This window comes from Ursus americanus, chromosome 17 (genome assembly GCF_024610735.1).
Source record: "Ursus americanus isolate L20-20 chromosome 17, mUrsAme1.1.p, whole genome shotgun sequence".
Taxonomy (NCBI): Eukaryota; Metazoa; Chordata; class Mammalia; order Carnivora; family Ursidae; genus Ursus; species Ursus americanus.
In genome coordinates this window covers 26851822-26923910 of record NC_142143.1, presented here as the reverse complement: position 1 = coordinate 26923910, position 72089 = coordinate 26851822, and the positions used below count along the sequence as shown (strand labels likewise).

The 72089-nt window shown below is 41.7% G+C and overlaps 1 long non-coding RNA gene across 1 annotated transcript; it reads right to left on the bottom strand.

Annotated features, from left to right (window-relative positions):
• Window positions 1-12551: 12551 nt before the first annotated feature.
• LOC123780667 (uncharacterized) lies at window positions 12552-69311 on the bottom strand. The gene is made up of 3 exons (XR_006776476.2): window positions 68975-69311; window positions 15134-15622; window positions 12552-14332 (listed from the first exon to the last, which is right to left on the bottom strand). It is a non-coding gene; the product is annotated as an uncharacterized LOC123780667 (long non-coding RNA).
• Between the last annotated feature and the right edge of the window lie 2778 nt (window positions 69312-72089).

Genomic DNA, 72089 nt, shown 5'->3' with positions numbered 1-72089 from the left:
CAATAGATTTATTCATACCCTGCCTTCTTCCAGAAAGGATTTAGGGCAGCTTAGCTCTTGTGAAGGTCTGAAGGTGTAGGTATTCATGAATGCCTCAGATTCATATCTAGAGCATATAACGTGTCCAGATAGTTTTCAATTATCAATGTGTTAATCTGAGCTTGGAGAGAGCTTTTAAACTGCAGTGAAACATCAGCTAGCTTCGAACCTGCATTTTTAGTAAGCTGTTTTGTCATTTGGAAGCCTGTACAATGAACCTATTATTCCTTTTTTAAAAAGAAAGAAAGAAAGAAAAGCAACCTTCTGGCATTGCCTTTGTCCATCTTATCTTATCATAAGGCAGCCTATTTAGGATCGTGTGTGGGAAACTAGGTGTGTAAGATTGAGCCCTGCACTCACTGCAGGAACGTCTTGGAAAAACATCCTTCTTAAATGGGCAGCTACGTAAAAAAACAAAAGAGAAATTCTACTTCTATGATGAAGTTGGCTTTTTAGTCACTATGTTTCAAATCTCATGTTTAAAATTAAGAAAATTCAAAGCAGACCGTCTATGTGGAAGTTTTCGTACCCCTTTTTTATGACAAACGCCTGCTTAACTTAGATTATTAGCAAATTCTTACAGTAAGAGGGATAGAGTACCAACTTTAAAATGATCTGTTATGCCTCAATATCCCTTTGTTTTTGTGATGAGTTTAAAGGGTACAAAGACATCAATTTTCTACTAATGTATGCCAATATTACATGAACATTATGGGGATAGGAATATTTGCAGAGTTCCCTGAATATATAAATATGCATGATTTGAGGGCTCAAGACAGAAATGAAAACAAATCTTTATTGAATTCTAATCTCAAGACTGAAACAGACTCATTCTGAAATCCTGTTAACTGGAGTAACCCCGGTTTATAGCCAGATTCCACCTAGGAGATACAGTGGGGCCAAAGGTCTCACAACTGCAGAATATTCATTACATAGTATTTCTGTTGACAGAAGTGAATATAAGAGCATTTACAGATGTGACAAACAATTGGTCAAATGCCATTGGCCATTTAGAAGCCTCACTGGACTTTTTGCTCAATTTGGTGACCGCTGATTAGCTAAGAGCCCATTCTACCACAACCATTCATTTTCCCTTGAACAATTTCACAGCCATCACTTCAATGAAAAAAAAAAAAAAAGTAATGTTCTCAATAGTATGTGGATAACTATTGCAAACACAGTAATTTCTGTAGGGTTTATTCCTACCCTATACCATACAGCTTGGCCATGGCCCAGGGTTCTTTTACTAAGGAGTAAGGTGGGCAGTGGGGCGCATGAGGGATGGCTGTTGGAAAGCCCACAGTGAACTCCATCCTGTAAGCTACTCAAACACATTAATGTGCTCATCTCCACGCATGGGAACAGCTGCATCCATTTACTCAAAGCCTAGAATCTGTGTGCTTTCTTCTCTATCAGGGTCAGATGTGGCTGCTGTAAGACTAAAAGACAAGTTATTACTCCCATTACACCAGATATAAAACGGTAATGAGGGGAGTAGGGTAACTGCAATAATAATAATAATTATTACTATTATTATTAAAAAAACTGTTTTGGGAGGAAGGAAAATGAAATGCATAGCAGTCACAGTTCCCCAGCAACGATCAAATTCCGCAGGGCAGAAACAGCACAGCCATGACAAGACCATGGCAATCTCGAGGTTCATTGCTGACCCAGCTGACAGTCCAAGGTTCTGATCCCTGGGAGTGTTTTCCTTGTCTCTGGTCCCCTGTGGCCCTGACACTGGTCATTCCAGGAAGATCTTCTTTGTGTATCGTCTTTCGCAGTCACAGCTGAGGTAGACATTGCAGAGTATTTCTTTCATTGGTGTCTTAGCTTGGGGTTCAATAACAAAATACCATGGACTGGGTGGTTTGAACAACACACATTTACTTCCCACATTTCTGGAGGCTGGTGTGTCCAAGATGGAAGTGCCAAAATGGTCAGTTTCTGGTGAGAACCCTTTCTAGCCTACAGATGGCCACATTTTAGCTGTGTTCTCATGTGGTAGGGGTGGGAAATAGAGAGGGGTAAGGGGATGGGGAGAGAGAGGGGGCTGTGGTCTTTTCCTCTTATAAGGACATGGATCCATCATGGGGGCTCTGCCCTCATGACCTCAACTAAATCTAATCCCCTCCCAAAGGCCCCACCATCTATCACATTGGATGTTAGGGCTTCACACATGAATTTTGAGGGGACACAAATATTCAGTTCCTAACACTTGGGGTTACCTAGCTTCAGTGGCCCACATCTGGGTCGTACAGGTTTAGGAACTCGGAAACTTATTTGGGGATTTTTACAGCACCAGCTATTTTTCAGATAGGCTTGGGGTTTCTTTGGCTGTACATTTCTCTTAAAAACTTAGTAGATTTTCCATCTATTTGCTGTCAGTAAGTTTCTGTGCAGGTAACCACAGTCAAATACTTTATCTAAAAATAGTTTTTAAGTTGGAAGACTTCCTTACACCTACTAGATTCTGCGTCCTGTCATTTTCAAGTCCTCCTCAAATCCATTTGAAACAAAGGTCTCAGGTGGGAAGATAACAACCTGCATGGCGCCATGGGCGGAGGCCACCAGCTGTGCAGTGTGCCTTCTCCCGCGAAGGAGGCTACTATCTACACTGCCTTAGACTGGTGGGGGGCGGGGGGGATGGGGGGGAGGAGAAATAGTTGACTTCCAACTCAACAAAACAGCAAAGTACTGGACTTCAGAAGACTTAAATCGCAGACTTCAGGCAGGGAACACCGACCCGAGCGATGCAGCATTTCTTTTTCACTCTCCTGCGGATTGGTTAAGTCCAGCCTGAGGTCGTCTCTCGCTCATAGAGCAGGCAACACACGCTGCTACATCTAATTTGACCAGTTATCAGTCCTCAGGTGGCATGTTTCCTTTCAGCGAAGGTAGGAAATCAAATGTGTCACTTGCAATTCCGTCCAATGATCTTCCCTTTCCCGTTGTCCTTCAGCGCGACCCCTGCGGCGACAGCAGTCCACTCCCAGCTGCCAGCAGCCCAGAGTGTGCACAGTCATCTGGAAACCAGACTCAGGACTCTCTTCTTCTCCAGCAGCCGGCTTGTCATGGGGAGTATCTGATGAATCCTGGGGAGTGGGTTGAGATACAGCTGGTGGAAAAGGAAGAGTAGGAAACCTGGGAGTGTGAGTCACCTGTTCATTCACTTACCCAAGGGGGGAAGGCTTTGAGCTCTCCTTAAACCAATTACCAAATCAATTCACTGATAGAATACTAAATGGCCTGCTCTGCATTATGGCCCAGACCTGTGCTCTCCAATATGGCAGTCACTAGCCACTTGTGGCTACTGGGAATCTGAATGTGGTTTGTCTGAATTGAACTGTGATAGAAGTATGAAATGCACAACATACTTTGAAAACTTACTACAAAAAATGTAAAATGTTGCAATAATTTTTTATTGATTATTTTTACTTGAGAAATTTGATGAAGCTCTGAATTCAACCTACACCGTAATTCAGCAACCCCCTAAATCAGTCTCTGCCCCCGATATTTGGCTGCTAGCGATAAGAAATTGTTTGAAGTCGATCATCGAAGTGCTATGGTTTATTAACCATGACTTGAATAGAGAATTTAAAGCTTTGCACCTGACATTTTTTAAAAACAATTTAGTACAATTACAAGATGTCAGCATACCAGCTGTCTATTCTTGGTTATAAAATAGCCATAAATAGAATAAGTGCTAGTATTTTCACTTAGAGGCTCTGCTGGCAACATTACCTTTATGAAAACAGAAAAACCTTGAAATGGTAGTGAAAAGCAAATACTTCATCCAGATCCTTGATCAGCTCTAAAGCAACATTCCTAGGAATGATGCCATTCCCATCAAGTGCCAAGATTTTAGCAGCTTTCAGTTGTCTGGGGTGATACCCTTTTCCTTCTTTTTTTTTTCCCTCCCTACATAAATATCTATGCATAGTCAAATGTAATTTTGAACATTTAAGTCATTACAAGGAACTAGGATTATAACGGTATCTTTCTTCTTTATTCAGAAAGGATGGCATTGTTTTTGGCTTTGGTTTTACATATACATATAAGCATATACATACATATATATGTGTGTGTGTATATATATACACATACATATGTATACATATACTATAGCTGATATTATAGTTGATATATGTATATATCTCACTACATCTCAATCTGGTTGCATCTTCTGCCTTGCAAAGGTTATCAAGTCAACTTGTGCATTTCCTGGAGCCATAGGTGTGTGTTTATGGGAGGAAATGGGAGAAAAAACAAACTTATTCCTCCTATTTATCTCTCACTCAAAACAACTGGTACTGGAATAAATTTGTTTGAAGACCATACCTATATTCTTATCAAGCTGAGTAAGCCAAATGAAGTGTAAATCACACACACTCAATGCACACATTTTTCCCCTTCATTCCTCATATAGGAAGACAGTCATAATTAAAAATAGGATATCAATTGGACTACTACCACTGAAGTCTTAGAGAAAATATCACCAGAAGTGTAGAGTCAAGAAAAGATTAATTTTCCATTTTATTCATCATCAGAAAAGTCACTATTGTGGGACAGAAAAGTCAGTTGTTCTAAAACTTTACCTGACATCCTGTCACCTGGGGTGTGTGTGGGGAGCAGGGGCAAGATTTCATTTTTGATGGCTATGTAATATTCCATTATACACACACCACACACACACACACACACACACACACACACACACACATATACATCTTCTTTACCCATTCATCTGTTGATGGACGTCTCGGCTCTTTCCACAGTTTGGCTATTGTGAACATTGCTGCTATAAACATTGGGGTGCAGGTGCCCCTTTGGATCACGACATTTGTATCTTTGTAGTGCAATTGCTGGGTCATAGGGTAGCTCTATTTTCAACTTTTTGAGGAACCTCCATACTGTTTTCCAGAGTGGCTGCACCAGCTTGCATTCCCACCAACAGTGCAGGAGGTGAGAACCACATTCTTAAGATATCATTGCAAAGGAGAATGCGAATGCTTTATCTAATCAGTTCAACACCTGCAGCTGAAAGGGAAGTGGGGAAGGGTGGATCAATTTGCAATCAATTTGAGATCCGGACCCTTAACCCACCTACCTCCTAGATTACCTCCTTTGAGGGGGTTGGCAATATTGAGATATAGTAGATACTATTTCAAACAATTACAAATAAGTGCAGCTTATCCATCACTCTTTTAAAGGAAGTAGGCTTGAAATAAGATTATCTTCAGCAATCTTCATTGATAAAGAGCCAGTAAACACTACATGATTTTATTTTAATTCCCATATTAACAAGAATCTTAGTTTCTCTCCCCAATAGTGGAATCTAAGAATAACCAGCAGAAACCCCTCAAAGAGGGATTCTGATGATGGCACAGATTAGACTGAGCCATGGTGCTAAGGTGAAGTCAAGCTGGGCAGTTTCATGCCCAGAGAAAAGGAACCTCTGAGTCACAGCAGTATGACAGTGATTCAGTTGTAGTTTGAGTGCCCACGATGTTCCTCACAAATAATAGTACTCCGACACATCTCAGGGCCTTGCATGTATCAGGGCCCGAATAAACACTGAATGAATGAATGAATGAATGAATGGAATTAATGTCACAGTGTTTGCTATATGGTGTCCCGCAAGCCCAATGATGTTGGTGAGTTAAAGTCCATGCTTCAGCAGTATTTACCCCGACTTCTGTGCTTTACATCAGCATCAGAACTCATGAAAAAAGCACAAATTGTGGCATCTGCCCAACTTACAGAAATTCTTCCAGTGGCCATCTCTGATTCTGTGTGTCAGTCTTCTTGGTCACAGAGTGGGCAAGGCCAATCAGTACATTCCATTTTTCTGGCCATGCTGATAGATCCAAGTAGGAGGTCAGGTGACCCTATCAGGGCCGGTAAGAATCTTCTCTGGGGTATTTGAGACTGAAATCCCAAAAGAGAAATTGCTTGTCCTTTCTGGTCACACTGCTTATGGGATGTTATCTGGGCAGATGACAACTAGGTGAGTAGATAAGTAAGTCAGGAGTTGAAAGGAGAGAGAAAGCTGAGGCAAGAGGTAGAAGGTAAAAATTTATGAGTGTGATTAGAGAGTCAGTCCCAAATTTATCTGTTTTTCTTGGTGGGGTCATATCCGGACTAAAACTGCCAACCACCTTTACAATTTAATTTAATCCTACGACTGAAATCTAACCAGTGCATATGATTGAACATGATGGATGCCATGGCAGGCCTAACCCTACAAATCTCTTGTGCCTGATCATTCGCACTCTTTCACCTTTTCCTGGCTTGTTACAAACAGATATGACAACCTTGGAAGCTATACTTTGAAGACAGCAGGACCACAAAAGGGAAGGAGCCTAAATTTACAGTTTGTAGAGTGTTGTCAACTGATCAAGAAATCCAGTTTGAGGGGCTCCTGGGTGGCTGAGTCAGTTAAGCATCCACCCACCTTCGGCTCAGGTCATGATCCTAAGGTCCTGGGATTGAGCCCTGCAACAGGCTCCCTGTGCAGTGGGGAGCCTGCTTCTCCCTCTCCCTCTGCTGCTCCCACTGCTTGTGCTCTCTCATTCTGTCTCTCTCAAATAAATAAAATCTAAAAGAAAAAAAAGAAAAGAAAGAATTCCAGTTTGGACTTTCTGTCAGTTATAAGTAAGTGTCCATCGTGCTTAATCAGAGCATATTTCTGAATGTATTACAGTGGCCATTTAATAAAGGAATTATTTAATATATAAATGCCATTTAAAACACAAGGTTATAAGACATTTCCTAGGGAGTGGGTTTAGATAGAGAATAGAAGTAATTTGGGGGGCACCTAAGTGGCACAGTTGGTTGAGCATCTGACTCTTGGTTTCAGCTCAGGTCCTGATCATGGGTTGTGGGATCAATACACTTGGTAAGTACAGAGATAATCCTTCCTATTAAATAGGCCTAAGTAATAAACAGTGTTAGAATACTCTTATTATTTTACGCCTCACTTAAAAATTATTTTACAGATTAAAATATCCAAGCCTTCTAAAAGTAAGGTAATGTGTCCAAATACTTGGGGCTAGCAAGGAACAAACTGAAATCAAACCAACTTCATCTCTAAGTGCAAGATGTGTTTGTGGAATTTTATGAGTGGTTAAGTGTTCTTATATAGAAGTAATAGGAGAAATATCTGAAAAGGTAGGTTAGAATCAGATTGAGGAAGGTCACTTTGAATATTAGCCTGAGGGGCTTTTATTAAATCTTAGATAATAGGGATAAAGATTTTCTTAGTAAAGGGATGATATGATGAAGCGTTGTTTTGGAAGATGTGTTTCAAGTCTGTTTAAATGTGAAGACACTGAAAGAAGGGGGACCTGTTAAGAAGAGCTGGTTTAGGCACATGGAAAGAAGGAAAGGGATGAGGACAATCCCCCCCACCCCCAAGAAGAATCAACAGGACTTAGAGACCAATTTAACATAGCCTGGGGAGGGGAGGTAATAAGAAGCCTAAATGATAAAGAGAATGGTCTTACCTAAACAGAAATAGGGAAATTTGCATAGAGGCAATCAAAACCTTGAGAGTCCATGAGTTCCCAAGCAGAGATGAAGACTAGCAGTGTAGTAGACCACTCTCAGTGGGTTTTCAACTTCTGTTCCCCACCTTGACTTTCTTAGCCAAATTTTCATTTAGTTCAGTTATCACCCTACCTCCCCTCAGCCATGAGCATCACTCGAAGCTGTTCTCAGATCCAGAAGGTGGATCCTGATGAGTCTAAGCCAATGGTGGTCATCCCCATCTCCATCAGGCATGTCCATGGGACACAAATCTAAGCCATGAGATTTAAGAAGTTCTCCGGGAAGCTCCTAAGGAGGCCTGAGAGAAGATAGCCTCCTGTTTTCCTCTGAAAGTTGTTCCATCGCGGTCTTGACATGAAACCTGGGACAGCTCTGCCATCTTGGGTCCCTGGAGTGTCAGGCTTCACAGGACACAAGCATCCTGTGACACAGCCAGAAACCAAACCTTGGGAAATTCTCCAGATGTGGAGAACTGGAGGAGGAAACAAACCCAGTGTGACACAGAGAAGAATTAATCAGATGCTAGGAAGACAAAGAAAATCAAGTCAGGCTCTGAAGCCAAGGTCTCAGGGAGTTGAAAAGAAGCCAGGGATTTTGACAGGGTTTATGCTGGGCTGAGGTAAAACTTTCCAGTGGAGAGAGAGAGAGAGTGAGATAGAGCTGAGAGGGAACGCGGGGAGATAAGCATCCTCCCAGACCAGCATATTCAAAGAGCTGTACTTGACAGGATTCCTGAGGTGATTCTGAGATCCGCAAAAGGTTGTTCCTGAGCTATGAAACACATTGGCTTTTGAAAAAGTAACATTCATAGCGGCTGGGCGAGTCACTCAAAAACCAGCCTCGATGCCGTGATTATTCAGATGCACCCTGTCAGGGTGACAAGATGGGTTGAGATGGACTTCGCTGCTTGAAATTAAGTGTGATCACACTCGGCAGCCTCCGGGACGCACGGCCATTCAGACCTCAATTAGGACAGGCTGGCAGCCTCGGGGAGCTGGGAGTAGCGCTCAGAAAAAGAGAAGGGGTTCTTTCTCTGGGATTTTCCCTGATGGCAGCCGGAATCCCACGTGAACGGTCTTCCTCTTCCATGGTTCCCATTTCCTGCTCTCAGCAGATCCTTCTCGCTTCTCCCTCAGAGGGAGAATCTGGACCCAGGGGCGAGTGGCATGTGACTTCATGAGCCCTTGGCGTTGAGGAAAGCGTTCTCCTTTCCAGTCTGTGTCCCCCCAGCCGCCCCCCAGCAGCTGGGAATTCCCAGCGTGGGACGAGGCCGAGGGAGACCAGCTGGCCGAGTTCCTGACCCCTGCTCAGCCCCGGCCCCCAGAAATCAGCGGACCCCGACACCAAGGCGGTCCGGGAAAGCGAGGTGGCTCTTCCAAATACAACTCGTTCTCTAAACTGCCTTGGAGATCTGACACTTCCGTTTCCCAGAAAGTCTGGACTGGGTTTACTTTGAGAAAAGGTGAAGCCCACAGGGGGCAGAGTTCAGAAAATGGTGATCAAATGCAAACCTTGCTAGCTATTAGGCAACATTCCAGACCAGAAAATGCAACTAAAAATACGGAGGCTTGCTTCGGCAGCAGCGGCTCATCCGAAGGGAAACTAGTATTTGCTTGTCAAGTGGAGGCACGGTCCATTCTTTTCTGATTTCACAGATTTGTGGGTGCTCCCCTCTCTTGGGCAGCTTGCACTCCTGGGGCAGGGGCGCTGGCGGAGGAGGGGAGGGGTACAGAGAGTTGAGAGCCAGTGCTAAAGCATTTACTGGCTAAAGATGCCTATAGGGTGCCAAACCTGTGTTTATTTGTTAAAAATATACTTCGCTGTGTTTAGTTTAGCAAAACTAAATCCCTCCTCAGCCCCCACGGAGACAGGGTGATTGGGTTTCAGGGTGAGGTGCCGCGAGTGCTTTGGGGGGCATTCATGTGCCAGCTGCCCCCACAGCATTCATTTCATTTCCAGTCCCTCGGCTGGTTTTACACTCTGTTTTTGTGTAAGGGAATCAGGATTAGCGGGTCTTTTGTTAGGAAGGGGGAGAGGGAGAGAAGCAATTCCTTTGAGCTCCACACACTTGGGCAGCCTCGCAGGCAAAGCTCAAAGCTTTGATTTACTTCTCAATCGCTGACTTTTTCAAGAAAAAAAAAGGATCCACTGCATCAGGCTCCTCTGTCGGAAGCTTGTATGGCAATGACTGCGGTGACTGGCGTCTCCAGAATCCAGTTTGCAGCCACAAAGCCAGGGTTTCATTTGAGTGCCATAAAGATAAAGTGTTCCCAACCTGGTAAGAAGAGTTGGGAACATTCTTCTATGTTGAAAGACATGTCTCATTATCACACGACCAAAGGCATTATTGGGTGCTTCTTGCCTGAGAGCTGAACAGAATGTACGGATGCCTACTTGATTCTTTGGAAGAATTCACATTATTTTTACCTACTCGGAAATGCTGACCTGCTGGCAGGGTCCAAGTCCCCCTTGTTGGCCAGCTTGTCCAGGTGGAGTGACCTGCCGGAATGACCCCAGTGAGTCTCCTCCACTGAGCAAATCATTCAGCCTCTTCGAATGGAATTGCTAAACACACACACACACCACATAACTTTTTTTTTTTTGGTTGTTTTTAAGACCGGGAACAAAATTACTAAGCAAAATTTCCCAACGAACACTTCTTTCTTTTATTTTTAAGGACAGAGAAAGACAAAATGAAAAAGGAGCCTCCCCTTCTCCTCCTTCCCTTCCCTCTCACAACCCAGAATCAAAACACTATTCTGAGGATGGAGCAGAGGTGGAAAAGGTCAAGAAGATTGGGCCTTGTCTATGTAGTGGCTCCTTAGGAACTATGGTTGCTCACCAGCCGTTCTGAAGCTGGGCCTGAGCGCAGACTCGGGGACAGAGTGTGGCTCGGGCACGCGGCGGGGAGCGGGGTGGGGGGCGCTAATATTTTTTGCACCTCAGGAAGGATGGGCTTTGTTTCTCAAAAAGAGCAGAGATCCTGTTTCTGGGTAGCTGTTATCAAAAAACTAGTTTTAACCAAACACAGTTGGACTCTGTGTGTGTGTGTGTGTGTGTGTGTGTGTGTGTGTCAGTGGAAGGGGAGGAAGAGAAGAGAAAGAGAGAATAAAGTCAAATCCATTATGCAACCTTTCATTCTGTATTTTTTTTAATGTAGAAAAAACTGAAAATTTTCAGCCAAATGAAAAGCAGTAAAGTGGTTGAGAAAGACTTTATGACTAAGAGAGGATTGCAATGGAAAATATGTAAAAAGAGAAGTCAAACCAGCTGGCTTATTTAATTTTGGCTTTCCCCCCTTTTTACTTTTTTTTTTTCCTTCAGCTTAAACTGGGGAAAAATGTACTGTGTAAATACTCAGTGTTTTTCCTAGTATATAGTCCTAACAAAATTCTTCACAGGACTTAGTTTAGTGGATCTCTGGGGATTGGGCGTGAACATGACATTTCACCCGTAGGTCAGAGGCTACTTCCTGCTCCAACTTACAAGTAAAAGTTCTCTCTGTCCCATGGGTCTCCTGTGCTCAGGAGTGGGGGTGGGAGTGGGGGATGGGAGTGGGGGATGGGAGGGAAGCTCAATGACAAGCATTTCTGACATTATTTTTTTCCAGAACTATTTATTTATTTATTTATATTATGTTATGTTCGTCACCATACAGTACTTACTCGTTTTTGATATAGTGTTCCATGATTCATTATCTGCGTCCAACACTCAGTGCTCATTGCAATACTTGCCCTCCTTAATACCCATCACCAGGCTAGCCCATCCTCCACCCCCCCTCCCCTCTGAAACCCTCAGTTTGTTTCCTGGAGTCCAGAGTCTCTCATGATTCGTCTCTCTGACATTATTTTATTGTAAGAACACTTCTCTTCCTATTCTGATATTCTATCTAGGAACTAAATTTCAAAACTTTACCAAAGTACATATTAATTAATATATTTCCAGTTTATTAATTTATTCATGCCTTCAGTAAACATCCTTTAAACACTGTCTATGTATGGAGCATTGTGCTCAGTGCTGGGGAATTAAAGATAATGAAAATATGTTCCCTGCTTTGTATGTCCTCAAATAAATAAGAGAGACAGGTATCCAGACCCACAATCACAGCAATTACAGAGAGTTCTATGATACAGCACAACAGGAAAAAATAATGCTGCCTAGGAAGGGCATGGAAGACATTTAGGAAGTGGTGATATTGGAACTGAGTTTTGTGAGCTAAGTAGGAGCATACCAGGAGACCGAGAAGAGGAAGAGCATTATAGGCGAAGGGAAAAGCCATGGAAAAAAACCTTGTTTTCCCCTTGGGTAACTGGACAAGTCTGTGATGTCTTATTCTGATTGGGGTTCTAAGAACCCAGCATGAAAAACTGAATGGGATGGGATAGAACCGGCTCATGGGGTTCAGAGTTTGAAACCAAGGACCTCCCCACCCCCACCCCTGCTCAAAGGCAGCACTCAGGGATAGAGGTAGAATTAAACCTAGTGGAAAATCATACCCACACAGCATCCTAAAGGGACGGAGCAGAAAAGCTAAACCCCACGGTAGGGAAGCAGGAGCTGGAGGCAACACAGGGTTGAGGCCGTGAGTAGGAGGGAGAGGCTGGAAAGAAGCCTTTGCACAAGGCTGTAGGGGATTTTTAGAGGCCGCCTAATGGCCTGCCTGCGGTGGGGGAGGGCAGTGTTAAAGGCATAGACCCGGCCAGGCAGTCCTAGAAACAAAAAGTACAACCCTTTCAGGAAATTAAGGTCAGTCCTCCTGACCGATGCCCAGACAAGTGAAAAGTATGGTAGAAAAGGCAGAGTCAGGGGCTCTACGACGAGGAGCCTTACAAAGTGTGCTCAGTGGACCAAACCATGTTCCCAGCTGAGATTCCCCCCGCTGGCAATGGCCAGCTGACCATTACCAGTGTGTTGTTATATGGTTCACAAACAGTGTTTTTAAAGATTTTTAGTAGCTATATGTTTATTGTGTACCACACAGAAATAATACGTCATGAGCACTTTAAATCCAAAACTATACAGATTAAAAAAAAAGGAGGCTTACATAGATAGTAGCATGGTGAGTTGATCTGTAGAAAAAAATTAAGAAAATACAAAAAAAAGGCGTTATACAAATATAGCAAAAGTTGAGAAGGTGGTCTATACATGACTGAAGTTTGAAAATGTTGGCAATAAGCAATGGGGAACCCCTGGTAAGTTTTACGCATGGGACTATATTCTAGAACAATATTCTTGGGGTGGGCGCAGAGAGGGTGGGGGTCTCGGGTGGGAACTTAAGGTATTTAAGAGGGAATTGCATTTACCTTCCAGAACTAATGTAAACTCTGTATACTTTCCAGGTTCATGTTTCAATATAGTCTAATTTAAACCCTGAAGTACTTAGACAATTCTTCAAGGACCTCCTTTTAGTTTTTTGAAATACCCATGACTTTATTCTAATCTTGAACAACTCGATGTATATATTTAAGTGAATAATTTTGGTAAAAATATTCAGTGGTCAAAATGACTTCCGTGGTGGAAGGAGACACTAATTATGTCTGTTAAAGGTTAGTAAGTCTGTGTCTTTTTAATTATTTAGTTAATTTTACTTACATAGACCCTGGTGCCTTATGTTTTAAAATATATCTGGTACCTTATGTATTAATCATTTTTTTATTTCCTATATTTTGTGATGCTTTGACATCCAGGGACCTTGTGGACCAACTGAGGAGGAACCACTTCTCCCAGGATTCACTAATTCCTAAAGATACTAAACAATTTGCCTGGAAACACGGCTCTCCTATGCCAACCAACCCACCCGGAGTCCATACTCTCATCCACTTCCTTTTATCAGGCACTGCGGTCAGGGACTCCATCCTGTGCCTTTAGTCACCCCAAAGCCAATCATTAGACAACTAGAGACCAGCCCTATAGCCTGTCAAAATTATTCAAACTATTTAATCCTAAACCTGCTTAGGTGCTTACCGTGCTTTGCCCATTTCTTCTGGAGAAAACCAAAATAAACGCTGTTGCTCATGCTTTCCCCTCACTCCCACCTCCTGACCAACCCTGGTGCTTCTCCGGGTGGCTCTGCATGGCTTGACGTGTCTCATCTTCTTGTGAATTTTAAAAAACAGCTTTTTCCAAAAAACAGTTATCTCTGTGTCTTTTATCTTACCAGACCCGATCAAAGCAAATCTCAGGTACATTTTAAAATACATTAAAGAAATTCAATAAACAAATATTTGTTAAATGAATGAATGAATGAATGGATATCTCTACCCCCTAAACACATATTTCTCTTTTACTTTATTAAAATTGTTCTCGTGTGGCTAAAAGCCATTTACATTAGCTACCTATGGCAATCGTGCTCTCATGCAACCAAGACCTGGGGTACGAGAAATTGGAATTCAGAGTAATTTACACATTGCAAAATGACACGAAGAAACTATGGCCGGTAAGACAGTGTTGTTTCTTTATTCCAGGAAGAAATCCAAAGAGGACTTTTTCCAGCAAACACACCCATATTACTGTACCTTCCTGTACGAGATGTTATTTTTCCTATGCCAGGGTGGATTAACTGCTGTAACAAATAACCCTAAATTTCAATTGCATAAGATAATAAAAATTTATTTCTTAATCACGAAAATCTGATGCAGGTGTTCATTGTTGGACAGCTCTCCTGGTTGACTCCATGACTCAGCAATCAAGGATTCTTCCTGCTTGTGACGCTGTCAGTTTCAAAACATGACCTCCAAGGTCACTAGAGAAGGTGGAAAAATTATGGGAAAGACATATCAGATACATAACCAACTTCACACACAAGTGTCAAGTAAAATGTCTACATACATCCTATTGGTCAGAAGTAGTCATACCCCATCTCCTACTGACAGATGCAAGGGAATGGGGATATATAGTGTCTGGCTGGGCAGCCACTTCCCAGCACCCCTCTGCACTGGGGAAACCTTCGGTGGTCAGCTAACCTTTCCCACCAGTTCAAGATACATTTCCCAGGAGTGCATTGTGGTGATAGAGTAACTGTGAGTTGGTCAAGTGGTAAGGTAAATCAGTATTTCTTCATCATTTGGGGGACATGAATTTGATAACATTGATAGACCCTCTCTCTAGAAAAACATACAAGAATAAGCACACATAATTTTCATGTCATTTCAGAAGCTCCATGGATTCCCTGAAGGCCATCCACTGAAATCCTAGAGGGTCATAGGCCTACACTTGCGGTATAGAGGAAATTATTTAGCTCAGACGTGTATTTTGAATAGTGTTGTAAGTCATGAACCGTGAGCTAACAAGAATCCAGAATATCAATAGTGTGCCATCCAACTTTTAGGAGCTGCTTTTGCACTGAGTAGAAATTTCTATTTCTGTTACTGCAAAAGATTTTATGTTGGTATCTTGCATCTGACACTCTCCAATTCACTTCACATGCCAACTAGAGTAACACCTAAAAACTCAAATTTTGGCATGTCGCTTCTAAAAACCTTTCAGTGAATAAAGACCTAAACCTTTAAAATGGCATAAAAGTCCCTAAGTAAACTGGCCCCACCTGCTTCTCCCATTGTGCGCTGCTTTGCTTTTTGTACTCTCTCACAACTGGCTTTTCTTCCCTTCCTCCCCACCTCAGGGCCTTTGCACATGTCTTTGCAGCTTCTTTGAATGGTTTTGTCTTCTTTTTTTATGTAGTTAACTGCTACTTTTCCTCCAGATGTCAGCTCAACTGTCATTTCCTCAGAGAAGACTTCACAAAGACACCAACGAAGTCAGTCCTTTATATGCTCTTACACTGTGCTTTAAGTTTCTCTCCTCATGTTTATCACAGTTTATAACTATGTTCTTGTGGTTATTTGATTTGTCTGGCTCACTCCCACTAGCAGGTAAAATTCACAAGGGCAGAAACTGTGAGCATCCTGTACCACAACTCAGCACCCGACTTCGTGTGAGGACTCTAATGGGCATTCAGTATTTGTCGGTTGGATGGATGGGTGGACGGATGGATGGATGGATGGATGAATAGTGCCTCCGTTTTGCTTTATATCTTGAAAAAGAAAAAATTAAGTGATAAAGGAGTTTGAAACCAAATTATGTTCTCATTCTGAGAAATGAACAGAATAAGCAAGTTAGGATTTGCTATGATTTTGAGGAACTTTACAGTGAAGCAATGACTTTTACTGTGCTGTGTAGCAACCTCGGCTCTTAGATAACTTCTAATCCAATAGGAGAAACAGGTAGAAAAACATGTTTTCATCATTATTTTATATTGCCACAAAGAGAACGGCTCACCGATGGAGTAAGGACAGTGGAAGGGGACTCTCCTTAAAAACAACTGATGAGTAGGAGACTTCTGGGCTAATTTAGGAAAGCTTCCTGGGGCACCTAGTCCTTTGGTAATAGTCGAAAGGTCTCTAATGACTCTTCTGTTTTGAAATCTGTTTGGTGCCCTGAGTGCCAACAAAAGATTTTCCCCACAAGTCTTGCTCCTCAGCTTTTCTGTTTTGTTATCATAAGGATAAAGCTATAAATTATGAGAAAGGCTGGGAAGGCAAGGATCAGGCTGGCAATGTAGTCCTCCAGCAGAGAACAAGCCTCTAAACAGCTTTGTCTCACACTCTTTCTGATAGATTTTATTCTTCTTCAAAATATTCACTGTGTCTGCATACGGAATGATTTTACATTCCTATCAAATTTGGCCGTGTGGTTTCCTCTGGCAGGTGACATGGCAGTGGAAGTGACAGGTGCAGACGCTTTGAGAGCCATCGTGAGGTTCCACCACCTTTTCCCTCTGACACAAGGCTCATCATGTTCTCAGATGGGAATCTTCTATCAACATGGATCTGAAAGTGAAGAGGATGAGGGACAGAGCCAGAGTTGACCTCAACTGACATGGAACATGAGCGAAATATTAGTTTTTAATCTTATAAGGAACTGAAATTTGAGGGTCATTTATTATTGCAGCATAACCGAGGAAAAGAGAACTGATACGCTTTCCGTCACAAAAATTATGTATCATTTGACTCAAATTTAGAGCTACACGCCTCATGAGAAAATGGTCAGTCCCATTTGAGTGAATCATCCATCAGTGTTACCCAGGTGCACAGCTTTGGGAAGGTACAAAGGCCATCATGAGGAAGTGGAATTCTCAACCGGTGAAGCCAGTGGATTACCTTCTGTATTCACGGACTTCAAAGATATGGAAGCCAGCTTGCCTCGTAGCTCTGCTGGAAGTGCCAAGAGGATCCCATTTGAGATACGGAGGAAAATTTACAAGAGATGGTTATCAACTAGACAGGGATTTCCTTTCCTGGTTAGGAAAACCAATGGGGGGAAAGAGATTTATACTGAAACAAGAATGGTAAGAGGTCGTCGTGATATCATTTTTAATAGTAACATTGCATAGAGAAGTATAAAAGAAACTCGCTCGAGACAAAAAGAGTTTGTACAAATTGGCCAAGTTCTTGCTTAATGTTCCTTCCTCCTCCTCTTCCTCTCAATCCTGTTCCATTTCCCTTCCCTGTGTTTCTTCCTTGTCTTTACCCCAAATCTACTCATGGCCATCTTTGGAAGATGAGAGGATAATAAATATAATAGATATATAGAGATGTTCCCTATTGGAAGCAAAAGATAAATTAAATATACTCTTATTTCTAGGAGGTTAGTCCATAACTCTAAAATATTAAAAGAACTTGCTTAATCTTAAACCTCTAAAGTTTGAAAAACGTCCCCAAAACTACTTGATATTCGAGAGGTTTTGACGCTTTCTTTTCCGTATGACAAAGTATATTCCCACTTCCCCCGGTTTGCCCAGCCACGAACAGCTTCAGTTCAGGCTTTCTTTGAGCACCTGCTAGGATCATAAATCTGTCTTCAGGTAGAACTTGTACTTTTAAAGTGTGGATTATCTTACCGAAGATTATCTTTTTGCCATGAGCTTTCTATCCCAAGGTTAGTTCCCCTAAACACACACACACACACACACACACACACACACACACACACACCAATATCCCTGAATTTCAACTGTGGTGCACATTGCCAATTATGACTCCCTATTGTCAAGCAATATGCCCTTCCTCTAAATGTGCTGAGTTTTTAAAATATTCAATGGAAGGTGTGCAAAACTAAACCTACCATTAAATCACTCAAGTCACCTTCTGGAAGGTGACTTCTTGGAAGCCAAGCATTGATGCACAATTGAGACAACTCAGTGTTCGGTCCGCATTTTAATCCAGGATTAGGAGCAGTTCAATTTATGTGCCATGGTGTCTGAATTCGCAAAGGTTTTCTAGTAATCTGAGGAGTTATACTGAGTTACTCTCAGCAAATATTTTGCTTTATTTTTGTAGCTTTGTGATAGAGTGAAAAGAGCTCTGGATGCCAAGTTAGGAACTGAGGGATTTCTAAAAGGGTTTTATATACAATATTTTTGTAACCTAACAAAAAATGTAAATGGTTTACAATTTCATGACCATGGATATGATGAACTGCTCTTTGTTCTGAATTGCTCTAGTTCAATGTAGAATAGTTATAATCAGATTGATCTGCATGAGAATTCAATGCTAATTATGTATACATATGGAAGGGAGTTGATTTTCCATAATGACTCTATGGTTTAAAACCATCAAAAGAAAGGGAGTATTGCAAAATTCACCACTCCAAAAATACTACCGTCCATCAATTAAGCAATACATGAGGCATGTAATGACGATAATTTCTGGGTATGTCAACCAAGAAACAAGCAAGCTAGTTGTTATGTTGCTTCACCATAAGAATGATGATTGTGTTAGTGCTTGGGTAGGTCATTCCCTACCCCAGCTCAAACTTTGAGGGAAGACAAAATGGATTTGCTGAGCTGGCTCTTTTCTTTAATGCCAGATGCCAAGTAAGTCAGTGTCTTAGAATATCTCTGCTATCAAAACTACAAAATACCCAATTTGTGACTTAAAAGAAACCAAGTCACTGAAGGTGAGAACCTAAAATGGCACTTGCAGACAACTTGTTCATTCTATTCACTTTAACAATGTGATTACAAAGACTGAGAGAGACAGGCTATCTTGTCCAGCACAATCACAATTCTAGTAATAACGAACATAGAAAAGGACTTTGCCCAAATCTGTAAACTCCTAGCCCAGGGCTGTCTTCTCTGCCATGTCACTGGAGAACCAACATTGGTTCCCAAAACTGAACCTAAGAGGACCAAGCGTGAAATGTGAAGCTTTCAATTAGGATTCAGAACTATAGAATATTCCCGTGAAATGTTTAAGTCTAGTAGCAATAATAAAAATGAAGTCCTACTCAAGAAGTTTCAAGTATGTTCGTTTCCCCCCTGTGCTATTAAAAATTAAAAGACCTGCTAGTCATATAGCAAGCTACCAAGAGAAGTCCATAAATTTTCTGCTCAGAGTAACCTTGCATTACTCTTACCCATTCTGCATATTCCTTAAAGGTGCAGAATTCTATATGAGGTACAAAAGAGAAAGACATGGCTTTACAGTAAAATTATCTCTAAACCAGGAATGCTGACTTAATTTCACTTTTCTTCTTGTCATTAACATTAGTGTCTAAGACATTAATTTTTCTACTATTACATCTATATTATACTGGATTCATTACTCACATACATACATATATAAATCATGTGACCATAAAATAGGAAACTGAGTCTTGTAAACAGCCTCCAGTGAATTCAGACATACACAAGGCTGCTGTCAGATCAAGTAGACACCTGTTACTTAGATCAAGACAAATTCGATGCGGCCACACATCTGCGCAATTTTTGTTGTTGTAGTATTTGTTTTTGGAAATTGCCCGCACAGCAATGAGGTTACACAATCTTACTATTACAGCTACACCCTGTGTTTCACCAAAGCCTTATCACTTTTTTTTTATCCCACACATTTTCTTCAGACTCAGCTCCTGGTTATTTCCACCTATTCAAAAATAAATAAAATTTGTTTTCCAAGGGCAATGGTCTGCTACCAATTGATATCACTTGGAAAGAATATTAATCAGGTTCTTTAAAATATTCAAAGAAAATTGGACTAGCCATGGCAAAAACATTGGAATAAGCTCATGACCTTCCAATCTCTACTACAGGAAGAGACTGATTTCATCAATATGAACGCATTCTGGTACCCTTCTTGAACATTGGCCTTTTTGACTTGAATAACCAACACATAGAGTTTACACTTCCATGGGTATCTCTCTAAAATTTTTCTATAAGGTGATTTGAAGCCAAAGCTGAAAGTGTTCCTGCTACACATCTTAGACTATTACATCTCTTCTTCCTTGGGCAAGAAGGGCCGAAACATTTGAGCTATAATGATTTTCAGCGGCTCAATGAAGCCACAATGCCAACAAATCTAGATTTTTTAATGCTTGAAATATAAAATTTCAAACATGTCCCATGTATGTGTGTGCGCATGCGGGCGTGGGCGTGTGTGTGTGTGTGTGTATCTGGAGATAGTGGAGTGGAGGACGTTAGTTGTGTCTAACTGGTCACAGTAAAGAAATTTTTTCAACCTGCCGCAAGACAACTATTGCAGCTAATCTGTGCTGGAGCCCTTTGGGGCATTTGGAAGAGAGCAGAAGACCCTTTATTTCCAATTTCTCATTAGCCAATTTCCCAAGAGCCTCCTTACCTCTTGCAAATACCCTCAGTCTGGGCTGCAGAGGTTAGAACCTGCTCAGTGAGCACGTTGCCTTTCCCACCTGGAGCTAGGGCTGCTCCTGGGAGAGAAGAGCTGTGCGCATCACATAAGAAGGGATGACTCCCTCGTTCTCTTAGAGCTACGCCCTGCAAAAATCAGGGAAAAGAAAAGAAGCACAGGAAAGCGAACTCATATGCCAAGTTGGTGGGCAATACAAGAAAGGTTATCAAGTGAAGATCTGGAGTCAGGCTAGCTGGGATTGAATTCTGGCTCTAAGCTTACTTTATGGACCTAGACAACATCCATAAATTCCCTATGCCTCAGTTTCCTCATCTATAAAATGGGAGTCGTACTCCTTACATTCTAGAGTTACTGGAACATTGCTAGGGACATGAGGAGCATTCAGTGAATATTAACTAAAATTATTACTACTGACCATCACCTATTGAGAGGGCGCTGTGTTTCTAAGAGCCCAGTAATGTAGCACAAACATCCCCTAGAATGCCTCCCATGAATTTCTACTTTCCAAAGTGAAATAAAATCTCAGTGAGCTATTTAATGGTGATGTTTCCTTTCTTCTGCTAGCATAACCACTAGTTTTCAGTACACATACATGTGTCATTCTAATCTTTTGTAATGGTAAATTTGACATTCTCCTATGTACATGCAAATTCCTTGAATATGTAAAAGGAAAGTTTGGCTAACATGAAAACAAAGTCATAGCCTTCACTCACCCCTACTACATCTGCATTCTAGTCATTCTTCAGTGTCAACCAAGATAACTCACAGCCTACCAGAAAAGACAGAACAGAAGCCAGTCACGACAACCCCTTCTACCTTACTTCTAAGCATAGTTACTGAGGCAAATATACCCATGCTCTATGGCCGTAAGAAGGCTTGTATATTCTGCCAAGGGAGCCACAGTCATGACAGCAAGGCTGAAATGCTGGCGACCTTCCTGGAGACCCTGAGGGAGAGCAGTGCTGGGTACTTCCGGAGCTGTCAGGGATAAAATGGAGGGCCTATTTACGGAACTGCGGCTTCAGAGGAGATGCCTCATCTTTTTGTAAATGAAAGGGCAGTGTTTTCTTGCAACCTCCTTGGTGGCTTTCTTCAAGCTATCTCAGCTCAAGATCCTGAATTTAATTCCAGATATTTTTCATTTGTGCCATAAACCACTATAGGGATGACAGGAATTCAGGCCTAGGAACGAATGCTAAATTGCAGCACCTCCAAATTTTCTACCGCCCTGGAAATCCCACTTCTTTGAAACCAGATTTTTAAAGGAAGTGCGATTTTGGAAGGGATCCACAATCCTTTTTTTTTTTTTCCCCTTCACCAGGAAACAGCTTCTCCGTAATCCTCACTTTAAAAAAAAGTCCCATGGGTTCATCTCCCTTAGGCAGGTACCATTACTGGTATTTCAACTCCATAAGCAATTCAACCGCAATGAATAAACTCAAGTGATGATGATAATAATATTATAATGACCACACACCACTGCATTATCAATGCCTTTCTTTCATGCAGTACTTTATAAAGTGCTTGCTTATACGAAGATCTCTGCCTTCCCACTCCTCCCACTATCTCCCACCAGCCCTGATAAGGAAGCATTCTCTGTAACTCCGAGAAATGTCCAGTGGGATTATTTGGAAAGACATAATTGCAGCTACTGAGAAAGAGACTCAATGTAATTAAGATTAATTTAGGATAAAATTGTTTTCAGAGATTGATAATTGTACCTGGGCTTTAAAATAACCAAACCTAATGCCTGTAACCTCACCCAGACCAAGGACAGGTTCATTCCTATACATCTGTCACTGTGTGTTCGTGTATCTTGGAGTGTGGCCAATCATAGTTCTGTGAAGGTTCTTCCTGCATCGGCACACAATTATATTTATCTAAGATAGTGTATGTATTTGTAAATGATACTACTTACAAGCACTGCAAGCTTCTATTGAGAAAATTAACTTGTATGCCATCGCTGAAAATGCTGTTTCCTCCCTCTGGGAAGTGTCATCATGATTGCTTTCTCATCTAAACTGCTCTATCCCCTCATTGCCTTGTTTAAATGCCACCCAAACTAGACTGTTAGCACTCAACAATAGCCATAATCCCCTCTTCTTTCGAGGCACAGAGCTAAAGTACATTTTTCATCCTCCATTTGTTACCCCAGGGCAGTGCCTGTGACTGAGGTCTTGACAACAGAACACAGACAAAAGGGATGGGTGTCATTTCCAGTCCTGGGATATTAGAACCTTCCACCTGTGGTCCTGGCTTTCTCTCCCGGTTGAATGGAGAAGACTCTGAGGATGGTGAAGACATTACATAGAAGGACTGGGGTCCCTGAATGACCCACATCAAACTGTGATGTAAGCAGGAAATAAATGTTGTTGTGTCAAGACACGGGTTTGGGGGTGGGGGTGAGGGGAGGGTGTGTTACAGAGGCTAGCATTAATTATCAAATTCTCTTTTTTCACTTGCTTCTCTTTCCATTTCCAGTCATCCCATACTTTCTTCCATTCTTTCATTTAGTCTGCAAATAATTATTGTGTGCCCAACATATGTGCTAGGAAAAGAGTATATTGCACAGTAACCGTGTTCAAAGTAACCCAAATGAACAATTAACCACCTTAAAATTTGATAAGCACAAGTCTTTAGGTCTGCTAATTATAGGAAACATGTCAGAAAACTACAATCTGCTTTGGTAAATTAAATTTGTGGGAACACAGCCATGCTCATTCCTTTGCATCCTATTCCTACAGCCACCTTAGAACCTACAAGAAAGCAAGAATGACCAAGAAGGCCTTGCAGCCCGCAGCTTTCATGCTACACTGGCTGAGCTGCATATTAATGACAGAGACTAGCCCACAAAACTTAAATTCTTTTCCAGTTCTTTACAGAAAAGTTTTACTGACTCCTGCTCTGAAGGATTTTGTAAAGGATTCTCAAAGAGGATGACACACAGCCAGATGTTATTCAACAATGAAGCCCAGCAAGGAGGACTAGAATCTGATCCAGCCCTAGATAAAAAATAAATCACTCAGCCTGATGGTGCTCTCCTTGTCCCAACTTCAAATTATAGTGAGAAGGAGACAGTGGAGGAGAGGCTGAATAAAAGAACATAATGACATAGTCTCTCACATTCTCATGATGCTCAAATTCCAGAGATCCTTCAGACTTTGATTCAAAGGTAAAACTACAGCCTAACCTCATCCAGCTCAAATAGTGACAGGGTCAAAGAGTCTGTGAAGGAAGTTGGGAATGTGGTTAATCACAGTTGAATGCAGTCTAGCAAAAACAGCAATCTAGCACCAGCTCAACACCCCTTTAGGTGAGAGCTGAATTATTAGTTCCCCATCCTAATCAAAAAGACAGAAGAAGGAACTCACACTCTCTGAATAATGAACAAAACAAAAAATAATGTACTCCAGTCTCCACTGTTCTTTTATACACAATATCCAGAAAACAATTTTAAAAATCATGAGACTTGTGAAGAAACAGGAAAATGTGGTCATATTGAACAGAAAATATAGTCCATAGAATCAGACCAGCAGATGACTGAACTGTTAGAATTAGCAGAAAAAGATTTGAAAATAACTATTACAAATATATAAAAGAATTTACAGAAAAAGATACATGTAATGGATGAAGAGATGGGATTTCCTAGGATAGAAATAGAAACACTAAAAAAGAACCAAATAAAAAAAAATTATAGAACTAAAAACATAATACCTAAAATTCTTTAAGAAATAGACTTAATAGCAATTAATTAATCATGAATGTGTACTGTTCATATTTCATGCTATGGGGAGCAAAACTGACTAATAGCCTGGCTACTGTTTCTCTGGCTGTATCATGGCATTCACACCAAAACCATGCTTCCTATAGGCTGCTCCCAGCCAATGGCATGACAGGGGTATCAATGTAGGCCCACTGATAAAAGTTGTTGGACTCCTCCAAAGGGCGACTTTAGATTGAGTAACTCCCAGCAGCCTGGGAAAACTTGTTTATTTCTGTTCAAAAGTCTAAATTTCCTGTCTACTCCTTCTTCTTTTCCCTTCCTTCCTTCACAGACATCAAACTTCAATTGTGGTCTGAAGGTTCTCTCTACCTGCTCCCACTCCCTCATGTTTTATCATCACAGATGCTTCCCCAATATATGTTTGGAAATCTAATCCCATCTTTGCATCTGCTTCTTACTGGATTCAAACTAACACAAGAGGATTGTACACTTCAGAAGAAAGCATTAGCAAAATTAAAGACAAACCGATGGAGATTTTCCAGTCTGCGTCTCAGAGACGAAAACGATTGAGAGGAAAATAGAACAGAAAGTGTCCTAAGGGATCAAGTCAAATGGTCTACTAGACATGCAATTGAAGTCTCAGAGGGAAAGAAGAGAAAAAAATGTTTGAAAGCTAATGGCTGAACAACTTTCAGATTTGATTAGAAATATCCACTCTAGGATCCCAGAAACTCAATGAATCTCAAGCAGAAAAAAACACAAACCAAACAACACTGTACATCACGGTCAAATTGCTAAAAACCGAGACCAAAGAGAAATTCTTATATGCAACTAGTGAAGAGAACACATTGCATAGAGAAACAATGATGCAGATAATTGCTGAGTTTTCATCAAAAGCCCAGTGCTCCAGATGGAACAGCATCTTTGAGGTGTTGCGAGACAGAGCTGTTGATCTGGAGTTTTATAACCAGCAACGATGCTCTTTAATTGTGGAGAAGAGCTAGAGATGTTTTCAGACTGTCAAAATTGAGAGAGGTTATTGCCAACAGATTCACAGGACAGAGGATGCCAAAGGCCATTCTTTAGGTTGAGGGACGCCCTGGAGGGTGGAGGATAGAGGCCCAGATCTACAGGAAACACTGAAGTTCACCAGATATAATAAATATGGAAGGGGTTTTTTTCTCCCTTTTTTCAATTTCTTTGGTGGAAATGTGACCATTGAAAGCAAAAATGATGGCATCATGTTAAAGGATTTGTAACATGTGTAGAAGTAAAAATACATGAGGATCATGGCCCCCAAGACTAGAGAGGGTGGATGGAGGTATATTGCTGTAGGATGTGTACTGATGTAGGTATGTCGTATGCAGGCAAAATATACATTGTTGCGTTATATATGAAGTGGTGTCATGTTATTTCAAACTAGACAGCGATGAGGTGGAGGACGTATATTGAGGTCCTACAGAAAGCACGAGAAGAATAAAACAAAGGGATAAAATTAAAAACAACAAAAACAATAAAATACAATGACTACAATCTTTTGACCGTGATCTGCAATAAGAAATACTATATACCTATCACTACCGGTACACGAGTTCTCCACTACACGCTCATACACACAAACATATTTATAACAGAGAAAAAAAGTATTCAAAGCCATGCTTAAGATTACTAAGTGCAATTAATACTTTTTATTCGTTTTCATTTTCTTCACAGCAGTCATTACCGATAGCATGGATTTTACCACCAAATTCTTATAGTGGGTCTGCAACTTGAAATTGGAAAAACACTGTCCTATAGCGTCTACTACACAGCAAACTATTAAAAATTTTTTCATTGCCTTTTTTTAATTAATGTTCATCAAAAAAGTGCATGAAGAATAGGAGTTATTCCCATTTTAGAAATGAGGAAACAGAGGTGGAGAAATTAACTAACGTTCTTAAGATTGCAAAGCTGGTAAGTGAAAAGGAGATTATTTCAATGTAGACATAGATATAATAAGTCTAACTGCTGTGCTTTACCACCGTATCACACTACCCACTACCTCCACCTTGGCCGCTACATGTGGGGGCCTGGGGACCATGGGTGGATGCGTGTAATCACATGCATTTTTCTTGAGTAAAAGACTTGTTTTTATCTGTAAACTAAAAACAAAACAAAATAAAAAAACCTTAAATATCAAAGGCCTACCCGGCCCTAATTTACAGTTTGTTTTCTCATACTAGATAACTAAGATCTGTTCACATTATTTGAGCAGATGCTTTAAAAGGTTCCAGTCACTCAACCATGATAAAACTCTAACCTTCAAGGCTTCATATCCTATACTTTTCTTTGTATATGCTATTGGTGAGTGGGTGGCAACAGAAATCTACAAAACATGTAAATGAGAAACTTTAATCTACTGAGGCTATTTTTCAGTTCTAAGATTCTATAAACCTATAATTCTAATCAAGGACCCAGCCACCTGCCATTCTATAACTAAGCCACAAGATAGGCAGTTGTCTAAATTGCTCAGAAAGTTATACAAAGACAGAGGTTCCTTTGTTTCTTTGTTAGTCTGCCCTGAAGTTTTGCAAGGCTTGATGTTAATTAAAGTCTCTTGGTGCAATTTAACCATATTCCTTTTAGTTTATTGTCTATCGTGTAGATAGAATAACCTAGCTTTCCTTAGGATAATCATTTTTTTTGAAATACTTATATAATTGAAAATAACTATTCACTATTTAGCTTTTTCCTCTCTAGACTAAATAAATACAATCCCCTTAATCTTCCCCAGTCGGTTTGATTTTCTCTGTAATCATTTTGGTAGTGCCTCTTAGTTTCTCCACATGCATTTGAAAGGGTGGAACCCCACATTGATTGCATTACTCTAATAAGGGCCTGACCAATGCCAAGTACGGCTGGAGGATCGGCCCCTCTTGCCTGCTGTGCTCTTGTGAAAAGAGAATTGAGTATTAGATTAGTATTTCTGAAAGCGTTGTTGCCAGTTTTGTGGATGTCATCAGCTGAGGTTGAATCTCACTTCCACCGACTGGGTGGCGCCAACTGAACCAATGCCTTGCACTCTCTGTTTTGAAATAACTGCTCATTCACTTTTATGACATTTGGATTTCTTCTTTCATGGCTTGAATTTTCTTCCTTCTGGTTTGTGCTTTTTTATGTTTTTCTCTATTGTGACATTATTGTTTTTATTGATTTCAGGAATTCATATGAAGGATTTCAACTCTTGTGTTTCTCTATTTTTTTTTTTTAGGTTTGTACGTAATTGAATATATGGACAGTTTTTCCTTTGTCTTTTCTTCCACTGTTTTTATGGAAAGTTCTTTTCCAAGATCAACCAATAATTATTTATATTTGTTTTAACTGTTTTAAGATTTCACACTTTCTTACAATCAACTTTTTACTCACACTGCATTGATATTGTTATTTATCCTAGGGGGAGATATGGTAAAAATCTCATATGTATGTGTGAGAGTTTGCCAACTTTTCCAGTTCACTCTTTTTCTACTGGCTTGTGATACTTTCTTTATAACATGAAATCCTTGTATAATGACTTATCTGTTTTTATATTACAAAGCATCAATATACTTACATATAAAATGCTCTTGAGAAATAAACCACCTATACCCCAAAGATACAAAGGTAGTGATCCAAAGGGTGTATCTGCACCCCAATGTTTATAGCAGCAATGTCCACAATAGCCAAACCATGGAAAGAGCCCAGATGTCCATCAACAGATGAATGGATAAGGAAGATCTGGTATATATACATACAATGGAAAATTACTCAGCCATCAGAAATCTTCCCATTTGCAATGATGTGGATGAACTACAGCATCTAATGCTAAGTGAAATAAGTCAATCAGAGAAAGACAATTATCATATGATCTCGCTGATACGTGGAATTTAAGAAACAAAACAGGATCACAGGGAAGAGAGGAAAAAATAAAACAAGATGAAAACAGAGATGGAGACAAATCATAAGAAACTCTTAATCACAGGAAACAAACTGAGGGTTGCTGGAGGGGAAAGGGGTGGAGAGATAGGGTAACTGGCTGATGGATACTGGGAAGGGTATGTGATGTAATGAGCACTGGGTATTATATAAGACTGATGAATCACAGGCCTGTACCTCTGAAACCAGTAATACATTACACGTTAATTAATTGAATCTAAATTTAAAAATTGGGGGAAAAAAGAAAGAAACCACCTATAGAAATATGGACAAAGACCACTCATGAAAGGAGAAATAAAATTTCTTTTTTTTTTAATTTGTCAGAAAGAGAGAGAAAAAGCACACAAGCAGGGGGATGCAGAGGGAGAGGGAGAAGAGGCCTGCCAGCTGAGCTAGGAGCCTGATGCAGGACTCGATCCTAGGACCCTGGGATCATGACCTGAGTTGAAGGCAGACGCTTAACCGACTGAGCCACCCAGGTGTCCCAAGAAATAAAATTTCTTATAAACATATGAAAAAATATTCATCTTTATTGCTAAAAAAGTAAAAAAAAAATAATCATATATAACTTCTACTGAAGCAGGGAAGATTTTTTTAAATTATTATAATGTTATGGCTGTTGAAATTGTTTTGAAATGCATGTTTTCAAACACTGCTGCTGGGGTTCTTTTTCCTAATATTTTCTATTGATAATTTTCAAATCTCAGAAAATTCAAATGTATAGTACAATGAACATCCATACACCCGTCAACTATATTCAGTAGTTGCTAACATTTGCCACATTGATTTTCTCCGTCTCCTTCTCTCTCCATATATGCATCTGTAGATCTGTGTGCTTGTGTATATGTGTGTATGTATGTGTGCATATACACAATATAATATGTATAAAGTCTTGCTGAACTATTTGAAAGCTAGTTACAAACATCATGATACTTCAGGTTCAAAGATTTTAACTTGCAGCTGGAGATGTTTCAAACGTGAACAATATCTCACAAAAGCAATTTGGAAAGATGCATCGAAGCCTTCAAAACATAAAATCAGCATAAAAATTTCACATCTAAGTATTTGTTCAAAAAATATTTTATTTTCATTCCTCAGTCTGAGCCTCCTTTTTTATTACATCCATTATAACAGTAGTTCTTATTTATAATTCAACAGGAAACTACTCAAATTACTACAAAGGAGGTGTATAAAATTAATTCTAGCTTTTGACACTAATGGAATACATGTATGTGATAACTTTTTTCCAGAAATGTGTTTTTTCATATATTCGCTTATCCCACTAATATGTACTAAGCACTCTACTACATCAAAATCGATAGGATTGGAATTACTCTCAAAAGAGTTTATCATAAGTGGTTTCTTAGGCCATGCCTAAAAATTTATACCTTGCTTAAGACAGGAAGGTAGGGGTGCCCGGGTGGCTCAGCCATTAAGCATCTGCCTTCAGCTCAAGTCATGATCCCAGGGTCCTGGGATCGAGCCCCGCATCGAGCTCCCTGCTCAGCAGGAAGCCTGCTTCTCCCTCTCATGCTCCTCTTGCTTGTGTTCCCTCTCTTGCTGTCTCCACCAAATAAATAAATAAAATCTTAGAAAGGTGGGGGGAGTAGTGAAGAATTTTAGATTTAGGTCTTATTTTGTTTGCATTTCAGAATAATTCTAAAGACAGTTTCAGTGTTAAATCAGATGGGGAAATATTTGTTAAGAAAAGCAGTTGGGAGGCTGTTGCACTAGCCCAGGTAGTTGAAATAAGAGAAGCGGACAGATTCAAAAGAAATTAACTAGAAAGACACAATAGGAGATGAAGTCTTGTTGAACATTCTTTTTGAAGATTTATTTATTTATTTGAGAGAGAGAGTGAGCAGGGGGAGTGGCAGAGGGAGAGGGAGATGTAGAAGGAGAGAAGCAGATTCTCCACTGAGCGTGGGACCTGACACAGGCTCAGTCTCACAGCCCGGAGATCATGACCCTGAGATCATGACCTGAGCCGAAGCTGAGTTGGACGCTCAACCAACTGAGCCACCTAGGCACCCCAGGTTTGTTAAACATTTGAGTTACATGAAAAGGAGGACTGAAGCTTCCTTTCTGGGTTTCTTCATTTGGGCTACTTGTTGATAATGTTGCCATCCATGGTTAGGGAGGCAGGATCGTAAAGTCAGGAGAAGATGGGGAGTATAATCATGAGCTCAGTTTGGTGCCTGCAAGATGCTCAGTAGGCTGGAGAAGAGATGAGACTTGCTCTGGAGATATGGTAAGAGTTATGGAATTAGATAAAAATGTGGCTTTAGAAGACATCGGTGTATCATCAGAAGTTAACGCTGTGGGAGTAAATGAGATCATCCAAGAACAGTGTAGAAATTTAAGAAGAAAACTGAAGCTGCATTCCCAGAAAATATTTTATTTATTTATTTATTGTTTTTTTATTTTTTATTTTTTATTTATTCATTCGACAGAGATAGAGACAGCCAGCGAGAGAGGGAACACAAGCAGGGGGAGTGGGAGAGGAAGAAGCAGGCTCATAGCAGAGGAGCCTGATGTGGGGCTCGATCCCATAACGCCGGGATCACGCCCTGAGCCGAAGGCAGATGCTTAACCGCTGTGCCACCCAGGCGCCCCAGAAAATATTTTAAAAGTAAACAGGAAAACAAAAAAATAGAAAATGTGGACAACAATTTAAATAATCTAGGGAAGGAAAGTCTTCCTAAAAGCAAATTAGGACACTCAGAAATCATAAAGGAAATGACAGCTGTACTTAAGTCCATGAATTTTAATTTTCTTTTATGACAAGTGACACCATTGAGCAAAGTTAAAAGGTAAACAACTGAAGGGTAGCACAATATGCCACCCCAAAATATGCCACTTTGGCCTAAGGATTATTTGGAGCTGAAGGCAATTGAGATAAAGCAGATATCAGAAAAGCTCTCTGTTCTCCCCCTATTTGCATAAAAGCAAGACAAAATTTGTAAAGCTGCCCCACCCCCAGGAAGGACAGAAGTTAATTATTGGAGACACTCCTAGACCCTTATCAGCCCAGAGACAAAACCAGAGAAATTTAGATAACAAACTTTACTGACTAGCCCGTATCTTCCATTAGTTCCCCCATGTATTTATCGTCCAACAACTGCTCCCCGAAAGTCCTATTCTGTTATCTCATTACTTCCGCAAGAATTTGTTGTTCTTTTGTTAAGGTGCTATGTAAGGCCAAGTTCTTACCACCTCTTTGAGTTACTCATCACTGTGTTCTCCCATGTGTATGTGCAATACACATGTTTGTAAACAGCTTTTTTTCCCCTCTTATTAACCTATCTTTTGTCAATTTACAGGGCCTCAGGCAATGAACCTAAGATGGGCAGAGGGAAACAATTTTCCTCCCCTATACCACAGACTGTAACACATATGATGAAAACTTCCTACAAAATCATAAGCAGAGAGCTAACACCCCAAAGGAAAAATGGACAAACATATAAACAAATATATATACCAGAAAGAGAATTTCAAAAGACGTAAACTCCAACTAATACAACCTAACAAGTAGTTGGAGAAATGCCAATTAAAGTAATGGTGGGATTCAATTTTTCATCCATCAAACTGGCCAAAATTAAGGTATGTTCAATTTCAGCGAAGAGGTAAGGAAAGGAATGTGCCCACTCAGCATGTGGCTGATGGAGTTGTAAACTACCATCTCATTTTGGGAAACATAGCAACATACACTAAAATGTAAAACACATGAAGAAGCAATGTCAATTTCATACTTGAAAGAAACAAAAGCACCAAAATTTTATGTGTGTATGTGTAAATATACGTGTGTTTATAACTGTATATTTATTTAAAATATGTATATGTAAGAATATTTATTGTAGCATTTTTGAGTAATTGCAAAAATGGGTTGATCGTTCAAAAATAGAGAAATACTTGAATTAACTATGAATCACTTATAGTACAGAATATTATGCTACTATAAATATAATTGGTGGGATCTCTATTAGCTGAACAGAAGAGATGTCCTGATGAATTATTAAGTGAAAAGCCACAAATGTCAAATTTATGTGTGTAGGTTGATTCCACCAGCACACAGCTTCCCCATACATAAGGACGTGCATTTAGGTTTATTGTCTAAGGGACAGAAAAAGAAATGTGACAAGCGGGCACACATCAAACTACTAGCGTTTGTTTTTCAGAAGAGTCAAAATGGATTGGATGGAATAGGGAAGATTATCAACTTCTTCTCTATAAACCTTTGGATGGTTTCAAACCTACCTTATATGAGTAATTTTTTAAATTAAACTAAAACCTGCAAGAACAACATACAAAATAGTACCTCGAGAACTGCCAGGAAATTAACAGACACCAGTGATTTTTCATTTTTCTATATTTTACATTAAAATGTAAGTACAAAATAGAAGAACATCATTCAAGTAAAAGCACATATCTCATCTCTCTACTTAACAAAAAAAAAAAAAATTATTTTCGTATCAGCGGTCCTAATTTGCACCTAAGTCGTTCTTGCCAGCGTAAGATTCAGACATGCTGGGGCATGCAACGAGTCACAACCACTGGGGGTTGATTTCCATGAGCAACTTCAGGAACGCCTAAGAAAATCTCACTTAAACAAGTGAGAGTCGGACGCATACTTTTGGTCCAATGGGGCAGGGAGGAGTTCGATGACTTGGAACATAGCGTACGGAAAAAAGGTGACCGTAACATCCTCACTATTTAACGTTTTCTGACCCAGTTGAGAAGGCGGGGTTGTACAAGATGGGGACCAGTGTGGGAGAGGTGGCCCTGCGGCGGGTGCTGAGGTGTGGGATTTTGGGGTGCATTAGCAGGAAGCATCTCTCGCCCCAGTAGCAGCAGCAGCACAGTGGCTCTGGAAGCTTTATCAGGTGGACACCTGCAGCAAGATTCAGAGCAGAGGGAAGGTGTGCTTGAATATCCAGCGTTGGAGGCAGCAGGGGGCCCCTCCCTATTCAACTTCACTCACTTATCGTGGAGTCTTTCTCCACAGTTCTGTGGTCTTCTTCGTTACCATCTAAAATGGATAAACAATATTGTATTGATAATGTAGTTTATGAAGCTTTTTTCTGACTCTTTTCCACTTTTTTAGTATTATATATTTTTTTGTATTATAGAAATTTATACATCCAGCTCTGTTTTGATGTTCAATTTTTTTCCCAGAATAAATTTCCAAGGGTGTGCTAATGGGTCCCAAAGTCTTGAACAGCTGCACAGGCATAATGATACACCGCCTTCTTGTTTTCCCAAAATATTGAACTAATGTAGCCTACCATCAGCAATGTTTGAGTTATCCAGCTTTTGTCACGAATGGGACAGTGAGGCATTGTGGTTTATATTTAATACATTTTCATTGAGTATCTGCTATGTGATCAAACCCCAAAATTCTCTGCAGGGAGCTCAGAGTCCGTGGAAGGAGGCTGGTTTACTGACATCGTTTTCAGTGTTGCTTCACGGTCTTGGTCACATGTGAAGGCGGTCACCATTCCGTGCTCCTTGGCTGCCTGTCACTGCAGTCGTGGGAACCGCTGATTTGTATCATTTTTTTCCCATGTACTACATGAGTTCGTAATGTGAAGTCTCGTAAGACGCCCTGCAGCTTCGACTTCCCTCCTACTTCCCATGTGACCTCCCGAGTCCTGGGATGCGTGTCTTTAGAAATCACTGCTCTGTCACCACCACATAAAGAATGTACTCACGACTAAGAAAAATCCACCTGCCACGGGATCCTGTTTCCCCTGCTTGTAGACCCTCCACTTTCCGATGAGTCTTTGGGACACACCGTCCCTGTCTTCTTCTTTGCCTGGGGAAACCATTTCTGTCCTTGTCACTAAGCTTATTTGCTGGGGCAACTCTCCCAATACTTTGCGCAGCCAGAGCTGTATCCTCCGTGCTTTTCCTTCTTCCTTTCTCCCTTCTGATGAAAGGACCCTGGTAGAAGACAGATTGCCTGGGGGACCACCTCCTGCCCCCCCCCCCCCCGGAGCCATTCCAGTTCGTCGTCCCCGGAGCCTTGCGAGATGGAGGCGAGCGTCAGGTCGCCCTCTGCCCTGTGCATGGGACGTGCAATGGGGAGATCCCAGGCGGGTCCCCACCCCACCAGCCCCGCTCCCGCCTGGAAGCGGGTCTTCCTCCGCTTCTACAGCCCCCACGTGGAGAAGAACCGGTCTACTGCTTTCACCTCTCCTGTGAGGGTGTTCACCACAGATGATAGCCTGTGTGTCATGGTCGATGTGATCCTTTCCCATCCGCTGACCTAAGCTATTTTGTTCTCATTGTTGTACATGTGTTTACAGTTCTTTATGCAGCCAAATCTGTCAATCTTCTCCTTTGTGATCTCTTCTGTCACTTCAAAGGAAAAAAAAGAAAAACTAATAGCTTCTCCAGATATCTGACATGCAATAACTTCTATTTTCTGCTAAGTTTTCTCTTATCTATCATGTTAGCCATTTAAAATGTATTTTGATTGGGGAGGTATGAAATTGGGATACATTGGATTTTTGGGATAAATTGATTTTTTTTCCAAAAAAAATGTTAGTTAAGTATCCTAAACAATGAGTATCAAATAATTCTTCACTGCTCTTTTGAGATCTCTCTTGTTATCTATTATACCCTTACACACAGTGCGCTCCTTTCTGAACGATGCTGTTCCAAGGAAGACCTAGCTCCGCTCTAATGTTCCATTTTGCCAAATCCTGTTTAATGTTCTTAGTCGGGCATGGTGGTGTTAAGTGCATGGGCACCAGAGACAGACAGCCTAGATTTGAGCCACGGCTCAGCAATTTATCAGTCATCGTGTGAACCTGGCCAGTTATCTAACCTCCGTCGGCCTGAGTTTCCTTATTTGTAAAATGAGGATAATAAAGACACGTATCTGTTTTCTGTGAGGATTAAATGAGTTATTCACTGTGTGTGAAGCCTTTGGCATAGTGCCCGCCGTCTAGTAAGAGCTGAACACGTAGGACCTGTTTCTGCACATACAAATTGTGCTCATTAAATTCAAAAATCTTATCAAGATTTTTGAGTCGGGTTATCCTCAACCTGTAAACTGAAAGAAATAGAAGTCTTTCTGATTTATCTTTACTTTCAAGGACAACAATATGCTTCTCCATTCATCATCTTTAATATTCAGTAAAGTTTTACGCTTTTATTTATATTAAATAAGACACACAACTCTCTTACAGGAATACTTATTCTTAAATCCTTTAGACATCATGTCATTATTCTGACATGGGATAAAGAGCTCCTAGTGATTTATAGATATTTGTTTTACATTCATCTTTTTGCTTTATTGATGCTTATACTTTTTTTTCAGACTATTCCTTTTAGTTAGAAGAAGACAATCACAATATCTAAAAATGACATTTTAATTTTGTTTGCAAATATTAATTCTTCTAGTTTTTTAATATCCCCTTGCAGTGGCCAGAACTCCAAAACGATATTGAACACCTATGAGAACGGTCGTTCTATTTTCTTACTGATTTAAAAGAGAAAGTTTCTAACAGGACAAAGGATGAAGGACAGTTTGGAACAAGACTTGACAGTTGCTTTGTACTGATGGTGCTCTTACTAGCTTGAAACACAGAACAAATTCCACAATTTCTCTGCACCCTAATTTCTTCATCAACAAGACAAGGTATGAACACTTACAGCGTCACAGGAATAACTGAGACATCATATGTAAAGTTCCTGGCACTCACAACACCCAGTACATTTTAATTCCATCAAGAGTACATTATTTATCTACTGAAATATATTTTTCTTTTTTTTAAATGATTTTTTATTACATTATGTTAGTCACCATACGGTACAAATAAATTTTTCTATTCCTAAGTTTCTAATGTTTCTATTACAAATGGATATTCAAATGGATAGTTCTTAAATGTAGTGACTCTGTGATTAAAATCCAACTTGAAAACCATTACAGTTTTATATCTCCTGGCATTTATAACTTATTTCCAACCCCTAAAAATACACTTGTTTTATAATTATGCAATAAATATTTGTTGACTATTTTATTGAATGAATGAGCTCAGTTAATTGGGAAAAAAAAAAAACCCTAAAAATTTGTTTGTCGGTAATTCATAAGCAGCAGTTCACAGCTGAATACCCCTTTGTCCAGTCTAGAGAAAGGAACTTGGAAACTTAGTAAATACACATACACACATGTATATACATTTTATATGTATTATTCAGAGACAAAGTTTTTCTAAAGGGAAGAAAAGTTTTGTTTACTATGAAAAAAATAAGGAAACTTTTTAAAAAATTGTTTTACTTGTATTAACGTACCTGAAAAAATTAACGAATTTTGTTAATCAGGTATTACTAACACGGAGAAAGGATTAAATCAGTCCTCATGATTATATTTAATTTACATTATGTTTGCTCACTACTAGCATTTATAGTTTCTCTTCGAATCTCATCAAATCACATCTTCCCTAAAATAGCTACTGTTCCAGTCACTTTTCTCTTGAAGACTTATATATAATATTGGCCAACATGTGAAGACCCCGTGGGGCGAAAGGGAGAGAAAGACCATAAAAAGGGAAAGTAAAAAACCAAAAGAAGAAATAATATAGATGACCAAATTTAGTATCTGTGTATTTCCTTAGTAATAGTAAGTCGCCACACAGGATTTGAAAGAGTTCATTTTTCCTTCGACTACCTGTCATGGAGTGCTGCCATGTACCAAGCAGTTTCCAGGCACTTACTGCTTTCACTTTTACCACCACTATGAGATATAGGTACTACTCCCTCCGTCTCCAGTGGACTGACACTCAGAGAGGTTAAGTTACTAGTCCGAGGTCACACCGCGGCTTCACGCCAATGGAGGCGAGAGTTGAAGCCCGATCTAGCGGACTGCGGGTCCATACTCCTACCTCCGTGCTTGCAGTCTCTTCAGGAGGGACTGCATCTGTATGTAGGTTGTGCCCTTGCCTGGTAACAAACATGGTCACAGGTCTATCAGCAGCAGCAAAGTGAGCCCTGAACACTAAGCTATTTCTCTGGTTCCCTCACACCCAGCATCTCATACAGATGGAGAGATTTGAAATGTCCATGCTCTGTCTAGTAGCTACAAATTCCGAGCTGGTGGCCACCTCCAGGAAGAGAGGCAAGAGGGGCTGGTTAGTCAGGGGAGGAACACACAGGGACACACAGTTACTGATACTAGCCTGGTCCTTAGGTTGTATGGTGGTTTCACAGGTCATCATTATATTATTATACTCTAGTATGTATCAAATTTTATATAAAAATATCATTTTAAACTACTAGACAAAGCAAAAACCAAAATCCTCTGGGCACATCTCAAAGGTCAAGAGCATGAGCAGTCAATGAACAATTCCTCTTCTCCCTACCCCGCCTCGTTCTATAGTGACCGAAAGCATCTAAACCAGGCCAAGCTCCTCTTTCCTCCTGACAATCACAGCCTCCCGATCCGAAGACCTGGGAGTCGCCAGACCAGATTTTGGGAAATTATTTATGCTGGAAAATAATACTGAATGTTTTTCTTGAAGAATTAGTCCTCTTTTAATCAAAGTGTCACAAGGCAAAGGGATAAAGAATTCGAGAAAGCAGCCTATTTCACTGTCACCAGTTCATAAAGACTGCACCGAGGGGCAAGGACCCCTCCGTATCCCTCTCGCAGCACCCGCAAGCACCCAGGGCAAGGCCGTGCACTTAGTAGGAGGGCAATTGATGTTTGCGCATCAGTGTATAAATGGATGAGTCAAGTTTCCATGGAAAATTTTAAATGTCACTCTTCTCAAAATTTGACCGTGCTGCTCAACCTACTAAAAACGTCATCGTGAACCGCCCACAAACACAATCTTGTATGAATATCCCCTGTGTTCCCCGAATCCTTTGTGACCTATAGACACAATTGCTGAACATGAGTCATGCTTCTACCACTGCTCCCACACAACTGGTATTTTTAATGCCCCAGCATTTCCTGAAGTCGAACCCTCAGGAAATGGTTTTTGCAATAATGACCTCACCCTGCCCCTGTTCCCCTCACCCTACCACAGAATCCCAGAATAACTGAACAGGTGTCCAAATACCTAGAATTACCCAAGAAACTTTACAACCTGTCTTCTGTTTCCTATCGAAGTCACGAGGATAACCTCTAATCCTTTGGAGTTTGACAGGAATGTGCCCATGAACGAGACACGCCCATATTTGTGCATTATTTATATCTAGATACAGTTTCTTCCTAAAACTGGCGAGTGTCTCTACACACCAGAACTCAATCGTTATAACATAGGGGTTAAAGTTATAGCCTCCAGGGTCCAACAGCCCTGAAGATCCAACTTTGACTCTGACAGTAACTATGTGCTTTCAGGAAACTCACTTAGCCTTTCAGAGGGACAATATTCTCATCTGTAGAATGGGAATAATAGAAGAAACAATGTCTCGGAAGGCTGGGAACATCAAATAATGTGACCCTTGTAAACTGCTCATCTCTAGTCTGACACAGAGTAAATGCTCAGTCCTTGCTAATGGTTATTGTTGTGTCAAGTTTTCCCAGACCTCAGGCCCGGTCAGTGTGTCTCGGACAGGATTTCTTGCTCTGTGGTCATCATGCCCACTCAGGATCTTTAGAAGCTTACCTGTCTCTACCCATTCTTGAGAGCACTGCCGGGCCACTGTCTGAGAATCGGAAACCAAGGGAGAGGAGAGGGTGAGAAGGGAGCTGATCCAACCACCTGGTCTCACCCGCCCAGGTTCAAAGCAAACAAAGAAGTTGCCACGTGAAGAGTGGGAGGGCACCTGTTTACCGAGGGAGGCTCCATTGAACCCTCCCGATAAAAAAAAAAGTCCACACTTCTTCGGTGAAGAGTATGTTTGACTTACAAGTTTTCTTTACAGAGAAACACAACAGTAAAGACGATGTTGAAAATGGCAAGTGGACACTGGGAAACAGACTCCTGCCATTCCTACCAGACCATCTGACAAGCTTCCCAAGGGACTTTCCGAGGCGATCCAAACAGCACTGGACAGACTAACCTCAAGAGAACGTCCCAGGGGGCAGCCCGGAAATCGGACTCGAACAGCTCAGGTGCAAGGGGAGAGAGGACGGGGTGTACCCAACCCCGAGCCGCCAACCGCGCAGCCTGCAGACGAGCACCCGCAGCGCTGCCCGTGAAGAAGTGCTCCGGGGGCAGATGGAAGAAAAGGAGCCCACCGGCCCTGCCTGCAGGCGCAGCGGCAGTCAGCTCATGCTGGCCCCGGCAACCAGCTCCGGACAGGCTCAGGCCGAGCAAAACCTTTGTGCACATGGCATGAAAGCAGACTCCTCAGAGGCTCGGGCTCCGTGGAGGCTGAAGATCGACAACGAAAAGACATGAACCTCTCTTCTAAACGGCATTTCACGGCCATCACAAGGCCGTGACAGGCCCATCGAAGGAGCAGCCCATAGACGTAGGCGGGTGGGAGGTGCTGCCAGCAATGTAGACACATGGGCAGTTCCGGGGACGGGAACGCAGCCCCTGGGGTCTCTGCATTTATGAAGGGCAGCATTTTGCATAACACATGTTCCACGCATAATCTTTATTGGCACACTTTTTTCTGGACCCAATAATGAGAGTTACTCACGGTCCTAACGGAGGTCCTAATTATTGGGAAAATAAAATGGCTAATACTTCTATAAATCAGCAAGTAGGATCAGTGTGATGGGCGAGGAGTCCCTCCAATTTACATCAGGAGATTCGCTCTGTGTGACCTCGAGCATGCAGTGCTCTTCAGTTTCCTCACCTAGAAACCTTTGCTTCAGGGGACATCTTATGCGTTCTTTGGAATACTCCTACCCTAATTTATTTATTTTTTCCTTTTAAAATTTTTAGGTGAGGTTTAGCAACACATGCAATCAAGCGTACAAAGAGATATATTCTTTGAATTTTACACCTTTCGGGGGGTGGAAATATTATGGTGGGAAGACGCTGATTCTCTCCTTGTATCAGCACCAAAGGCAAAGGCCATTGCATAGATGGATAGGTAGAGAAGCAAAGGCACGGAGAATTTGTCAAGTATATACTAAGATTAGAACTCCCAAGTCTTTTCATTAAGATAAAGAGCTTCTGCACAGCAAAGGAAACAGTCAACAGAACTAAAAGACAACCTTCAGAATAGGAGAAGATATTTGCAATGACATATCTGATAAAGGGCTAGTATCCAAAATATATAAAGACCTTATAAAGCTCAACACCCCCAAAACAAATAATCCAGTTAAAAAATGGGCAGAAGACATGAGTAGACATTTCTCCAAAGAAGACATAGCGATTGCTAATAGACACATGAAAAGACGTTCAACATCACTCATTATCAGGGAAATGTAAATCAAAACCACAATGAGATATCACCTCACACCTGTCAGAATGGCTAAATTAGTAACAGAAACAACAGGAAACACAGGAAGCAACAGATGTTGGTGAGGATGTGGAGAAAGGAGAACCCTCTTGCACTCTTGGTGGGAATGCAAGCTGGTGCAGCCACTCTGGAAAACAGTACGGAGGTTCTTCAAAAAGTTAAAAATAGAACTACCCTATCATCCAGCAATTGCACTGCTAGGGATTTACTCAATGGATATAAAAATACTGATTTGAAGGGACACATGCACCCCAATGCTTATAGAAGTATTAGCAATAATAGCCAAGTTATGGAAAGAGCCCAGATGTCCATCAACTGATCACTGGATGAAGAAGTTGTGGTATATATATAGACAATGGAATATTACTTAGCCATCAAAAAGAATGAAATCTTGGGCACCTAGGTGACTCAGTGGGTTAACTGTCTGCCTTCGGCTCAAGTCATGATGCCAGAGTCCCAGAATTGAGTCTCGCATCAGGCTCCCCACTCATCAGAGAGTCTGCTTCTCCCTCTGACTCTCCTTCCTCTTGTACTCTCTCTTTCTCTCTCACTCTCTCTCAAATAAATAAATAAAATATTTAAAAAAGGATGAAATCTTGCTATTTGCAATGACGTGGATGGAGCTTGAGTATATTATGCTAAGCGAAATAAGTCAGTCAGAAAGACTAATACCATATGATTTCACTCATGTGTGGAATTTAAGAAACAAAATAAATGAACAAAAAGAGAGAGAGAGAGAGAGAGGCAAACAGGAAACAGAGTCTTAACCATAGAGAATACACTGAGGGTTGCTGGAGAGGAGATGGGCAGGGGATGGGTTAAATAGGTGATAGGTATTCAGGAGGGCACTTGTGATGAGCACTGGGTATTGTGTATAAGTGATGAATCAGTAAATCCTACACCTGAAACTAATATTACACTGTATGGAATTTAAATTAAAAAATGGAAGAAAAAAATATTTTGAAAGCTTACTATCCTAGCTAAAATTGGAAATTTATATTATTAAGAAATTTAGAAAAGGAAATTACTCAGAGAAGAAATCATGTCTTAATGACTACTTGATAAATAGTTTAGCATTAAAAAATGATCATGCCAGTAAATACACTTTTGTAATATCATTCTGACTAAAAAAAATTATATTGTGTCATATATTTAATCAATTGTCTTTTTAAATTAATTTTTATTTTTAATTTTGTAAATATCACTTGAGTTCAATTTTTCTTCTATTATCTTCACAAGAGGGGGACAAGAGCTTGTCTGTATATACAGCCTAATAATTGTTCATATATATTTATATATTATGAGTGAAGGCCTCTTAAATCAACTTCTCTGTGGTAAGCAATGATTGTTCTTTAAGTCTCATGGATTCTCTTCTGAGTCCATTTCTGTTTAAAATCCCCTTAAATTACCTCATTAAAATATTAGACTAAAAAAAAAAAGAACTCCTAAGTCCTGGTTCATAATGGTCAGGCCAATGTTTAGTCCCAGCGCGTCCTGTGGTGATCTCCCAGGGCAGCTCTCCATGATCGGGACAGTCTTGCTTAAATTAGGGATAAGAGCGGAAAGAAGTACTAGTCTGAGAAGAGGATTTTTTAGGTCACAAGCAAATGACTTAAAAAGATAAGTACCAACATGTCTGGTAAATTATGATTCCCTTTGACCTTCAACATCTATGGTAATTCAATAGCTATTATTATTGAGTGCTTATTGTATGCTAAGCATGCAGAGAGTTGAACATGGATTATTATTATCTCATTTAATCCTCAAAATAACTGATGAGATAGATACTCCTATTACCTAATTTTACAGAAGAGGAACCTGAGGTTCAGGGAGATTAAACGACTTTCCCCAAGTCATAGATGAAGAGTGGCAGAGCTGGGATTTGAATCCAAGCCCACGGATTTTACCAGGACATGATTTGGTTTTCCACAAGCCACTTTCAACTTACTCTACAACCAAGGCACCGCCATGCCCCGGAAAATGCTAACTCCCCCAGCCAGATCGCATGCTTTGCTTTTGTCTCTGTTGGTTTGGTCTCTAGCTTGGCATGTCTCACCCTCCACTCTGCTATCCAAATCAATCCTTCAAGACTTAATCAAACCACCTTCCCCCAGCCATCCTCTCCTCTGAATCCATGTAAAAAGTTGCCATTCTATTCTTCTATGATCTTTATCATTTTTTAAAAATGTGTATTTTCATGTGTTATTCATTCATTCAATGGCATACACATTTATTGTTCTTTCACCTCAAATAATTGTCAACTAGTAGAGGACAGGAACCATGTTGTCTTCTTTTTCTTTTTCCTTTTCCTTTTCTTTTTTCTTTCTTTCTTTCTTTTCTTTTATTTTTTTTTTTTTTTGGTATCTCCCAAATTATCAATCATGGTACAAAAATTTTAAATCAAATAATGGGGTTCGGTACAATGGATATGAAAATCATATGACATTAGAGCTGTATCTTTTATTTGTCGGCTAAATTTTCCTCTTCATTTATTTCCCAAGTATTTGACCCACTTTTCTCCCAGAATAAATCATCTTTAAAAGTTCTTTCCCTCATAAGACCATACCATTCCGTCTTGCGCCTTTTCCACGCTGAGACATTATGCGTGTGAAAGACACATATTGATAAAGCAAGGAACGTAGGAGAACAGCGCACTGCACTTTGCAACCAGGATGGCAATGTTGGCATGCTGAGCAACTTTCTCAGGCTGCACTCAACCTGGCGTGCGGACAGCTTAGGGAAAGAAGACTTCAATTGCATTCATAAAGTAATACCCACCCCCTCTGCCCTTTGGATTGCTTGCTTTCAGCCTGAAATTGCTAAACAGGTTCTGCAGGCTTTTCTTACCCATTTGCCCAGCTTGAATCAAGAAGGGAGAGTCCCAGGTTCACCCAACTGTAAACAGTCCCTCCCAGGTCAAACTGGAGAGTCTGAACAGGAGTGGGGGGAAGGGGGCAGGGGGAGAAAGGTTTCCGGATGTAACCTATGAGAGAAACGTATTAAATGTGTACCGTCCTACATGCCTGGACAGAGGAAAAAGTGAAGATAAAACAATTTCGTGGAGAATAGTGGTCAAACTGATTTCTTTCAGTTTTTTGGCAAAACATGAAGGTCAACTTTTTCAAAATAATTAGACTTCTGACCTTTGCTTTAGCCACTGCCATAACCCTAAAACGTTTTCTATCGTTGTGTAAACATCATTTGAAGTTACAAAGAGCACGAGCACAGCCTAGTAAGCTAGATATTAACAAAAGATGGTTCAGGAAGTCAATGAGACGGCCAGGGTTAAATTGCCTTGAAATAAACACATGAGCCCAAGCTCCAAATTCTCCGCTTGGATACATTCAATTCACTCACATGCACTGGGCACTACTTTGACCCCTGGCCGTGGGCAACACTGGACAAGTTCAGACTCTAGTCTCTAGAAGCCCATTTTTGCCTTTCCCTGGCCATAAGATAGGAGTCCCAGCACGTCACCAGTCGGACCTTGGTTTCCTCATCTGTAAAATTAGAGTGCTGGTATAGACCAGGGGTTAGTAAACAACAGCCTGAGGGCCAAATCCAGCTCCAACCTGTTTTGTTAATAACATTTATTGGAACACACCCACACCCATTCATTTACATATTGTCTATGACTGCTTTCATTCCATGGGGACAGTGTAGTTGTGACACAGGGTTCACAAAGCCTAAAATATTTACGATCTAGCCCTTCACAGAAATGTTAGCTGACCCCCGGCATAAACCATCTTTAAGGTCTCTTCCAGGGGTTCACAACATTGTATGTAGACAGATGAAAGCACTTTGAAAGCTGAAATAACCACACAAATGTAAAGAATTATCAGAAGACGCATGCTGCTTCCAGGAAGATACTAATTCTGCATGCTTATTCTCATCAAACATTTATTCCAATGGTTCTCAACTCTGGATTCACATTAGAATCAACTGCAGATTTTTTTTTTTTTAATTACGTCAATGCCCAGGACTCAGCATCTAGAGTTTTCGATTTAGCTGGCATGGAATAAGGACCTGATACCAGCATTTTTTTTTTAAGTTTTATTTATTTATTTGAGGAGGGGGCAAAGAAGGAGAGAATTTCAAGAAGACTCTCTGTTGAGCACGGAGCCTGACATGGAGCTCTATGTTCCTGACCCATGAGATCATGACCTGAGCTGAAATAATGAGTCAAAGCTTAACCACCTGAGCCACCCAGGTGCCCCCTAGTATCAGCATTTTTTAAAAGCTCTCCAAAAAATTCTCAAATGCACTCAAGGTTAAAAAAACACTGATTTATCCAAGGTCTGCACACAATACTGTGATTTGTTTTGAGAATATAAGAAGTCATAGTTCTTCAAGTAATTTTCAATCAGGTTGTATGAACTTGACATATAAAACAATTAATAAAAGACCTATAACATTGCTATGTATCAAGCAAACAGTATGGTGAGTGGTCCCCAGACTCAGATCTGCAGATTTTGCAGAGCCGAACTGCATAAGAATTATCTTAAGCACTTGTTAAATATATAGGTTTGGAGGCCCCAGTCCTAGAGATTCAGATTTTGATATATCCGGGGGAAAGATCTGGGCATCAGTATTTTAAAAGCTACGGTGGTGATTCCAACTAGTAGCCAGGTTTGGGAATCACACTCTGGACAAACTGCGACGTAGGGATTCAGAATGAAATACAGAAATCCCAAAGCTCAGCCCCACATCTTTTTTCTCTGACTCTCCAAGGCTAACCCAGTCCCTGGACTAGTAGGTATTTGGTAAATGTTTGATAAATAGAAATTAATTTAGGGAGTGACCATTGAGTGTTTTTATGGACCGAGACACCAGACTTAGGCATTTAAGCTTGACCTTGAAAGAGACAGGGCTCGTGTTCTCTATATATTTAACAATCAGCAGCTGCAACCTTCCCCACCTGCCCTACACTCCTGTATTCACTCCCAGCCTGACCGAAAGATCACTACTTTGCAATCACCAAGCCATTGAAGCTCCCTTATTCAGACTGAAGTTCACATGATTGCTTAAACCTTTTTTCTGGGAATAGATCTTTTATGCCAACTGGGCGGGGTTACTGCCCCATAAACCTACCTTCTGTCACTAGCTTTGACTGTTGACACTGGCAATGATTAGACAGGGCTGAGCAAAGGGTATTTTTGCAGTCTGTAGGGAAAAGTATGGGACATAAATAAACACCGCATCTCATTACAAAGTCCTGAATGTGCAAAACACATTGGTCCAAATGTCGTGATTAGATAAGCACCTGCCACACCCATTAACTTCAAAGGGAAATTGAAGTCGAGTGTGGGCCCATATGCTTCTTGTCCTGACACTTCAGCAAGTCAGATGACCTCTATTTTCACATGAAGTTAATTTCTGAAACAGCCTCCATGATCATTATTGTTCCAGACTATTAATAATTCCCCCATGGCCTCTCCTGAGCACGCTGTGAATACTTTCCACCTACAATTTCTAGAGTTTCATGTGAGCCTTTGGCCACACCCTGAACTTGTTCTTTTTAAATGAGCCGGCGACAGCCTCACCCTGTCCCACAGAGGAGAACAAGGTATGATGTTGATGCACAAAGATGCGTGTGCTGTGTGTGAGGGTAAATATTACTAACGTGGCCAGAATGGAAACTAAGGCGGACACCGGAGGATTGAGGTAATGGGCAGGGAGTCTCTAAAGAAGAGAGCTCTGAAGGCCTGTCTCAATCCATGACATTCCATTGGCAAACTGCCCCACATGCCACAACGTCACATGCAGCTCTGCACATCAGCGGTTCGAGGTGGGGGGCTGTTTGTAGCCTAAGAGCCACACTCAGAAACTTTTTTTGTGCCAACACAAGGCTATGATGACAAAGCAGCGCCCAAAGTAATGATTGATCCAATGAGATGGCCCCCCTCTGGTCAGGGTACAACTCAGGCATAGGTGTAGGGAATGACTGGCTACGTGGAATGGGGTCAAGGGCCTAGGAAGGACCCTCTGTTCAAGTATGTCCTACTGCTTCCGTGTTAAAGACCCTGGAATCCCATCATGAGAACCCAGTCCTTTATGCCCTTACTAAGGTCACAGAGCCATATGCCACAGAGAGGACAGTAGGCTGGAGGACTGCGGTGGGCAAAAGGACCCTTGGATGAAGGGGGCCCCACAGAGGGCCCGGAAGATCTCTCCAGCAAGCCATAGTTCCGATGGTAAAGAAAATGAAAGTAAGTGGTCTCCTGTCTAAAATGGGCTGGTTTCTCCCTCCCCTCCCAGCACCCGCTGAATTTGTGGACATGGAGCCCTGGGTGGAGAGCTGGCTAGGCGTTGACGACCAGGCCCATGCATTCCTAGAAGCAGCAACCACAGCAGGAGGCAGCTCGAGCCCGCAGGAGAAGCACGGGTGGAAGAGAGGGAGCAAGTTCACCAGAAAGGATTAGAAATGTTTGGGGGGTTTCTGTTTTTGTTTTGGGTTTTGGGTTTTTTGCCATTTTCGCCTATCGTGTAAGGCACGCGGGACCGTGGAGAGGACCACAGTCGGCATGCTGACTGCGGTGCCAGGACAGTACGAGCTCGTGAAGCCCGAACCACGAGTGCCCACCCCAGGTTACCAGGGGGGCGAGTGGCTATTCAGAAGCAAGGGTAGAAAAAGAATTGGAGTGTCTATACAATTCCGGTATCTGTATAATTAAAGATCTCCAGTTTGTGAAAGTTCTAAGTAACATTCTGCATTGGAAGAGTTTCCCCCACGGTTCACATAGACCCAGGAGAGCTGTTACTCAGCAGGAGACGGTAAAATTCATTATCTAGAGGTGCACGAGAAACACTGCATAGACGACGGTGTAAGGTGTGTGTTACACACTGACCTCTCAGATGATCTTTGTTCTGTCAGATATTCGTGAGATGGGTAATACTCCAAATCATTAACATTTTAATATGAGGAAGCTTCTTCCTAGTGACGGACTGGGCCCAGGATTGAGGTTCCGTGTTTTAGGGGAGGTGACAGGGGATACCAATCACAGAAAAGTCAGGGAGAAGGGAAGTTCTGTCTATAAGCCCGGTCCGCGACACAGTGGAACTCTGAAGCATTCGTCATGCATGCTACAAATGTTTACTGCGCACCAGCAACCAGACACTATACTCGGCACTTAGGAGGATTACGGTACTGAAGCCACCGTTGACTAGCGCAAAATACGGGGGAGAAATGGCATAGAGAGCGCCGTGCTACACGACAAAATTCGAAGGTGTCACGAATTGACACAAGGACCCATAGCATCGGCAGATGGTCGGGCCCCACAAAGAACTTCCAGAATCATAATATGCATTTTACCAAAAATGCCCTAGGCTGGTTGATGTGCACATTTGAGACACACTGCTCGAAACAACAGCGGGCAAGACTTCAGGGGAAGGGACTATCACTCCTTTCAGAAGCCAGCGACGTCTTCACGGGGACCTCCTGCTTCCTCGCAAGGAGGCTTCAAACATCGCTGAGCTTTCACTATGGGATAAGTGCGAGCAGAGGAAAAGGAACAGCAGGAGCCAAAGCTCAAAAGAGAAAGACTCCACAGTTCTCAAACTTGCTTGAGGGATGGTGGAGAGATAAGGTTTGAAAGCATTTAAGATACTGGTATGATGGTCATTGAAGAAACTTCGGGAGATACAGGTATGGGCTGACTGCAGAGTTCCGTCATAACCCTAATTTCTGATTTCATAAGACACAAAGGGGTGCAAGCAGAGGGGGTTGGGGAAGGGTAAGATGGCAATACAGATTACCTTTACCTTCTCCTCAGTAGAGTGACTGGAACTTCTTGCCACTCCCAGTCCCTTCTTCTTCTGTCAGAATCCATGAGAGGCTCACACGTTATCCGTACACGTATGGTCTTGACCAAAGAGGAGACCCACGCAGCCAAAGCACTAGGGGTCCAGGAAGGGCTCCAATCCCGGTGAGGAAGGAGAGGGCACTGTCTTTGGTTCTGATCCTTGGAGCCTGGGCACCTGCCCCACGGGCACCATACCTGCAGGCCTCAGGCTCCCTACCCCAGTTCTCTGTCGTCAGCCCTCTGCTATGTCTGGACTCTCTCCCATCACTAAAAGCTAACCTATGACAGCACTTACGATGGACCAGGCACAGATCTGAGTGCTTTCTGTACTGTGTCATTAACATCTACAACCACCCCATGATTTAAGGACCCTTGCTGCCACCAATTCACATCTAAGAAAACAGCAACAGAGAGATGTAAGGGCTTGACTAAGGTCACTCTGCTCGTAAGAGGTGATGCTGGCATTTCCCTCTATGTAGTTGACTCCAGAGGCCACACTCCAAGCAGATATGTCTCCAGGAGCCTTCCTTATTAGCTTCCCCTGAAGCTGGGAGAAATAGTTCCAGAAAACCACCACCTGACTCATGAGTAGCGACCATTCTATGCTACGTGGATGCCCCGCGCCAACCATTGTGGCCACCAGAGCTAAGTCTGCTTCCCACCTCACACATCATGACTACAGTTTCTGGGGCTGCCTCTCGATCAAGTCATCTTTTCAGCCCTCATGAGGTTTCATGTTTGTGTCTGTCAGGAAACTGGAGAGTGTAGTCTAGGAAGTATTTGAAATTATAAGAAAATTTTCTGGATCTAGAGTAATAAATGTGTCCATGAAGGAAGGTTCTCAAAGGTGGGCAAACCAGGACACGGAAGAACAGAATTGGATGGTATGCTTGCACAAGACAACCCAGGGGACTAGAGGGGCCTGAAGGAGGAAGGGCCCCTAGAGCAGAGGGCACTGACAGCCCAAAGGTTACACTTGGCCCCTGGCTGTGGAGATGCGTCCGTCGGCCCCTTTCAGACAGGGGGAAGAAACCAAAGTGGCAACAAGAGGTAGGAGGAGAACTGGGGTGAAGCAAAGTTAATTCATTTATTTGTCCATTCTTTCATTCTGCAAATATTCATGGAGCACCTATTATGTGATCCCTTCCGTGTTAAACGCTGGATCTCTGGCCTCAGGAAGCTTATGGGCTAGTTGGGGACCCAGAAAATGAGCAAAGCAATGGGTCTGTTTCTTCCTTTTTCTGTATTACAGCGGTAGAAGGGGGGGATTCTGTAAGAACACAGTAGAGGAAAGAACCTTCTGTTAGAGTTTCAGGAAAGCTGTCTGTGAGTTTGGTGACTTTTAAATAAAAGAGACCCGCAAAATGGGAAGGAATCTGTTGTGCCAAACTTAGGGGGCAAGGGTGAGGGAGAATGCTTCAAGGAGAAAGAGGATATTGGGTCTCTAGGTAGGGCAGTCAGAATGAGAAGCGAGAGGAGGCAGCAGTTGCTCGGGCGGCCTGGCCAACCTCTGACTGCGCAGTGTCTGCAGACTGGGGTGGGTGTGAAGGGGAGAGTCTGCGGTAGGAAGTGGGGATGGTAGGTGAGCAATTTGTGTTAGCTGGAGCAGGGGAGGAGGAGCTGGGTTTTGCTATTTCAGGCCGGCGGTATAGGAGACTTTCAGTTTCCATTCAAGCCGGCCTGGGTAGGTGCGTTCCAGAAACGCCAAAATCACGACGGTGGACTGATTCATCTCCAGCTGGCTCCCTACCAAATCCCCCAGAGTAACTATTTGACACCATTTCCTTAAGCCTCTGCCTCCTGTCCCCCCCCCTTCCTGCCAGATGACTCTGTCCCCTGCTCTGATGCAGAGGCCACCAGATAAAGGACCCTTCATCTTCTCTCTGTTCCATCTCACTCCTCTACATCTTCACCCTCCTGGTTTTGGAGACGAACGCCTTCCTTCTTCATTCCAGAAGTGACTCCACCTAACCACGTGATCCCTCTCTTTTCCGCTCTTCCATAAATGTTTCCCATCAATCACACTCTCTCTTATTTATTTACTTTCTTTCTCATTTCCACCGTTTATTCCTAAATCAACAGTTTACGCAAATCTCCCCTCTCCTGAAGGCTTCTCACTCAGTCTTGCTTATCTTTCCTGCCAGCCTCCAATTCTCTGGAACTTTACATGGGGACCTCTCGGCTAGAAGCCTGATTTCATCTCCTAGTGACCCCCTCACCCCTCAGCCCTTGTCATGTGGCTTCCCTGCTGGCCCGTGTGCATTTGTCCTGCTTGGAACTCTGCACCTGCCGGCTTCCTGGACCTCGCGTCCCTCCCCCGACCCCCACCCGAAGGGCAGCCCTGTGCCAATCTATACAGCCACCTCGAGTCAGGCAGGGGAGACATAAAGGTAACTCGCCCCACCTTCTGAGACACAGCATTAGCTAACACTTCCCACTGCTCCAGGTTCAAGTACAACTCTATGCGAGACCATCTCGAATCTCATAACCTAAGCCCAGTGTAGGCTCCTATACTGGTTTCATTTTCACTCATCCTATTTATTAGGCATTGATTATGTGCCAGGCTCTGTGGTACTCACCTCCCACACATGATCTCACACTCCTCACAGCACCCCTGCACTGGGGAGTTCCACACAGTCAGGACAGGGTTTGAGCAATTACAAGAGGGTTTGAGCAATTTGCCCAAGGTCACACAGCCAGTAGATGGTGGAACCTGGAGTCAAATCAGGCCTTCTGACTCTAGGTTAAGTTATAACTTTCAGTAGAAGAGAGACAGGGGTGTGTGTGTGTGTGTGTGTGTGTGTGTGTGTGTGTTGGGGTGGGGTGATGGTGGGAAAGCTTTCTGCGATCCTGCTTCTCATGCCAGGTTTTCTGGTCCTGATCAAGCTGCTGCCTAGTTGCCAGAAGCTGTGATTATCCCTCACTCCTGCGTCCCCATCACTGGGCCTGCGGGGACTTGCCCTTCCTTCCTGCTCTCAGCCTTCTGATGTTGACAGCTGTGCTGGAAAATCACAAGCTGGCTGCTGCCATGCTTCCCAGACACGCTCGTACGTGCCGCCCTGGACTTCCTGCCCACTCTGGCCCATGCCTGCCCCAACAGAGGGGGTTGGCCTATTCCCAGGCCAGGGTCCTTCCCGGCCTGCTTTACCTCTGTGCACCTAACCTGAGCGTTCTCTGTGCCCCCACTTCTACGTGGACCTTCCCCAGCTCTCCACGACAGACTTCCTTCAAACCCTGTTACGTTCCTTTAACTCTTGGCTTATGTCCTCCTTCTGGCTCTTTTCACAGCCTACGTTACATTAAGATAATTTAAAGGACCCTTCATTAAGGGTAAGACGCTAAGATAATGTCTTACTTGTCTTGTTAGCCTCTTCTAATATGTAATTTCCTTTTTTCTTTTTTTTCAAATTAGATCTTTGTATTGAGTTAAGTAATTAGAACACACTCCTTCAAAACCAAGATGGTATGGAAAAACTCAAATTAGTAAATTTTGGGGGGAAATGAATGAAAAGAGAAATCTACAAAGAGAACAAAAACAATGATTACCAGCACAACAATGGCCACTGACTAATATTTTCAAAATGTTTGGCAATTTCCAAACACCAGACTCCTTGGGTCCTCACTGTCCCAAAAGATGAGCTCTGTGACTTGTGGAAAACTACACGAGTATAATGGTGGCAGGACTCAACTCCCAGGCTCTGACTTCAAATCCAATCATCTCCCTAAAATGTTCTTTAAAGAAAAAACTTCTGTCTCATCAGCCACCCCATGTGGACCATTTGAAAACCTCAAGCAGAAATTCCCCAGGTCGGATCATGTGTGCTCCAGGAGCAAGCATCTTCAAACAGAAACCAAAAACAATGAAAACCAGGTACCAATGACTTCTGGTTTCTCTTCAGTTGTTGCGAGTCTTTGTCCTTTCTCTTTTTTCCATGCGAAAAAAATGATAACCCTCAAGGGGAGTTGTGGGCTTTCCAGGGGCAGAGCAAAGGGACACGAGCTTAGGAAATGAAACTTGGAGGAACGACATTCTCCTTCCTCCCCTGTAACAACGTTTAGTACACACACGCTCTTACATCTTATTTCACCGAATTTAAAGTCAACAAGACCATAAAAGGCCAGTTTTGTATTTAGTCTTTTTTGTCTGCCCGCTGCTGCTATTGCAAAACTAAACAGGCAGGGCACCAACTCATTCTAAATGCTGTTTCCGACGGCAGAACAGAGTATGCCCATCTTGAGAACATCGGTTCATTCAAAATGATGAGACAACTTGAGGGGGAAGAATTAATGTAATTCTTCTCAATACAAGAAGTCTGTAGGCCAAACGGACTTCCCTTTCTGGTCTTAATATCATGTTTGTAGAAATCGTGTGGTATTGAAGTGAGAAATTATCCATCCGCTGAACAAACCAGACGTAGCCAACCGGCCTGCTCCCCTCCGGGCTTGCCTCTCCCTCCTACGGCTGGTGCTCACCCACCTTTCGGGTCTGCACTCCAATATCGCTTCCCAGGAGACACCTCCTAAAATTGCTCCTCTGTCACTTTCCATCCTCCCCTTTATTTTATTTATTAATAGTATTTACCACCATCTGACATTATAGTTTTACCTGTTTACTACTTTACTGTCGTTTTCCTCCCACTAGAAGATAAGACCTTTATGTGAATTTGTCTAAGTTATTGCTATTCTCCCAGAAACCAGCATCCTGAATTCAATTTCCTGAATAAACATCCAAGATGCCACTTGTAAAAACAGTTCTGTTATATTTTTCCCTCATGGTGGAGAAACTAGGATTTGGGGATAACATTAAAGATAAATAGGAGACTAAAGTTTACTTATTGATAAGGATTGATAAGGATTTTTCTCACTCAGGATTTTTCTATTTTCTCCACATTGCAAGCACAAGCACAATATTTGGGTGAGGAAGAAAAGTCCAGTAAGTCCGCATCTTATCTCAAATGTCAAGAAAGGAAGTAGAACAAAGAAGCAGTTGTCTCAGATTTTTTGGAGGGATTCTAATAAATGCAGTGGCTTCCACCCACTCTGTGGGCTTCTTTCTAATGGTTCAATTTGGTCTTTAAAACTTGTTCTTTTCAGAGCTGAGAAAGAAGGAAAGATACATTTATTCATTCAGCCAAAAGCTCAAAAATCACAATCCTGAGAGATTTCCCTCATCACAGCGTCTAAAGGAATCCCTCCACCTTTCTATCACTTCCTAGTCCATTACATTCCATTAACTTCTTCGTGGTATTTATCTCTATCTAAAATTATATTTTCATTAATGTTTTACATGTTCATTGTCTCATTCTTCCTGGTAGAATATCAGCCCCATGAGATCAAGAATGAGCCTGACTCTGGTCCACTGAGACTTCTCTGGAACCTGAGTTCTCAACACGTGGAAAAGCCTCAACAAGCATCTGCTGAATCAATGAAGAGAATTGCATTGGCTCTGTGAAGTCCTCCTTGACAAACCTTCCCTGTCTAACTTTGACATTCTCACTTTTCTGAATATTCTTTGCACTTACCGGCTCTTCCCCATCACCAGGACTTTGTCTGCTAAGGTTCTCTTCCCTGACGGTTGGATAGTACCACCGAGTCCTTTCTGCTTTATTCCACCAAACTGACATTTACAACACCAACTTGTTTGTGATTACTTCATGCACTTGGATTTTGTTTCACCAACCAAAAGAGGGGGTTCCCCATGGGGAAGGCCTATGTCTTAGGCCAAGGACTAGAGAAAGAGGAGAAGGTTTGTGAGAGGACGATACTGAAGTGAGTGTCTAAGATACGAAGTTTTAGATTTCTATAGTAGATGTGGGTAGAAATGTCCTTCAGCCAGTTTATGTATAAGGATCTGACATCGGAAGAGAAATCTAAGCTGAAATTGTGTATTCGTGTGTATTTGTGATTTGTCAACATATGTTCAGTAGGACTCAGAAGTTGAGTGCACAAGCTCACTTAGGGAGACTAGAGACTGAGAAGATGAGCAAGAAAGGGCACAGCCATGGTGTTGCCACCACTGGTGGAGCGGGTAGAAGAAGACTGAGAAGCAACCACGTCAGTGGTGGGAGAGGAATCACGAGAGTTTATCCCGGTGGGTGCCAAGAAAGTTGACTTTTTCAAGATGACTTTTTCAAGACAATGATCGATGGTGACAAACCAAGAATCTAAAGAAAAGACTAGAAAATGGCCACCAAATTCGGCAGTTGAGCTTTGCCACAGCAATTTCACCTGAGGAATAACAGAAGCCTGAGTGGGAGGCACCGAGAATGGACTTTCCTGGAAAATGAGTAATTAAGGAAAGTGAGTTAAGACTGTGCCCTTGACAAGCTTAGCTTTGAAGACTAGGAGAAAGATTGGTTGGTACCTAAATCAGAGCTGCTTTGGAAAATGAATTGAGGTTTGTTATTTAAAAGTAGATTTTAAATTATGCATTCAAAATGTGTACAGTTCCTTGTATGCCAATTACACCTCACTAAAAGCTTTTTTTTAAAGCATGTTTTAGAATTTTATAAAATACCAGTATCTTCTGGGTTGAAAATCAAATTTCAAATTCACAGTAATATATTAAGGTATTTTCTGATATAAAAGTGAGAAAAGCCAAGATAAAGGAAGAGCCCAGATATATGTAAACTAATACTGCTGGTAAGCAAAGGAGAAGAAGAAGAAAATCCCTAGTAACAGAAGCACTTTTGTTCTTACTGTAGGAAGAAAGCAGGCATTGTGAGCTGGAATATGGACCACCATAGAGAAAGGACCAGAATTAGGGTCATAATTTGTAGATTATTGTATACTTATTGAAGAGGCTAGACATTGGGCTAGATTCTGACCCAAATTAAGACAACTAAAAGGTAAATTAAGACCTCCAGGAAAGACTCCAGAAGTCTCCTGAGCACAATGAAGAGAACGTACTGCCATCAAAACTTTATTTAGTGTCATAATGAAAAAAATATGTATAGGGATATATTGAGTACAGAAGGTAGAATGACATCTAAATTAAGTAATTCTCCTGTCCCAAGACTCGGCAATTGTCTTACCAGTGTAGGACAAAAATTGAAGGGAATAAAATGCCAAGGTTTAAAGAATCACTTAGTGGTCAGTAAACTCAAAGATGAGACAGGCAGACAAGACTAAAGACGAATATGAACTCAGTGGATGCTGTTTATTTAGAGCGCAACCACCTAGAACTTTCTCTATAGCATTTTCACATGGAATAGAAAAAAAAAATGACAAACAGAAAGCCAATGGACTAAATCCTAATGTACACAGTGCTTCATATTTTCTCCAAGCATACTTTTCCTCATTGGATCCTTAAAATAATTCAGTGTTAGGCAGTATGCCGGAGTCTCCCCCACACTACCCCCCAAGTGATATTTATCTTTGTGTTTTCACACAAACAGACCCTGAGAGGTAATAAGTTTTTCCTTTGACCTGTCTTGTTTTCTACAACATTATCCAGAGAAGCAGATTTATCAGTGACTGAAAATGGAATAGAGTACACAGGGGAAATTGGAGAAGAGGCATTTTATATCCACTGAAATGTGTATAGTCACCTTATTAATTACCAAAAAAATATCTAAGCGCTAAAGATATGTGACATGGTTACCAACTTACTAATTAGAGAACTCGACAGGAGGCTAAGTGATGTGACCAGCTCATTCCAGATTGCAATTCATGATTAGAAAAGCAACTTCCAGTACCTGCCACAGAATTAGCAGAGGGTCATTACAAGCTGTTCTATACCCCTGCGACCCCAGGGCATACGGTGGGAAGTGATGGTCATAAAAGCCTGATGATTCACAAGACCTGACAAGATATTCAGCACCAATTTGGTATCGAATGTACTCGCATCTTCAGTTATTCATCACTGTTCCCATTTCCCCAACTCAGTCCTGTGTCTCCCCCAAAAACAGTAGCTAGTATTTATAGGTTTATGATGTACTAACCATTGTTCGAAGCCCTTTTCATGTACTAGTCATTGAATTATCCCAACAGCTCTAGGAGTCGGTGCTATTTTTTTGCTTGTTCATTTACAGATGAAATGGCCATGGCACAAATAGGTTAGGTAACATACCAGCTGGCACACGGCTGGTGAGTGTGAGAGCAGACGTTCAAGCCCAAGCCAGCTGGAAGCAGAGCCTTTGTTCTCTGTCCTCTACAACCACTAGGCTAGACCGTCTCTATTTTTATTTCAGATCAGAATCACCTCTTTTCTGCAATATCGCAACAGCTTCTTAGCTGGTCTCCATTAAATTTACCTCTTGTCATATGAATCTCTTATTATAAAAATAATATATGACCACACTCTCTAGGTCAAACAATAAAATTGCATGAATAAGACAAAACTCCATTTGGCCACCAGCTGCCCTCCCAAGTTTCCCCCTAAGTTCTGGTGTGTCTTCTCCTAGATGTTTTTCTGCATATGTATGTGCCTTTAAAAATATGCAGTACTGTTGGATGGAATTTTCTTACTAAATTTGCAAATTGTGGGGTTTTTTTGTTCATTTCTATATCTTTAAGAGCATTCTAAATCAAAACACTGTGAACTTTAAAAGAAGAAAACCCATTCCCTTTCCTGAAAAACTACCCCCACCCCAAAATAAAGATATCATAACCCTAGTGAAGGTTTTTAGTATCATTTTATCTATTTTTTTTTTCTTTTAAGTAGGCTCCACACCCAGTGTGGAGCCCGATGCAGGGCTTGACCTCATGACCCTGAGATCAAGACCTGAGCTGAGTTCAAGAGTCAGACACTTAACCAACTGAACCACCCAAGTGTCCCAGTGTCATTTGAGTAATCAGTGGAATTAAGGAAAGTCCCCCAAAGAGGAAGACAAGGAAAAAAGAAAATTAAAGGAGTAACAAGTCGAATGGTACATACTTAGAAGGATGAAGAGGACCATTTTATAGCAGCTAATCATAGGTGAAGCGATCCGGAGGTTTTTCCATGCACTGAGGCCAGATTCGCTTTTTGATAAAGTCTGTGTAGATAACCAGAACATTCTGTTTCCTTGTGCATTGCATTGCTGTAGCAACCTGGCATGTCGGAATAAGATTATAGTTCCACTCCCTGATCTAATGTCTTCATGGCTTGAATGTGTTTACCTCCTAACTTGTGTACTATTTCTCGAGTGTAAGCTCATGAAGACCGGAGTTACGGCTCTCTTATTTCCTGCTGCAGTACCATTACCTAGCCCAGGACGTGGCATGCAGTTGGAGCTCAACAAATATTTATTGGAATGAGTGAATGAAGCCGAAGTTGTATGGCTAACTCTGATGATCAAGGTTCCATGAATTCTAGATTAGATTTTTTTTTTCAAGCCCTAGCAAATGGGATGATTTGATCACCCCTGGCCATGGCACATTGATCTAAACAGGTTATAGATCTACAGCAGACATTAATAACAGCTCATCTAAATTATACCCTCTGTGGCAGAGTAGAAAGAGCATACACTTTGGAGTCGCCCCCTGAGTTCGCAAACATCTCCACTGTAGTCATGCTGTGTGACCTCCAGCAATTTTCTTAACCTCTCTTCAGTTTCCTTATCAGTAATAACAAAGAAAATAAGACTTTCAGGATTTAGCAAGGGCTAGATGAAAAATAACATGAGTTAAAGCATCTAATAACATGTGGGACATTGAGTAAGTGCTGGGTAAATGTCAGCCCTGCACCTATTTCCCCTTCCACCCATTCACTGTCCCCTTACTCATAATAAGACTTGGAGATCATTGACACCGATAAGCATTCCTCTTCTCTCGTTTCCATTTGTGGCAATCAGGCAACAATTTTTTTTCTCTCTTCCAGGGCTGACCTACTGTTTTGTTGGAATCAGTCCCAGGGTTCAGGCTCTAGAGATTGTTTTGGACTGTGAAGCATTGTGGGTCAATTCCAAGTGCTGTAGCACATAATGGCTCTGGACATTGAAAAAAAAATCCAAATTGTTGTAGCTATTTTATGGACTGAAATATATATCTAGAAGTTTACAATAGGGTTACCAAATACAGTGTTCTAAAACCCCCCAAATCATCCAAAAATTACTCATCTCCTCATAGAAATAAACTGCTATATTAAGTATTAAAACAGACTCCTTGCTCTTGAGCCTAAAGTTTTCTCCAAAGGTCCCACAATTCTAATTTCAAAACTGAACGTGATTCAAATAGAGAAAGATAGAATCTTCAACTTGCACCAGATTTAGACTTTCACCCTGTGGTACTCTTATTCAACCCCCCGCCATTTCTCCTACTTCAAATTCCTCGGGATCTACCCAAAAGCCCCGTATTTACAGAGCCTTAGAGTCTCAGAAACACTCGCATTTATTCTCTCAGGTACACACCCTAACAAGTCATCTCAGGGCTTTAAGAAGAATTTAAGGAGACTCAGCAGGCCACAACCCTTCCCCATTAAAAGTCTCACTCTTCTCCAGCATTTAAGAATGTCTTCCCACAAATCATTGGGGCAGGTCTATCGGGTCAGTACCTGACTGATCTCCCAGCAAGTAGACATGTCTTTACAGCCTCATATCCATTACTTCTCCTTCATCCCACACTACAACCTTGAACAAGGCCCCGCTGGACAAAAGCGGTGTTTCTACTTAGGTTCCAGCCACAACCTTGGAGTGGAGATCAGTCTGAGCAGCTTATAAATCTTGCATAAAAATATGAATCAAGTCCTTGCTTTGAGACATGGGGAGCTGGAGTATTTTCTTCACGTGCCCTTGGCCTGAAGATGACATCTTTTCCACAAAGACTAGCAAGAGCCAACCAGTTAGAATCACATTCAAAAGAATTAGCTAAACATACCACACCCCAAAGACCAGTAGCAGCTGGATTACTAGACCACAGCACACCTGTTCGAGAGCGCTGATCTCAGAGTTCTTTACTCACATCAAGTTCAAAACCCTGAGGGATTCTCGCATCGCTCGTGCACCGTCACAAAAGAACTCCGAAGGGGAAATTAACAGTTAGATGGGTCTGAATAGACCTCGGAAGAACTACGTTTTCTCAATTCTTCATTCTAAGATTGGTTTCTTGACCTAAGTACGCAGCTAAGATATGCGTCCATCTCATCCACAGGTTGCTGTGGGCGATTGCTGTGTTCGGTCACCACCACGCAAGCTTCATGGAGAGGCCAAGGGAGAGAAGCAAACCAGCTGGAGGAAGCCAGTTTCACACAGATATCACGGGGAGGTGGGGTGGATGAAAAACAGGGAGATAAATAAATGTATGGGCTAACTAAGCATCAGCCCTAACGTATTTTCTGGAAGAAAGGGCTGGGGAATCCAATGGGGAGAGCTATTTCAGTACCTAGATCTTTCCACTGCCCGGATCATTCTTCATGTGTCGTGTGTCTTTCCAAGGTTTGGTGTCCGCACTGAAAAACACCCCATATCTTAAAGTACAGTGCATTTTATAACATTGTTAGTTCCTTAAAGCAACTTGTTCAAATACCTTAATTCTCTAAACATGGAAAAGAGACAAACAGAAATGCAGGCTATAAAATTCATCCTTGGAGTAGTTTATCAGCTTACTGGGTAACTGTAATATTCCATTAGCGATAAGGTAAAGCAAAGATGAAAACATTAACCAAACATAGACACATTTCAAACTGACCAAAAACTCAGCCCAGATAAGATTGTAAGCTAAAATTTAGATCTCTTCTCCCTTTTATCTCTTTTTTTTCCATTTATTTTTCTTCTTTTTTTCTCTCTCTCTTTCAAAAGGCAAATTTACTACAACCCCAACATAAGTTAAACCACAAAATCACTTAAATTATAGTGGTGAAATCAAAGCTTTACTCTGGATATTGGTTGCTGAGATCTATTTTGCTACGTATCTTGTAAAACCATCCACCATTCCAAGGAAATCCAGGGATGGCACTGTTTCTTCTTTGACCATGCAACAATTTTTTTAAGACTTTATTTATTTATTTGTTTGTTTGTTTATTTATTTATTTGAGAGAGAGAGAGACAGCATGAGCAGAGGGAAGGGCAGAGGGACAGGGACAAGCAGACTCCCCCACAAGCAAGGAGCCGGACAAGGGGCTCAATTCAGGACCCTGAGGTCATGACCTGAAACAAAGTCAGACACTCAACCAACTGAGCCACCCAGACGCCCCAACCATGCAACAAAATTTAAACTGTCTGTCATTTCACCACCACCTTTCTCCTGGTGGTGAGAAGTGGGCCTGGGAGGGGCAAGGCAGAGATTGGGAAATTGGTCAGTACAGCATTTTTTCATGCCTCAATTAAAATGTCTCCTTAGGTACAAGAGATTCCTTAGATGCCACAAAATTATGTCAAATCCTTATAACAAACTTGTTAGTTTTGAAAGGAGGTCACTCCCATTTTAAATGGGGTTCTTCAGATTTGCCATTTGGTAATGCTGAAACCAAAAGAGCTCAGGGGGAAATAAAAAACAAAAGAAAACACAGAGAGTCTGAACCTACCAGCAATTGTTCGAGGCCAAAGACTAAGACAAACACATCATAGACACATTTATCTCCTTCTCATATAGAAGTCAGCACAAAACACTATTCAGGGGGAGTTAGAATGATCTGCTAATGATATCAACTCTAGAAGTGTGCCTGCCAACGTGTGCCTTGGTCATAACTCATTCACCAGTTCCTCCCAACCAACAAGATCCAGTTCAGCCGTGCCTACCCCAAATGGCCCAAAACGCCCCATGGGAAATCATGCAAGTTTCTCTTCCTAAGAACAGCCACCTAAAAAAAGGTAAAAAACAAACCAAAAAAAAAACACCAAAAAAAAAAGCAAAAAAAAACAAAAAAAAACTCTGACCAGAAGAATTAGGTCACAGGATGAGAGGATGAGAGAGATACCATTCTCTTGAATGTCATTAATTCTTGATTTTTAAGGAAACATGGTTCCCATTAGGCCTAAGAGAGTTTCTTAAATGTGACCTACATTCAAGAATAATTATCTTTCTTTCCCAATTGGCAAACATATACTGCATAACCTCGTTATAAAATCCCATAATTAATACAGTTTTGAATGTCATGAGCCAGATTATCTGACCTAAAATGTAGTAAGATATATAATAGTTGAAGACAACAGGAATAGTCTGACTCTACCTGGGCCCTGCTCCCGATGCTTTGAAACAACAGCTCTTCCTTATGCAACATGACACATTTTATCAGTGGAAGGTCTCGATAAGTTCACTGAGAGGAGAACTTACGAATGCTACATTCTTATCAAATATTCAGGAATAGCTTTGAACAGTATTTGAAGAGTACAATCAAGATAAAAACTAAGCATTTCGCGTGAAGCTCTATGGAAATAGAAATTTATTCTGTAGTCAGATTAAATTATTTATTTATGCTGTTGGGCTTATTGGGTTTTATCAAATAGTACGTAGGAGACACGGTGGGGCTTGGGAGGAAAAACACTGGAAAGTTTGGATCTAAGTACCGGGCTAGCACTCACCAGCTCTATGATCTTAAGCTTGTCACTCGACTCTCTCAGAAACTCCGTTTCTCATCAGCGAAATGAAATAGCAATACTTATTCCACAGTGTGATTTTAAAGAACAAATATAAACATTTGAAGTAATATATACCTCAAAAGGATTAAGCAAATGTTTGACTTGCTATTACACCTTCTAATTTTAAGAACATAGCCAAAGAAAGGACACATACTAAAAGACATATTAAATATATCCACTGAAAATACAGGTTTACAAATGATGTGGGCTATAAATAAGTACTGAATATACACCTAGAAATTTCCGGTCATACAAATGTGCCTTCAAAAACTGACATGAACTTCCAGATAAAGATGTCAAGTCTTGCACATGTATTTAGATTCTCTTCCAACCAGAAGCCCATTAAAATGTCAGTAAAGGAATCCGATAAGTATAAACTCGTAAGATAAAATAAGAGTAAGAAGTGGTCATTAGCTGATAAAAAAATCTCAACAAATTTGTGGAAGATGACAAGTGAATGGAGACATGCTAACAGATGAACGACACCCAAAGAGGTTAGCTTAGAGTAAAATAAAGGAAGGGTGGGGTGGTGTAGTAACAGAAATGGAGATAAGCTGCCTAGAAGAACCACTGAGATACTCAGAGTTCTGAAAACTAAGACACAGTAGGGGTGGGAATGACACATAAGACTGAAAAATAGGGGAAATCAATCAAATCTCTGTTTATGGGATAGCTGATTTCACCACTGTGTAAATCATAACCCCAGTCATGATGTTCTCTTCACTCTAAAAGGTGAACAGAAAACCAACGATTTCCATACATTTGAGAAAGTCTCTAATAGGTAGATTCTGACAAAGATAAACAAATAGGAAATTCTGATTCTAAAATAAAAAGAGAGAATATGAAAACGGATGTTTTTACGGAAATTCTAACATCCTTAAAAAGATCCAAGAATGTATTGCATCCATTGGACAAGAAAAGGCTACTATGAAGAAAGAACAAACAGATAAAGAAGGAAACTTGACTTAAAAAAATATATATGATCACCAAAGGAAAAGAAAAATTTTAGAATGTATAATTAAGAAATCTCTCAGAATGTAAAATAAAAATAGGCAAAAGGATCAAACAAAGAGGACCAATAGATAATTAGTAGGAATTATGAAAAATAAGTAACAAAACTGGAGGGAAACAAATTGTTCATTTGAATGGCAAAAAGAATTTGGGATAGCTGAAAGACGTAAGGCTTTAGACTGGAATAGCACATCAGTGACTGTAAAAAGACCTTCATCTGGGATTATTGCTGGAAGAAAAAAGCAGAAAGAAAAAGCAGATTGGGTAGCTGCACTTATTGTGGTGAGCACTGAGTAATGTATAGAATTGTTGAATCAATATGTTGTACACCTGAAACGAATATAACATTGTTTGTCAATTACTTCAATAACAAATTTTAAAAAAAGAAAAATCAGATTATCAAAGACTGAGAACCAATCTGGCATTAAACTTCGCATCAGCAGTCCTGGGGGGTCAAGAAAAAGGAACAATGCCTTTAAAATTCTGGGGGAAGTTATTTTTAAACTATATTTTCTAATTAAATTATTATTCAGGTGTGAACATAGATCACACTTGTATGTGCTGATTTTCATACATTCAAAACATCAGGACCGTGACATCGCACATATAATTTCTTGGGAATTTTGTCCAGTATGTACTGCAGCAAAAAGAAGTAAACAAAGAAAGCAAAAGATTTGAGTTCCAGAAATGAGGAACAGAGCAAAAAAAAGCTAATACCAAGAAGATCACTGTGTAGAAGACAATTAGAGAACAGCTATAGACAAGAGTAGCAAGATGAAGAGGCTCAGAAGAAGGAAGTTACTGGAAAAATTTTAACAAAATATCCGAATGGACCAAAAAAATGAGAACACATGAAAGGCAGGTAGTATAAGAAAAAAAGGCAATTAGAAACTCCAGTAAAATTAAAAGCTGTACAAGAAGTATCAAAACAATATATTATGTAACACTGCAGTAAACACTATGAAGCCCCAATGTAAACACCATTTATTGGTGTGCAATTTTAGAATCAACCTATGGACAAAGATGATGGAATTTTGATTAGAGAGCAGAAGGCCAATGTTAATATCCTCAATATTGCAGGGGTCCAGGTTACAATAACTGGGATGGCGAAGTGGGAAAGAAGAACTAAAAAGATGGGGATTCAAACTGTCAATTATTAAAGGAATAAGTATTTTATCTAAAGTTGCATAGGTAACCAATAAATATCTGAAGCAGAGATATGACTACCAGGAGCTATCGGGTGACTTAATAGAGTTACAATCTCATCTATCAGCTTAGGAAGACAATGTATGATATCTAAAACTAAGAGACCGAGAATGAACAGTACAAGAATAGTGTTTAGAGATAGAGAGGTAAATAACCAAAAGAAATGCTAAAACAGTTAAAAGTCACCTCTGAGAAGACACTGACGATAAGGAGTGGGACAGGGAACTATTGCTTTTCAGCATAAACACTTCTAACTTTTGTTGTTATATGCAGTCTTTGCTTCGATAAAAATTTTTACATTATTAATATAAAAATCCAAGTGTATAAATTTTATCAAGAAATGCAGAATCCACACTATACACAAATTGATCAAGTTTATGTAAAAACGAAGCGACAAAGTATTCTTCTACAATATACTTAATCATATTTAATGCTGAACATGATTTAAGAATGGAGAGATGCTCACTTTATTCTGATAAACAGTCCCTAACAAACGCTCGAGTGTTCCAAACCCAAGACGTAAAGTATCTTTAAATATCCCCTCCATTTGGAGACATCTGTGCTCATCGATTTACAATGTGCACGGACTGCCTGATTATTTTATTATGTCATTTGCTACTGCAGGAATTATTCATGATCATTCACCAGCAAGCTGAGAACACATGGGGCTGATATCTTGATTCAGAACCCTGAACCTAAAGTGAATATAAGGACTTGGTCAAATTGGAAGCAGATTGCGTTCCACTACCAGCACCCTTCATCTGCCTTCATAACCATTTATCACCAGGAGCTACAGGTGCATTTTGCATGGAATGTCCTTTGTGAGCAGCAGAGAACAAAGGGAATTTCCTGCAAAATGATGCTGAGACATGATCATTGATGTATATTATCTTGGCAGACCTTGCCTATTGAGTATCGTCCCTGGCTATTCAGATACTGTTCTCTTTGGATTGCTAGGACAAAGATGAGAAGTCCACTTAAATGCTCAAACAGTACCCTCTGCTGGTTGAGTTTGAGCTGAAGATTTGATTTGTAGCAGGGCTGAGTGTCACTGACAATATATGGACAAGAGAGAATGAAAGTGAGGTGAAAACCGTAGACCAGGAGGGAAAAGGCAAACACAAATAGAAACTGACTAATTTTAGAGACCTATAAGGAAACGGACATTTTCAGCATCATGCCACATAGTTGATGCATATGTACTTAATCAGATCTTAACAGAATACACTGTTTTCACAAAAAGGATATATCAATGAAGGATTTTTGCAGATGACATTCAAATTCTCTGCTTTGCACAAGGGTTCATCGCAAGTTCCCCCAATGAGTTTCTCTCGTGCTCTGAACATGTGATGTGACTTACACCCTGTCTTTCAGGAACGGATTAACCGTGGAGAGCAGTGTTTTCTTGCATCACAGCCTAAAGTCCTTACACCATGCCGGAGATGTATGTATTACGTAACATGTTTATAAATGTACGGGGCGCCTGGGTGGCTCAGTTGGTTGGGAGTCTGCCTTCAGCTTAGGTGATGATCCCTACCTTTAGCTCATGATGCGGGGTTCTGGGATCCAGCCCCGCATCGGGCTCCTTGCTCAGCAGGGAACCTGCTTTTCCCTCTTCCTGCCACTACCCCTGCTTGTGCTTTCTCTCTCTGTCAAATAAATAAATAAAATCTTTAAAAAAAATAAAAATAATAAAAAATAAATTAAAAAATGTTTATAAATGTTTAGAAAAAAATCAAAATTAATTTTTTGCCATCTTGCTGATATGTAAGGAGCAGTGGTTTGGAGATGGCAAGATTAATTTATCTGACCAAGGAAGGAATGGGTAAACATATTGTCTCCAGAGCAAGACTATCTTATGATCTATTTTGCTTAGTGTAGTAGAAATGCTTAATAAATTGAATAACAATTAAAAACTGGTGCAGTATGATGACATTTAGAAGCACAGAACCAGCATTTTGTACACATTTGACTACAAATCAATCGAATCTTCAGTTCTCCATGCCTACCGCGGAGGTGGGATTTGCGTTGTCTAAAGTACATCCTATTCTCACTAAGTATTTGCGGTCATTTGCGCTGAGAAAAAAGTCACCGTTTTCCTCCGAGGTAGGAGTGGGGGGAATTTAAATGCCCACGGGCACCTGAGTGGCAGACTCCGAGTTGGAGGAAAAGCACAGGGTTTTCTCGGTCTTTCATTCGGGGTCAAGACAGGGATACAGAGAAAAACTCCACTGCAAGAAAAGCAACAGTGGGAGCAGGATGACAAGTGGTAGCTGAGGGGATGGGAAGACACCACAGAGCGGGAGCGCTGAGGAGGGGAGAGTGTGCGCCCCAGCTAAGGGGTTCACACACTCGGCTCCACGTTTGTCATTGTTGCATGAAGCCCTGAGGGCCAAGGGTTGCCAGGTCCTAGGATTTTTTGAGAAGAGCTTCAAGTCAGAATATTTATACATTTCCTCTTGGAGGCTCAAATTTTTCCAGGAGAATCTGTGAGCCAAAACAAATAGCTACAAACTAAATTTATCCCACAGGCCAGTAGTGTCTAATGACCACAGACTAAAAACTCTTTCCTCCTATTTCAGGGCCTTTGCACAGGTCCTTTATGCTTCCAATAATTTTCTTCTCCCATTCCCCTTCCCTTCCTCCTGGTCAACTACACTAATCCCTCTGGTATTTACTCAATTGCCACTGCTTCCAAAAAAATCTTCCCTGGTCTGGTAGATTAGATTAGGTCCCCTCATGCCATGGTCTACTGCTCTCCCACCCCTGTGCCTTTCCACTGTAGCACAGAGCATGCTTTATAATTATATGTTTATTTGTGAACTTATTCAATTTTTTTTCTCTTCTACAATGAAAGCAGAGGCCATCTCTCTTTTGTTCAGGGGGACATTGTTCGTCCTTTTTAAAAAAATATTGTATTTGTTTATTCGATAGAGAGAGGGCACAAGCAGGGAGAGCGGCAAGGAGAGGAAGAGGGAGAAGCAGACTCCCCGCTGAGCAAGGAGCCTGATGCGGGGCTCGACCCTAGGACCCTGGGATCATGAACTGGGCCAAAGGCAGACACTTAGCCGACTGAGCCACCCAAGTGCCCCTGGAGGAAGTTGTTCATCTTAAAATAGGCCTTGGTCAATCACTGTTAAATAAATGGGTAATGGCTTTAAAGTAACTCTTCATGGGTGTAGCTGAACTGCTTATTATCTATGGTAATATTGCAGGAACCCTTAGATTTGGGCTTTCGAGGCAGAAAGTTCTGGGTTCAAACCCCAGAGAGTCCACCTGCTGTCTGGGTGATGTTAACTTGTTGCTGAACCTGCCAGAGTCTGTTTCCTCACTCAAACAGTGGTACCTCATAGGTTTGTACAGAGAACTAAAGCCCATGCTTCGCAGTGCTAATGCATGGTAGGCACTCAAAACTGTCAAGTATTATCATGACCAATCCTGTTAATGGTTGCTTTGCTCACAGAGCTTGCCCTCTTGCCCTCCGGGAGCAGCAGTGAGGGCTTGGCAAATCTGAGCTCACAGGCCCACCATTGTGCCTCTGATCTCAGGACAACGCTCTTCCAGCTATCAGCAGCGTTCCCCCACCAGCCAAACTCATCCGTATTCAGAGAAATCAGGCCTGAAAGCGGGCTTACAATCCAGTGTCTTAATCATAGAATGTTTTTAAGTCAGAAAGACCTAGTCTCCACTGATCTTTCCTGATTATGTAATTGATCTTAACACCTTAAGAGTGCTTGATACGTATCTCAGGCACACCAGCCAGGAATGAGTTACAAACTTAAGATGGATCAGTGGGCATATTATCCCTAAGGTCAGACGCATGATTTCTTGATTTACTGTATCTGGGAAACAGGCACCGTGGTGTGTGTCATGGAAAACAGGTCAGGTTGGATCCAGACTCACATGGGGTCAAATTTTTTATTCACTGACGAGCTCTGTGATCTTGGCCAAATCATTAGGCCTCACCTGCAAAACTAACCCCATACTCCCTGCCCGGAGGGTTGTGTTGGAGATTCTAGATACTACATGGAAAGAGCCCGGCATGGAAGCGGTGCTCAATGAATGACAGTGACGTAGTAAAAGGGAAATCGAGCATTGAACTCATTCCCTCCCCCACCTCCCTAAAATGAAATTCTATTTAATTTACCCAAGATAGCACAAACCATAGTAGGCTGGTTTGTCTACTGTAAATCGTAGGATTTCAACCTTCCAGTGGACGAAATAAAACAACCTTTGGGAACTTCAGGATCCTTGGTAAACGGGGCCAGAAGTTTGACTGCTAGGTACACAGCTCTTTGTCTTCTATTTTCCCAGGGAAGCAAGGAGGAATGTGAGCCCGGGAAACCGGCACGCTGTAGCCCTGTCCCTCTGCAGCCCTGTCCCTCTGCAATCCCTGCTCGCAGCATTTACCCTCCTAAAATCAAGCTGGTCTGGATGTGCCTCACGTCTATACCTCTTCATAACAGAATGTCCATGAGTTTCTCCCTTCATCTTTTTTTTTTTTTTTTTTTTAATATCTGACACTGGCTTCCCTGGCCCTTTTGCCTCCCCAACAAATTGACCGTGATACAGGTTATTATTCACTGTTTTCCGTCTCAGGCTTCCTAGGCTCTTGGTTCTCCCCACACGGCAGCACTCCCTGAGCGTGACTGGGGATCCTGTTCCTTATCCAGACGGAGAACACAGGACCTTCATCTGAGGGATGTTTGTTTTCCCAACAACTGGTATGCAGTAGGGCTTCCTATCGGCCCACAAAAGAAGCTAATTATGGCTGATTTGAGCAAGAAAAGAATTTATTCTAAGGTTGTTGAGTAGTTCCCAGAATCTCCCAGAAGCCTGAAGATCCAGACTCTAGATCTGTGTGGCTAGAAACAAGGCCCCAAAGAGCACCAGATGAATGCTATTCGTTGGGCAAAAAGCTACCGCTGTTCTCTCTCTCCACTCTTTGGTAACAACTGCCCAAGTAAAACTCCGGGAGGGCAATCCAGGCCGGCCTGCGAGGGAGGTGAGGAAGTCGATATCCAGCACTTTCAGCCTCTCTCGTGAGAGATGGCCTCCTGCCTGGCAAGACCTATAAGGTCAAGAATGCCGACATAGGATAAGGGTCAACTGAGGGGCAACCAAAATTCAAATACAGCAAATCATTACGGCACCTACTTCTTAGCATTGCCTGGAGTCCAATCCTCTGGTGTTTGGGTTTTCTTAGCACTCGCTACAGCTCCAGAAAGTGCTCACTGCCTGTTTGTTGGGAGAAATAAATGAACAGTGACTCTAAGGTCACATAGTTTCTTTCTTCCCGGCTCCCATGACATCCATCCCGACTCTTCGTTTTGTCCTGAACTTTTAAAGTCGCCCTGCCTCTCCGGGGCCCACGGAGCTGAGGCTGAGCCGAGCAAGCGGGGGGCACAGCTGCCACACTCGCTCCCTTTCTTTCGGCTCGGCCGGCTCCAGCCCCGGAGCTGCCCGGCTAGTCCCTGCATGGCTTTGTCGGCCTTTCTCCTCATCCCCTTGCCCTTTGGACTTGATGACTGCGTTTGGCTCGCTTACTTTTTGACCCTGAACACCTCACAGTGTTTCTCAACAGGAGTTCTGTTAGCATTCCGTGCAAACACTTCCTTGCCCTGCTGAACCGCGGCGGACTTATGTTGCAGACTCTGTAACATTCCTGACCGTGCTCATTGACGGTAGGGACTCTTCTACAGCCTTGTATCAATGGATACAGCTTTGCCAACTGACCCTAGTCTGGGGTGCGGAGTGGGAGCATAGCAGGATCCCCGATCCCCAGTTGGGGGGCGGGGAGCACTAGTGTGTAAAGACCACTCACCTGCCCCCTGGTTGATCCCAGCCTCCTGGCCCTACAGGTCGGGACTCGAACCCAGCGAGCTGCCGACCTGGACAGGAGACTTCCACGTCCCCTTGGAGGGGAAACTGGTTGATCAAAACTGACATTGGGAGGAATGATCAGATGATAATTGAACAGAGTCAGATGGAACTGGACTTTGTATTCCTACTCTTCTGTGGGATTTGGGCAAACAACTCAATCACTCTGAGCTCAAATTTCTTCACTCTTATAAAATGGGGGGGTGTTTTCGGTCAGATTCCCTAGGAGTAGAACTTGAGTTGGAGACTTCTGTTCAAGCAAAGTATTGAGAGAGTATTCTCCAGAGAATGGGGTGAGTGAAGCAGGACGGGGCAGGAAAAAGCCAAACAAGGAAACCCTGAAATATAAATTACATCAGTTAGTCCGGCCTTGAGATAAAGCAACTGGCCTTTTGTATCCCCCAGGTCAGTCAGGCATTGGCCAAGGTCTGGGTGGGGAGGCGGTTTCCATTGGCCAAGGGAAGCCACCCCTTCTGATCCCCCAGGATGTGGCAGTAAATGGTTAATCAGCCATTTCTCGGGGCAGCCAGGGAATGGGTGAATGGCAGTAAAGGGGATCTGGGCAGGGCGCCAATGGCATCCATTACGGGAAATGATAATATGTACCTCGAGAAATACGGTTGTGTGATTAGCACCATGTTTGGTACACAGTGAGAGCTCAGCAAATGGTTTTGAGTGCAGCGGCATGAATCTCTAGCAGGTGTGGTGGGGTTCTGCAGGTAAGGTCACCAGTCAGGAGTCTATCAGGTTCTCACTCCCTCTCAGGAGCCCACAGCTTCCCCAGCCTAACCCTCGCTCTGATGGACCCCACTAGCCTCTGTGCCCTGCGAAATGTCTATTATTTCCCATTTTCACAATGCTTAGAATGCACAAGTCTTAGAATGCCAAAACTATAAATGAGGAATCATTAAAGGAAGATGGTCGTCCAAGCCCTTAGAGCTTTCCAGAGATACAGGGTGGGTAGATGTGCATAAAGAGGGATATTCTTTCTTCTATTGGGATGGAGAGAAGAGAGGGAAGGAAGGAAGGAAGGAAGGAAGGAAGGAAGGAAGGAAGGAAGGAAGGAAGGAAGGAAGGGAAGGAGAGAGGGAGGAAAACAAAGAGGGAGAGTAGGAGAGTGGGAGAGAGGGAGGAAAAGTACCAGGAAACATCTGTGGGTCATTAAGAAAAACAAACAAACAAACAAACAAAACTCATGCATTTGATGACACCGTGGCAAAAAGAGAGGAAATTAGAACTAATTGACAGGACGCAGGGACTGACTAAATCCTCCAGATTGAGGGCCGTGTCTTTCTCCAAAAAAGGAGCAAATAAATCTTTCAGTAAAGTCACTTGCTCTGACATGAGAAAGAGAGAAAGTCAAGCAGAACTAACCAAAGGTGATTTGCAAGAGCACCTGCAACTCTCAGAGATTTGAAGAGTGTTCTTGGAAATGAAACATTTTATTTCTTGAATAGAGATACAAAGAAAAATACAGAAGGAAGAGACCACTGAGCTCACTGCTGTCACACAGTAGGGCGCGTTAATTTGCCCGAGGGCTCCCACAGGGCTTCACTCTGTTTATTTGTTCCTTTTCCTAAGAGGACTTCCCCCACTTCTATATACACATGAAATCACTCAGCAAGTATTTCCGGGGGTCTACAACAGGCTCGGCACTGTGCTTACAGGCACTGAGGATACAGTCGTGGAAAAAAAGAAAGCTGCAAGCACTTCCTTCAAGAATCTGAGAATCGGGGGGCAGGGGGGCAGTTAGAAATTTAAACAATAATTAACATTAAATATTGCATATTGCAATCAGTGCTCTAAAAACCAAGCATGTAGTGCTTTTGAGTGTTTTATGACCAACTGTCTTAACCTTGGCAGGCAGATCAGGGAAAGCCTTCTTGGAGCAAAATGACATGAAGGGACAAGCAAGGGTTAGTCAGGCATGGAAGGTGGGGCGAGAACAACTCAGGTGTGGGGGCTGCACCTCTGAGTACCCAAAGCTGGAAAAGAAGTGAAATCTAAATCCTACACAGGTGGAAAGCTCAGCGCAAATAAGCTCTTCTCCCGACAAGTTTCTAAAAATTTCCCCTCAGATATTTTGTCTACCTCACCTTTTCTGCAAATTCTCCTGGCATTTTGTCACTCATAAAAATAACGGTAAGAATATCAATCCCACTTAAAGATTTTACTTATTTATTTGTTAGAGTGAGAGAAAGAGCACGAGTGGGGTAAGGGGCAGAGGGAGCTGCAGACTCCACACCAAGCAGAGAGGCCAATGTGGGCTCGATCTCAGGACCCCGGATCATGACCGCAGCCAAAGGCAGACGCCTAACCCACTGAGCCAGCCAGGCACCCCACCAGCCACATTTCATCAAGGCTTAACAGGGTGCCCTCCTCCTCGGTGAGC